This window comes from Lontra canadensis, unplaced genomic scaffold (genome assembly GCF_010015895.1).
Source record: "Lontra canadensis isolate GAN:19392208 unplaced genomic scaffold, GSC_riverotter_1.0 scaffold21, whole genome shotgun sequence".
Classification (NCBI taxonomy): Eukaryota; Metazoa; Chordata; class Mammalia; order Carnivora; family Mustelidae; genus Lontra; species Lontra canadensis.
Genome location: NW_022631015.1, coordinates 20,508,714 through 20,580,802, shown reverse-complemented (window position 1 = coordinate 20,580,802; position 72,089 = coordinate 20,508,714).

Below are 72,089 nucleotides of genomic sequence, written 5' to 3'. Positions count from 1 at the left end.
TACAATATTGCAGTTACCAGTGGCCCAAATCACCAGACCCTTGCTCACATTAATTAAGTAAATAAGTGCATGATTATATAAATGCATAGTACGCTGAACTCGTTCAGAAAACATTTTTTTTAATTAGACTTATTGAGGCAATTTAACCTGATAGCAAACTTCTAAACGTTTTCCTAAGTGAGTGTATCATTTGACATTATGATCGATGTATGATTGATTATTATTTTTTTTAAGATTTTATTAATTTATTTGATAGAGAGAGATCACAAGTAGGCAAAGAGGCAGGGAAAGAGAGTGAGAGGGAAGCAGGCTCCCTGCTGAGCAGAGAGCCTGACGTGGGACTCGATCTCAGGACCCTGGAATCATGACCTGAGCTGAAGGCAGCGGCTTAACCCGCTGAGCCACCCAGGCGCCCCGTGTATGATTGATTATTATGATCGATTGTATGGCAATGTACGATATTGCCAGTTGCTCCCCACCAGCAGAAGCATGTGGTATTTTCAATCTTTTTCATCTCAGTAGTCCCAGAGTGTGTGTAGAGGGAACTCATGGTAGTTCCAATTTGCATTTCTGATCATGACTGATCATGTAAAGTATCTTATATTTACTGACCATTCACATATCTTCTTTGGTGAAGTATTTAATTCTTTGTTTTTTTTTCTAGTTGGTGGTTGGATTTTTAGTTATTGAATTCTAAGTACTCTTTCTATACTCTGGATTCTAGCCCTTTGTCAGATGAACGTTTTGCAAATATTTTCTCCCATTGCGTGGCTGGCATTTTCATCTCCTTAATGGTACACTTCGGAGAGCAAAACTTAATTTGATGAAGTTCAACTTACCCTGTTTTTCTTTTATGACATTTGCTCTCTGTGTAAGATCTAAAAAATCTTGCATACACCCCAGCACACAAAGATCTCCTAGATGTTTTATGATTGTAGTTCTTACATTTGTATCTATGATTCTTTTCTGTTTTCTAAAAAGAGCACAAAGTCATGTAATTAACTCAAGGTCATGTAATTTTTTTCCTGATTTTTCCCAGTAGTGTATAGTTTTGGCACATATGTTTGGCTCTATGATCTGTATCGAGTTTTTGTATATAGTGTGAGGTAGGGTTTGAGGTTCATCTTCCCCCATGGATGCACATTTTGTTCCAGCACCGTTTGATGAAAAGACTCTTTTCTATCAAATTACCTTGACAATCAAGTGTGTATGTGGCGATCTATGTCTGGATTCTTCTGTTTTATTCCATTCATTTGTATATCAATCATTATACCAGCTTAATTTTTCTGGGTTCTTAGCAATTCTTGAAATCAAGTAGTTTAAGCCCTTCAGTTTTATTTTTTGTTTTTGTTTTGTTTTGTTTGCCGCCATCATTTTGGCTATGCTGGGCCCTTTGAATTTCCTTGTAATTTGTAGAATCAGCTTATCAATTTCTATAAGAAAGCTTGCTAAGATATTTTTTGTTAGAATTTTACTGAATTGATGGACCAATTTCTGAAGAATTGGCATCTTAGGGGCACCTGGGTAGCCCAGCTGGTTAAGCATCCACCTCTTAGTTTCAACTCAGGTCATGATCTTATGGGTCATGAGATCTAGTCCAATGTGGGGCTCCTCGCACAGCAGGGAGTCTGCTTGAATATTCTCTCTCTGCCCTCCCCCCACTCTCAAATAAAGTAAATCTTTAAAAAGAAAGAACTGGCATCTTAAAAACATTGAGTCTTCTGATCTGGAAACATGTTTAATCTCTCTACTCAGGAAATCTTTAATTTTTCTCATCAAAGTTTTATTGTTGCCAGTGTAACAGGTTTCTTCAGTTATTTTTCCTTTCTCTATTGTGTACACTGTAAATGGTATTATCTTTTTAACTTCGAAAATTATTCCCTGCTAATATAAAGAAACGCAATCACTTTTGTGTATTGACATTATACCCTGCAACCTTACTAAACTCACTTATTATTCTAGTAATTTTGTTTTCTAAATAAATGATCATTTTGTCTAAGATATTGAGAGGTTTACTCTAGATTATTTTTGATTAGTATTCAGATGGTCTTCTTTGCCTATCCTTTTACTTTTAACCCATCTATATTTATATTTAAAGTGGATTTCTTGCAGACTGTGTAAGTGGGGAGTTGCTTGCTTCTCTATCCCCAAACTGGACATTTTAAATAATTTATATGTAGTAGGGATATCAATATAGTTTAATGTAAATCTATCACATTACTATTTGTCTTCAACTTGTGCCATATATTTTTTTCTTTTTTGTTGTTCTTTTGGTTTAATTGAGCTTATTATTATTATTATTCCATTCTATCTCCTCTATTGACTTATTAAATCTATTGCTTTAATTATGAGTGATTGCTTAATATTTACAGTATACATCTTTATCATAATCTATCTTAATTTTCTTAGATATATTTATTTATTTTACACAAGAGAGAGAAAGAATGCAGGAGGAGGGGCAGAGAGAGTCTTAAACTCCCATCATGAGGCTCAATCTCACAACCCTGAGACATGACCTAAACCTGAACCAAAAGTCAGATGTTTAACTAACTGTACCACCCAGAAACCCCTATCATAATCTATCTGAAAACATTTCCTCACTGGGGCGCCTGAGTGGCTCAGTGGGTTAAAGCCTCTGCCTTCAGCTCAGGTCATGATCCCAGGGTCTAGGGATTGAGTTGGGCTCTCTGCTCAGCGTGGAGCTTGCTTCCCTCTCACTCTCTACCTGCCTCTCTGCAAACTTGTGATCTCCATCTGTCAAATAAATAAACTCTTTAAAAAATTATATCACTAGCACACAACTTTAAAACCTTATAACAATATAGTCTATTTCATCCCCCTGACATTCTTTAAGTTGTAGATCCTATAATAGACTGTGATCACTTTTGATCTAGACAGCATTCTTATTTATTTATTTATTTACACTTTTTGGTTTTTTAAAGATTTATTTATTTTAGAGAGAAAGAAGGAAACAAGTGGGGGGAGGGGCAGAGGAAGACAGAATCCTGAAACAGACTCCCCACTAAGGGTGGAGCCCGACATAGGGCTCAATCCCAGGACTCCGAGATCATGACCTCAACTGAAATCAAGAGCCGACCACAAAACTTACTGAGCCCCCCAGGTACCTGTCTGGGCAGTAGTTTTGAAAGAAATTTATAAATGAGGAAAATGTCTTTCATACCTACCCACATATTTACCATTCTTTATTTTATTTCTACAGATACGAATTTTTATTTAATGTCAAGTTCTTTATCTAATGTCAATGAAAAGAAATTCCTCCAGCATTTCTGGTAATGCTGGTGTGAAAAAAAATAATCATTTCTAGATATTTACATTGGGTATAGAATACTAATTGGACATTTTTAATATGTATTTTTTTTCTTTTTGCACCCTAAAATTGTCATTTTATTTACTTTTGGGCTTACATTTTCTGATAGACATCTGCTGTGATTTTTTTCTCTCTCTCTCTACATAATGTGACATTCTTGACTGCTTTTAATATTTTATATTTATCACTAATTTTCTGCAAATTTATGATGATGTGCATTTGCAGCTTTAAACTATTTAATCTGCTTTAGATGCACTGAATTTCTGAAATATGTGGCTTTATCCCTTTCATAAGATTTGGAAAAAAATTATTTCTTCATATATTATTTGACTCTCCAGTTTGGCCTCCAATTAAACACATGTTATATCATTGGATATTGTCTAACGGGTTAATCTACCATGCTTTATTTGGGATTTTTCCTATTACAATATATTCAATTTCATTGATTTTTGTTCTGCATGTCAAATCTGTCATAATTCCTATTCAGTGTAGTTTTAACTTTGGATATTCTATTTTTCATCTCTATAAGTTATGTTTGCGTTTTTTTGTATCTTCCATTTCTCTCATCATGTCTATGATTTCCTTTCATCTTGGGCATATGAAGCATATTCTCTGTTGATAATTCTTCATTTTTATCATTACCAGATCTATTTTTATTGACTTATTCTTTCATGGTTATAATTGGCTGTATTTTCTGTTTCTTCAAATGTCTAGTTATTTTTTAATTGGAGGATGTCCATTTAGATGTTTCTGGTTTTGAGCAATGGATTTTGTTGTATTTCTTTAAAGAGTGCTGCAATTTTTTCAGCAGGTAATTAAATTAATCATGGGCTGGTTTGATCCACTTGTTACGTGATTGTAAGCTTTTTTAAGGCATACCTGGGGTAGTTTTATTTTAGCTCCAGGTTAGCACCATTTCCAAGTTATACCCTTCTAAGATATTTCCTGAATGCTCCAGATCTCTTCACCCTGACTTGAGTTTGAGGAAACATACAAAAAAAATTTCCCAGGTCTGTGTGACCTCCGGGAATTTTTGTCTTTCAGTCCCAAGTAATAGTTGTTTCCTTGGAAGTTGTTCTCCTCTGGCATGGTATGGTTTCACCCTATGCATTTGCAAAATATATTCAACCAGTTTCAGAGGGATCCTTATGCACATTTCAGGACCTCTTTCTCTGTGTAGCTCCCCACTCCCAACACCATGCTTTGCAAATTCTAGACTCCTTGACCTTTGCAACTCTAGCCTCCATCTCCTCAACTCTGCAAGATAATTAGATTCTGTTTGGGTCCCCCCACCCCAACCTCATGCTGCAGTCCAGGAATTTTCTCACTTCATTCACACTCAGAAGTTTTAGATACAGAAATATTGATATCTACTGACAAAAAAGAAATTATAATAAATAGTATACATGAAGCTTGAAGTGGTATCAAAGGGGTTTTTGGGAGGAAAGGGGGTTCTAGGGGAGTGAGGGGGGCAGGGATTCCTGTAAGAATTTTGCCATAACACTGGAAATGCTCTGATGATTTTCTGAAATTTGGTTTCTTAGTTTTCTGATAAATTAGATTCACAGATATTTTACCTTATTTCAGTCACTAGATTAGGAAATAAAAATAAAACATTAATAAGGCACTTTTCCTGAAGTATATAGAACAGTGAGTGTTAACCTTCTTCCACTGATGGAGAGACCAGCACAGAGAGTTAAAAGGACTTGTCAAAAGTCACACAGACAATAAATTGAAGGAGTCAGGAACAATCTCAGCCATTAGTTTTTTGTTGTTGTTGTTGTTTGTTTTTAAAAGAATTATATTTATTAATTTGACAGATAGAGATCACAGGTAGACAGAGAGAGAGAGGAGGAAGGATGTGGGGCTTGATCCCAGGACCCTGGGACCATGACCTGAGCCGAAGGCAGAGGCTTTAACCTCAGCCATTAGTTTTTATCTAAGGTCTTGAAATACTGACTATAATCCACACATGAAAATTTTCTCAGAAAGTGTCATGCTGTTGGAAGCTTCTTTTTCATAAAAAAAAAAAACAACAGGGTTTTTATATCTTCTTCTACAGTTCTCTTGTCTAAAGTTCAACCTTCTGAATATGATATTTACATAGAGTTTTAAATTACCAGTATACCCATTACTGTAATCATTATCGTAAAGTTAAAAAAAAAATTGCCCAAATCTTCTCAAGTCTCACAGGCCTGTGAGAAAATGAAATGTTATCTATAATATCTGAATTTCACAGTTTCCTCTGAGACCTGAATATCATAGGATGTCAGACCACCAGTGAGGTGTCTCCAAATATTGCGAGAATCCGTAAAGGCACCTCCATGTGAGTATCAGAGTCAGGATTGCCTCTAAATGCAGAACAGGAAACACATACCACCCTGTTCTTCAGTTTTCGGTCTTTCCTATCATTTAGAGTAAAAGATTAGCACGATCCTCTCTCCAAGCTTCCATCAAGCACCCACACACATACACACACTCCTCATTGCATATCAACTCACGAAAACAACCCCCCGGAAGGGAGAGGTCTTTGCATTCACTGAAATTGACCACTCTGCTACAAATACTTTAAATCAATGTCTTCAAGCCTATCACTTTCACCCAGTCTATTCCCGTTAGTGACAGAGTTTCACTATGGAATCAATTCTCAAGTAGGCAAGCATATTTTTTGAAACCCAACACCCAATTCAAACCTCCTTCCCAGAGATTCTGACACACCATTTCTCCTACTTCACTCCCAAGAACCACCGCTTTCACTGCACACCAAGGCTAGGGGCTACACACAAAACCCTGTTTATGGCAGGGGAAAGCATTTAGAAACTCCTACTCATTTATTATATCCCATATAGTCTTCCTTATGAAGAATATAAACATAAAGTACATAAGGGTTCCAGTGCACTGTCCAACTGAAAAAGAACAATTCAATCCAAACTTTGGCTTCGATGTTCAAAAACGGAACAAAGCCCATGTTCTGACACAGATGTCCTTTGGTTTCCTGTGGCTCTGGCTCAGGAGGGAAACACACTTAGATTTATAGCATAGCCCTTTGGCGAGATTACCCAGCAAAATGCCACGGAGAGCCAGAATCCAGCATAAACGGAAGGAATCGGGTGGAGGGGGCCGTCAGACCTAGTCAAGCCTTCATGGTTCTGGAGAGATTAGATTGGGTTAATGATTTTTTTAAACAGTCAAATGATGGATTATTTTATGATGAAGTAACATAGACAATACAACTGACTAAATGAGTAAAAGAAGTTTTGTTCTGGAAACACAAGAACTTTCTTTTTGGTGAGTGATGACTTAACCTAGAAATCTCCAACTCTTCATAATTACTAGCAACTTTTAAAAATGAGTACTACATTTTAATCATTAAAAAAGTTTGCTTAATATCCATCTGTTACAAACATGTTTAAATTTTTCTTGTGTATGAATTTCACCCATCACATATTTTTAGGCAGACTTAATCAATGTTTGCAAACACTGATGCCTTAATCAACTTAAAATCTCAGAATGGCACTTGATTACTCTTTAAAAATAAGCCATATACTAATCTCTAATTTTCCAATGTGCAGATAGGTAGGTATATTTTATGAATTACTAATATTCTGCCTTGAGTTGCAATACAGATTCATGAAAAATATAGTAAGGCATTCTTAAATAAGTACATTTTTAATCCAAACCCTTAAATATAATTTTACTGGAACTCCAATAATCAGGTTAACTCTACTTGCCCATTGTAACATTTGATTCTCCCAGTTAGGGTATTTATGCAAAAAAACAATAAGACAGTACCTAACACTCCTAGTGTCCATTTCCATTCAGGAAACCAGACAGGTCCCACTAGGACATGTGAGCTTTAAACATGTCAAAGAACAATGCTTTCTTATATTGTGCATAACAATCTTAGTTGACTTAGGAGAAAAACTACAGAATTGGTCACCACTAATTAAGGGAGTTATCTTCTCCTAGGCCTCAGGCGATTTAAAGAAAATCCCCCGTTTCTTGTAATTATTCATGTCTTAGAACTCAGTGTGCCTCCTCCATCCGAAAAGGCGGCTGCCCAAAGCGAGGTTTCAGAGAAGAATGCGCAGCATCTCAAGTGATCCAGGGGGTAAACAGACTCAGGAAGGGCAAATACACAGAATCTTGAGGAAACACAATAGACTAACCTTCTCATCAACCTCTTTCCCTCCCCTTTCTTTAACCAGGTAAACTCAAGAAAAGGAAACGCCTCAGAAGAAATCAGAAATGAAAAATGACCCTCAGTCCCCATGGCCCGCCGGTGCCCAGTTACCCACCCATCCTGTCTCCACATCAAAGAGCAAAGTGTAAGAGAGATCAGGGGAGAAGGACAAGAAAGAAAGGAAAAGAGAGATTACAGACTGGCCGTTTGAGATCTGGTTACCAGCCTGGAAAAACAAGAACAGATGTATTTGCATGATTATAAAATAAAATGCCTTTCAAATAACTTAATCTCCAGGAACATTATAGTATATACATTTGTTTTTTAATTCCCCAGGGATAGGCAACAGACTGTGGGATCCTTTGTTTACCCACGGGTATGAGGACCGCAGATTCTTACATCCAGCTCCAAATGGGCACTCTCCAATAACTTGTGTGGGAATCGAGGGGATTACAGTATTATCCCGCTATTGTTTTCTGCACTACATCCACTTCAATCTTCAGGAAAATTAGAACAGAAACAGGCCCGGGAGATTATGAACAGGCTGCTGCCCCTGATGTCTGCCCTTCTCCTGATGGATGCACCCAGGAGGCAGGATTGTTTCTTCAGCTTCTATCAAAAACCCTCTGTGAATGTGGAAAATAATAACAATAATAATAATGAGTGGAGGTGAAATCACCCAAGAGGCAATGACTCTTTCCTCTCCCGGAGGAACAGATCTCAGCCAAGCAGATATAAAAATACAGTCTCCACTGTAGTTGGAGAGTGGAAAGCCAACAGGCAGAGCGCACGGGCTTTGGAAATGTCCATGGTGAATGGGGAGCGATAAAGAATATGAACCCTGCAGCTCAGAATGAATCCAAATTTCGGGAGGAAGGCAGGAACGGAGTGCTCTGCTCCCCCATGCTGGGCTTCCCTAGGACGGACGCAGACTTTATTTTCCATTTGGCACAGGAAGAGCCTGGACCTACCCCAGCTAGATCATTCCAAGAGCACTCCAAGTGTTGTGTCCGCAGGGCCCACTTTGCTCTGAACTGCGTGACCCAGGGCCAGCTGTCAAAGGCTGAGCTTCATCGGGTAGCACGAGGCCGTCAAGGTCCGATATAAAAGCAAGCTGGCCAGGCTCCTAGGGTTACAATAACGTCAGGCAAGTTCGGCTCACTTTTTCCATCCCTAAGCCAGGGGCCGGCCTGTCATGGTGATACGGTAATATTAATAACAACAGGGACAACCAACACCTTTCAGGGAAGGATTTCAAAACGCTTTCCAAGGAAAGGCCGGTTATTAATTCCCCACATGACAGATAAGAAAACTCAAGCAGAGAGCGGGAAAATGATTAGACCCAGAGCACGCATGTGAGCTGAAGGAAGAACGGCAGCCCGCCTTCCCCAGATCAGGTTCTGGTCCTCGGGGCTATTATCTGAGTGCATGGGGGCCCACTTTGCAAACATACTGACTGCTCTGTTCTCAGGAGCTCCGAGGCTGGGTGAGCCCTGCCCTCGCTGTATTGTTGTAAAGCCTTCCTAGCCCATTAACATACCTCCCATTCAAACATGGTTAGGGCTGGTCTATACTGTTCATTTCCCTTCCTTAGAAATCTGCTGCGTATGCAAAATAAGAACCAAAACAAAATGCAGAATTAAGAAAGCGGACAGAAACGTTTACTTCCCCCAATAACATTTATGTATCCACAAAGACACCCTCTTCCCAAAGGTCCGAACTCTCATGTTTCCTGGAGTCATTCCCACCAGTAACTAAAATTTCATTGGCTTGGGACTTGCCATTTAAAGTAGGATCAAGCTTTCAGACTTTTCTATCAGATTTATCAGATACTATCATTCTTCACCATTTATGGTCTAAGATGTTTCTAGAATCGCAAAGATACCTGGGCCATCTTTTTAAGCAATTGGCACACGGTGACTAAGCATCACTAATAGTAGCAGAGGCTGTATGACCTTGTGATTGGGCACGGGGACTTTGGGACAAAACTTCACTCTTAATGAACTATGGGACACTGGCAAGGTCCTTAACTTCGCTACCCAGCTTTCTCATCTGTAGAATGGGCATGGGAACACGCCTGCTTCCTAAGGCTATAGAGAGAATGAATGAGCCAGCATAAGCAGAGGGTGTAGAACAGAGACCTGCCCATAGGATGCACCTTGCCTGAGGGTAAGTCCTACACTGAGCTTTCATTTTCTAGTAGGAAAGAGAAGTTCTATGCAATGATCCTTGCAGTGGGGAACACCACAAAACGGAATCTGTGGGAAACAAAGCATGCATTTGGTACAGTGTTTGGCTGAATGATAATATGTCATGAAGACAGTTAAGCAGAGTAGTAGTTGTAGTAATCAAGGAAGGCTCCCTGGAGGAAAAGAATGGGGTTTTCATCAAAATAAGAAAAAATGCTCCCTTTATATTGTCATTCATAGTATCTCTTAAATTATATGCCCCTTAGAGTAGTGTTACATCAGGGAATGGCAGCATTCAGAGATCACTGTAATTTTTTTTTAAGATTTTATTTATTTATTGACAGAGATCACAAGTAGGCAGAGAGGCAGGCAGAGAGGGGGGGCGGGAAGCAGGCTCCCTGCTGAGCAGAGAGCCTGATGCGGGCCTCGATCCCAGGACACTGAGATCAAGATCTGAGCCGAAGGCAGAGGCTTTAACCCACTGAGCCACCCAGGCGCCCCGAGGTCATTGTAATTAAATAATTATTTGCCAATAATTAAAAATAATAAATTAACAGAAAAACAAAACCATAAAGCAATCAAGAGATAACCCAAAGGTTGTCAACTGATGAAAAAATGGTCCCAAATCTTAGGAAGCTCCTGGTATTTTAGGATACAGATGACAGCAACTATTAAAGAAATAATCTCTCTGCTTTCTTATCACTACACCTTGGGGCACCTGGGTGGCTCTGTAGGTTAAGCCTCTGACTCTTCATTTTGACTCAGGTCATGATCTCGGTCATGGGATGGAGCCCTGCATTGGTCTCCATGCTCAGCATGGAGTCTGCTTGGACTTCTCTCTCTCTCTCTCTCTCTCTCTCTCTCAAATAAATAAATAAATAGATAGATAGATAGATAGATAAATAAATAAATCTTAAAAAAAATAATAACTGGCCCTAAACTAGCCTTGCTGTTCTGCTTTATTAACTGAGTCTCTCTTCAACCTACGGATTCCCTGAGAGCCCCTTTCCATTGATCAGGTATACTTTCCCCTTCCAAGTACTGGTTTTCAGAATGTCCAAAACTGGAAATAAATAAAACACATCCCTTGTTTCCAAAGTGCTCCTAAGCCAGTATATTTTCATTAATATATTAATTTCTCTCATCATAAATTCTTACATAATCACTTCTAAAAATTAAAAACTCCAGAAATGCATCCAGGAGACTAATAAAACTATCATAAACCCATCACACAGAGACAACCTCTCCATATACTTCCTTCTGGTCTTTTCATAGGAGAACTAAGGAAATGCACACACATAGAATCATGACCGCACATGTGTGTGGTTTTAACATTGGCCTTTTTTCGTCTCTATTATAATCCTTTTTCTTCCAAGCCATTAAAGTTTTCTTTAAAGGCATCATTTTATGTTGTATAATATTCCGCTGAGTGGGTGGCCTGTGATATAATCACTTCAACATTATCTAAAGATGAAAGTAAACCTTTGACTAATCCAAAACATTGTAAATAGTTGTCCATCCACAGAGCTGGTGTGCTGGACACAAGGAATTAATTTTCTGAAACACAGGCCATCTTTAGCGAGTGAACTGCCATGACCTATGTAGTATGGGCAGCCCTCAGAGTCAGGGAGCACTCCCGCACCCCATGACCTCCTTCTGCCATGTTCCCATTCTGCAGCCCCTTCCCCCCAAGGCTGGGGAGCTTAACTGGTAGGCAGCTTTCCCATCTTCAGATTTTGGGCACAGAGAAGGCCAAATACATGTGAGTGTCAAGAGAAACCCAGGCTACACTATACCTCAAGTTCCCTGAAGAACCTCATGATTTTTGCAATATAAACTAGTTAAAAATATAAGTAAAACGCTGCGTGTGACCTCTGGTTTTATGTAACACCCTACCTGCTGTAACCTGTGACTTTCCCCTTGTTTGCTTTTCAAGTCCCTTCCTTTTAGGGACTTGGAATTAAGTGGTTACACCAAGTCAGCTGTCAAACTTGGCCCTGTAGTCACATTTCCATGCCTGAGACGGCAGGCGCATTTCTAAAGGACGGGAATATGAGAAACTTTCTTTACAGCTAATAAAACTAACGCGAGTTTATATTCAGTAAAATTTCAAACCCGCAGAGTTTTGTGCACGTCTCATAATACAGCCAATGGTCATGCTCTCCTCATATGGCATTTTCATTTCTAGACCATCGTCACATGGTGATCTGAATTTCTTCATAAAGAAAACAAATTTTATGGGGACAAACTGCGTATTTTAGTGTATTTACGGACAAAAGGGGGAGTTTGGATTTTTCATTATTCCTAAATTTCAAGGGTCTAACTAGAAGCACACCACACTTCACAGAATATAAAGCATCTTGAAAGATCACTCAGAGCCAACTATCTACTTGACCATTGTCTTATTGGCTTCCCATTGGAAAATCAAATGCGGATCACTGAGAAAGATTATGAAGAAGTAACAAAGTCACAAATAATACTCTCCCCTTCTGTGAGTTTTATACTGCCAGAACAATGCTACATAATAAATCACCCCACCGCTCAAAGGCTTCTAACAATAAGCATCTGTTTTGCTCATGAGTGTCCAGGTCAGTGACTCTCATGGGCTCAGCTGGGCTTGGCGGGACCGCTCTGGCCTCAGGTTCACCCAGCTGTTGCTGACAAGGATGGCATCAGCCGGGACAACTGGGACGATCCGGCTTCCTTCCACATGTCTCACCTCCCCACAGGCTAGCCCGGGCATGTTTGCATGGCAATTTCAGGGGCGTGGAAAGCAAGCAGAAATGCACAAGCCTTTTTCCAGCCTCTGCTCCTGCCACCCTTGCCTACCGACGTCTCATGACCCAAAATAAGTTGGTAATCCTGCTGAGATCCAAGGGACGGGGCAATAGATCCTACCCCTTTAACGGGAAAAGCTGCAAATTCATAGCACCAAAGGCATAGCGACAGAAAAGGGTGAAGAACTAGGATCATTATTAACACCACCGATCTACCACAAACTTAGGTTGTTAAAATGACAGCAACAATACACTAAGATCATTCAGATTTTTGAGAGGTAATCAGGTTTAATACTCTAAAGTACTACAGAAAAAAAAAAAAGACTCTAAACGAATAAAAAAAACAGATGCTGGAAAATCAAGAGGTTTTCTTCAAAACCTCTCTTCAGTATCCTACAGTAGGATGGCATAGTTCTTGATTTCTTAGCCCCCTTTTTTTTAAATGGAGAAGATGCTTAACTGACTGTGCCCTTCTTAGCAACCCCCCTCTTTTTTTAATGGCTAGTGGAAGATACTTAAGTTTAGAAAAACTTATCTGAATAGAGTAGGAAAGAAGACAAAGAAATTAAAACGGAGCTAATCGTTTCAACATAGTTATAATCCTTAAATCAGGCTGTCAAGGTATATTTATCTCTAGGTAAAAAATATGAAAACTTTTCCAAGGGCGTTCAGTTGGGTCAAACAGAAATGGAGATTCAAATGAGGGCTAACTCCCTGGGGATGTAACGTACAGCGGGGTGACTACAGTTAACAATACTGAGGCGTATATTTCAAAGTTGCTAAGAGAACAGATCTGAAAAGTTCTCATCCCAAGGAAAAAAATTGTAACTGTGTGCAGTGATAGATAACTAAACTTACTGCGGTGATCACTTGCAGTATGTACAAATACCATATCACCATGTTGCACACCTAACACCAATACAATGTTCCAGGCCAATTTTATCTTGAAAGAAGAAAGGAAAAAAATCATAGGACAAATGCAAATACTGCTCCGATGTTACATCAGAAACATGTATTTGAAATTGAATAAATATTGTTCCTTCTGCCTAAAAATGCTTTTCCCTCTCTCACTACCTCATTAACTCTCCCCTTCCTTGAATCTTTTCAGTTCAAACTCCATTTACTTGAGGGACCCTATCCTGATAGGTCTAACCAGGTAGAACCCTTCTCAGACATTTTCTCATCGAGGCATGTACTGCTTCCAGTAAGTGGCCATGGTTTCATACTTGTTCATGAAACACTTGATTTTATATCCCCCTCACTAGACCAGCAGACCGACAGGGGCAGAAGCCTTTCCTGGTTTTGTTCAGTTCTATCCTTGGACATGACATAGTTGTTAGCCTTTAACAGCTCTCAATGTATATTCAGTGAACAAAGTCATCGATAACAAATAACAAAAGGGAGAGCATGTTTATCGGAAAGATGTGATAGTCTTGTGGGTAACAAAGCACATCTATGGCTGATGAGACAGAAAAAAGTTCTCCAAGGTAAAGTTTCAGGTACTACATTTCTCAATGAACTAAACCTAAACTACGTGTTTTAATGTTCCTACGTTGAATGTTCAATACGTGCATGTTTCAGCCCAGAGATACAACCGCATTTTGTGTTTTTATTAGTAAGAACCAGAGAAAGTCAAAGTCAGAGATTATCAAGTAAAGGCAGCAGCTATCACAGGATAATCCTTTTTCCAGCATTTTCAATAAAAGAGAAGGATGAAAGGAGAAATACATATTTCATATGTGATTCATAGTCTGCTGATGCAAGATTGAAGGCTTCTCTGAGGCACTCAACAAGTATCTGGTATTTTCTGGAAACAATTTAGAATCATATGCATTTTCTTCTTACCGCTTACTTGATGGTGTTACAGTACCTTCTAGATAGGACAGGATTCGCCCACTGATGCCTTGCTTACGGAGGGATAGGTTTTTGTTTGGTTTGGTTTGGTTAGGTTTGGTTACAAACCAAAACCACAAAGGGGCTTCACTTACCTATCCTGAAAAACATGCCTCTCTTTTTTTTTTCCTTTTTGAAAGATGTTATTTATTTGAGAGAGAGAGAGAGAGAGCATAAGCAGGGGGACGGACAGAGGAAGCAGCGGACTCCCCACTGAACAGAGAGTCCGATGCAGGACTCGATCCCAGGACCCCGGGATCATGACCTAAGCTGAAATCAGATGCTTAACTGACTGAGCCACCCAGGTACCCCAGGATTGGGGTTTTCTACTTAAATTCATAATGGAATTTGAAATTGCTTCAAGACAAAAACTTGAGCGCCTGCCCGTCATGGCCGTATCTGGAATGGCAAGATTTCCAAACATCGGAGCCCCTGATGTACGAGGATATGCACACTTCACATGCTGGCCAGCTTCAGCCCAGTGAGCTTCTTCGGTCCTCACCCCCTTTAAAACTCTGAGACTGTCAGTGAATGACACTAGATTAAAGGCTACAATCCTCAAGACAAAACATTAGAACGGGAAAGAAAAGGCCTTTCTAGGGTCGACTCAGAAAACATCCTGATAACATTTTAAGACCAGACTTCAGAATCATAGTCAACATAAAAGCAAAAGCGAACTGAGAAATAAGGCTAGCGGTGCCATTCACTTCAATTCGTCTGGGCTGCAACGTTACTGCCCTAAATAACGAACTTATTGAATCATTGCTTTTTCATTAGGGTAAGTTCACAGATGCCTATGTATAATTCAATGAGGAAAAAAAAAATGTCAAGATGGATTTTTCTTCCATGTGTACTTAAAATTATCCAATAAATATGTAATTATGAAGATGGCACAGTGCTGGATATATGGTAAATACTGAAGTAATTCAAAGTGAGCTTGAAAATGGAAGAGAAAAAGAGACAAAGGAGAAAGGAAGGGAGGGAGGGAAGGAACAGAAGGGAAGAAAGAAGAGAAAAAAAATTGTATATGTGATGCTTATACATTTCCCATGCTGAACACTGTTGTCGCAACAAAAAAATCTTCCTGACATTATTTTTTATTGACAAGCTCTGTTGGAATATCTCCTTTATATAAAATTTTATATTTCACTTCTCCTGTTAAAAATATTACAATGGTTTGATAAAATATGTCCACCACTCTCTCCTACTTTATCCAACTTTACCCATGAAGGTTGGTATCTCCAGCATTCATCCAAGTACTGTAAATCACATAGACTTCTAAAAGTCAGAAATTACTGATATTTGGTTTATTGACTCAAGAAATGGAGATTCCAGAAGATTCTGACATAAATAAGAAAATGTATTAAAAAAAAAACTAACATGGCAGAACAAATAAGATATTGTGGTACAAGAGAAGTTATGGAGTTCCCTTGGGAAGGAGAATGAGGGGAAAACAGATGTGAATTCTTCACAGAAGAGCTGATGCTTGGTCAAGGTCCTGTAGAATCAGTAGCTACTCACCAGACAGATGGCCCACAGAGAACCTTAGGAGAAAGCCTTGGCAGTGGAGACAATAAATGCAAAAACATGAAAACTTGAAGGAGCAGGTGCACCCAGGGCCTGAAGACGGAATCAGAGGTGGGAAGCAAGAATAAAAGGAAGATGGGTCGAGCAAAAAGACAAAGACCAAATCATAGAAGACCTTCGATGACATGCACAGATGGTTTTGATTTATTGTGTCGCCAGGAAATTTGAAGCATGGAAGTAAAGTAATATGGTTGTTATTTTTCAAAAAGACTTTACCAACAACAGAGAAGACAAACTTAGAGAAACCATGGAGAAAGATCAATGAGAAAATCCTGACGTGGGTCCATGAGAGATGACAAAGACATGACATAGGGCAGCAGTGCTGGGGCTTGAGAATTGATGACTGAGAGATGTTAAGACAGAGAACCTGTAACGTCTAGTGACCAAACAGGTAGGAGAGATTAGGTATGGGCAGAAAGGGGAAAGGTTGTACTTACGGTCATTTTTTTGATATATGTGTAAGAGCAAGAGTGAGTGTAGCAGGCATTGAGCAGGTTGCCATGGGAATGCAGGGGTCTGACGAAAGGGAGTGGCTAAGCGTAGAGGCTAAGAAAATGCCAACCTCTCCTGAGGAAATAAAAGGAGATTCTGGAAGTGCGAAAAACCCATTGCAGTGCAAAAGGGAATCAGGAGAGAACGGTGTCTGAGAAGCTAGCACAGGAAAGATTTTTATGGAAAAGCTAGTCATTGCTAATGAAGCCAGAGAATTTAGAATATCGGTTTGATGTGGTACAGACACTTGTGTTGTTTGTTATGAATTATTATTTACAAACTGCATTTAAAGACGATTTTAGAACCAGAGTTGTCATTATACTGGCCCTTCTTCTTTCGGTTAAATTGAATGAAGCAATCTGATGGCTAGCATGGCTACTTATTCGTGTTTCTAAACGTGTAGAAACACCTATCAACAACACAGGAAAACACCACATAAAGTTTGAATATCGATATTGCCAAAGCAATAAAGAGATTGGTGGATCTTGGTGAACCTTCATCTTCATTCTGACAATGAATGTGTTTTTGAGCTAAGACCTTAGTATGTAAACGGCTCTGTGCGTGCACGGCGGGGAGGGTTTCCACGTTTGAAGATGCTAATTCATTCATCCTGCGTGAATCACACTCTATCATATCTAGCACGAGAAAGTGCGTCTGACAGGCCTGGGCAAGTTGAATTGGCTTAGCTTCCTCTCTCCCGATAACTTGCTTCAGCTGATCTATATTTTTGCCATTTCGAGTCAACCTCTTTCTTTTATCAGTTTTAGCTGAATTTCCAGTCTCCATTTTACTACTTTGGCGGAGTGAGAGAGATTCTAAGCTTGGTATTTATGCATTTTGTTAGCCACTCACAATAAGAAGAACAGTAATTTCTCTCACAATTTGTGTCAGGTGAAAATTTTAAGAAACCAACTGGATCGGTCACCAATCTTGTTAAATTAGGCAGAGAGGAGTTTCAGTGTTACTCAGTAAAATCAAGCTGTTATTTGTTCAAGTCCGTATCCCTCCACCTATAGCAAGTTCAGACTTACTGATCCCATGAAGGACTTAGGGCAGGTTAATATCATACAAAATTTAAATCACAGGGTAGTCAGTTCTAGGCCTCTCTGCTGGCCTTTCTTCCAAAAAGAAACACAAGAAACTGATTACAAACACACCAACTTGCTCCCTAAGCCCTCATTCTCGCGAAGTCCATCGTATGCAGTTTTGGAATGTACCCCCACCAGAGTTATCATGGCGATCAAAGGACGTGAAGCATGATCATATGCTTATAAACTGTAATGCATTATAAAATGTCATCCAGCATGAAGTTGCTCAAATGCGTCATACTTTCAAATGCAGCTCAGTGCAGCACAAGACGGTAGGTTCAGAGAGGACAGGACAAGCAGACGGAGGCAAGCTAAGGGGAAAACAGAGACACTCAGAGGGCCAAAGAGTATGATCACCAATTGGTGGCCATCTAGGCAAGCAGTCAGGATAGGAAATAAAGGAAGTGGTGAGGGCAGTTTCTGACAGGCATGGCCCTGGGGAGACTTACTAACATCCAAGTCAGAGTAAGGATCTGGTGCCCTTGGAAAGCAGTATCTTCATATCTTTATTAAAAATCTACTTAGAGGACTAGAAGAAACTAATTTTCTATTAAAAATATTTAGGGGCGCCTGGGTGGCTCAGTCTGTTAAACATCTGCTTTTTTTTTTTTTTTAAAGATTTTATTTGACAGACAGAGATCACAAGTAGGCAGAGAGGCAGATAGAGAGAGAGAGTGGGGGAAGCAGGCTCCCCGCTGAGCAGAGAGCCTGATGTGGGGCTCGATCCCAGGACCCTGAGATCATGACCTGAGCCAAAGGCAGAGGCTTAACCCACTGAGCCACCCAGAAGCTGTAAACATCTGCCTTTGACTCAGGTCATGATCTCGGAGTCCCAGGATGGAGCCCCCCATGGGGCTCCCCACCCAGCAGAGAGTTGGCTTCTCCCTTGCTTCTCTTTCCTGCTCATGCTCTTTCTCTCTTACTCTCTCTCTCAAATAAATAAATCAAATCTTTAACAAAATATTTAATCTTCAAAATAAGAAAATCATTACATGCACCTAATGTTAAATAACATTTTATTAGGAATTGCCCTAGAACTATGACTCTGTGCAATAGACAAATATTTAAAAGGTCCATAAATGGCTAAACACAAATAATAAAGGAATCATTTATTCATGATAAATTATAGCCAGTTGTGCATTGTTTGGTTTTGGAATCTCACTTGATACCTGGTGCCATTTAGAGGCTGGTCTCAGGGCAGGTAGAATTAATTACTTCTTGTGACTCTGACTTGCACCTTGAAAAATTATTTGATAACCCTAGGTCTGGACAGATGCAAAGTTTTCAAAATTTTTTGATTTTTTTTCCTAATGACATTTCAATTGTTATAGAAAAGTCACAAGTGAAAATTTCAGTTTACTGACATCAAATTTCCAATTATCACAGAGATGCCTAGCTCCCCTTAGAGACCATTGCCTTATCCAGTGGCCTCTCCAGGTTGTACTTCAATCCAAGTCAGACATTAAATTGGGCAGAGATAGGAAATCAAGATCTCAGAGTAACAGGTCCCAGAAATCCACATGAGTGGCCTTTGGTATTGAAGAAAACTGCTACCAGATGCGGCCAACACACCTAATTATTCTCACCAGTGAGTCATGCCCTTGTATAATCCTCTTCCCCCTGAATCTTGGCAGAACCTGTGCCTTGCTTCTAACTAACAGAATATGGCAAATGTGGCAGGATACCATTCCCATAATTATGTTGCATTATGTAAGATGGTCTAAATAGACTAGAGCAAGAGACTCCTCCTTGCTGGCTTGGAAAGTCAGCTGTCATGATGACAGAGGGCCAAGGGGGAGGGTCACATGGCAAAGAACAAATGGCCTCTACGAGCTGAGAATTGCCCCCAGACAAGACAGGTAGTAAGAAAACTGTGATCTCAGCCCTACATGCAAGCATTCTGTCAACAACCTGATAGAGCTGAAAGGTGTATCTTTTCCCGGTTGAGCTTCTGATGAGAACACAGCCCCTGCCAATATGAGGTTACAGCCTGATTGGACTGTTTTAAGCTGTTAAATCAGTGGTAATTTGCAAACACAGCACAGACAACTAACGCACCAGGTTAGCAATGTTCAACTAATTGCCAGCACCTCATTCACTGGTAGGAGTATAGAACATTCCAGAACAAGGAAGTTTCCAGGCCTAGAAAAGAGAAGCCAAATAACTGGCAAGGACACTAAAAGATTAACTTAGGCAAAGGTGTATGCATGTGTTTGGGGAAGTCTGTACCTGGGGGATGAGGCCGACCTGTGATAAGGACTAAGCACCGAGTGAGAGCCTACAAGCAACCAGGGTAGAGGTGTTAGAGGTTGGCAGGCTGTCAGCGGGGAGGGGGAGTTGAGTCTGCAAATAGGGTATCTAGTTATGAGGGGTCACCATAGACAAATCTGAGAAAAGTGTTTTCATACTTTTTGTGAGGTGAAACAGAAAAGCTCCAGCCCAAAATAAGAGTGGCTGGAATCTTCCCAGCAGCTGTTGTAAAGCATTTTCTTGATATTCATTAATTATAGCACTGTACAATAGAGTAACTACTGGATTAGGTTCCTTGATGACAGCTGGGATTCGCTGGTAATGAGGGACCATCTAACATAATCAGGGATGGGACCCACAAAGAAGAATGAGAGCACACTTGCACTATTTTATTTCTCTAAGACAAGCACCATTTTTAGGGTTAGAACTGGATTAAAACCCAGTCTTTACTCATTTTCTGATTTTGGCAACTACTGAACTTGCTCTCCGAGCCTCAGTCTACTCGTTTGGAAACTAAGGAGAGCAATGCCTGCTTCCTCTGATCATCATAGTACTGAAGAGGTGACAAAATGGAACAATGAAACGATTTAGTCTCCACCAAAGTACAAAGCCTAAGCTGAGGTCTTATAAAAGCATGAAAATAATGCCTACTTCGCTCTATTAGGCAAATACTGAATGAGACAATGTATGAAAAGTGTTCTGATTTTTTCCTTAAATAGCAGGTTGTTGCATTGCCTGGTTAATTAGCCCACTTCAGGGCCAATTAGCATTTTGTGGTTGGGTATGGTAGCTCCCCATATGCCCTGTCCCCGTATTTCTGTTACTCTCGATACTTCTAATTAGAAAGATTAATGGCCTATGGTGGTATTATTTATACACCTCTGTTAATACAGCAAGAATTTCGAGGGTGAAGCTCTTCACTGACTGTCTCCTGAATTAAATCGGGTGTAAATTTTCACACTGATAAAGAATTTGTGGGGTGCAGACCATGGGCTTACTCTCCGTAATGCTGCTTATCCTCATAACCAAATGTGTGTGCAGATGATAATTTTCACTGGATAAGATGATACCTTTTAGGCCAATAAAAGGGGTTGATCTACTGCAAAATGTTAGCTTTGGTGTCAGCTTTCATCACTTCAGCACCAAATACAGCGGGTACCACTGCATGCTCAGAATCATGCCACAGACCTTCCCAGCTCCATTTAACTCCTATGTCACGGCATGCAAAGCGCATTAGAAGTATGAGATATTTATACTCTAAGTTAGATAGCCATGTCATAAAAGTGATGTATGTAAGATCAATATAACCGTAAGTTAGCAATATAGGATGGGTTTGGAAAACTTTTCATAAATGTAAATGTGAATTTAACAGGCCAGGATGGTTACCTCAGAAAATGATGCTTAAATTGTTTTGGAAGGTTCTGGAAGACTTGTGGGAAACAAGCTGGTATTTGCCCAGCTGGAGTCATATGGAGTCAAATGGAGCCATTTAAGTCACCTTAAAAAGGGTTATTTAAAAGTGGTACTTTTATCTCTGGGCCTCTACTGAACAGTAAAACCAAAATGTCCCACATATCCTGAATTGCCTATTCTACTTTAGTGGGTCCTACATGGAAAAATATTCTACAATTTTCCCTTAACAGCACTTTCTTGTATCTCATAAAGATCTATGCACAAGCACTATCAGGTAGACAGTTTTCTCTGTGATGTTGTTTTAGAGACACAAAAACGCCCAGTCACTAACAGCCCCACTGTCCCGGGTGTAATTGTCAGCATTTTGTTCCTCAGTTACTAGGGCCTTGGTACTACTCTAAGCCCTTTACAGACACTAACTCATTTAAGTCTCATATAATCATTCTATGGGGCAGTTAATAGTATTACCATCTTCATTTTACATCTGAGGAAACAAGGGCACAAAGATACTGATTAAGTTGTCCAAGGTCACACAGTCAATTAGCAACAAAGCCAGTAATCCAACCCAGTTGTGGGGCTCCAGACTGATGCTCTTAACCCTTAAGCTATACTTTCCCCTCAACACAGAACTATCACTAGACTGGGTGTTAACTTTGAACCTCAATTTCAACACTGATTAGCTATGTGAAAAATTTGTGACATTCCTACTTCCTCTTTTATACTTTAGGAATAATAGCACTCATACCGTCGGTTTAAGAAGATTACACAGATGTGCACAAAGTCTTCTTGCCCAATGGCTAACTCATAACATGATTTGTATCTAAATTGAATTCCACTGGATTTTTCAGTTGGACCTCTATTATCCTATAAGGAAATTATTGGGATCTTTGATTCTGTTAGCAACAACCCCATTAATACATGAGCATAATTTAGCGTGATTAAGAATGAAGAATAAAGAACAAAGATTAAGAACCAAGAACAAAGTGTCGTAAGGAACTGAAAACCAAGATTAGTCTATTTGGGCAGACTTTGGGTCCAGTGCCCAGAGGGCACTGGACACTACTGAGCAGGGCAGGCCCAGGCTGGTGACCATAGAACTGTGTGGGCAGAAGTCACTATGAGCTAAAGGGTGGGAGACAAGAGAGAAGAAGGGCTAACAGGAGTATGTAAAGGCCTGAACCTGTTTTCCTAGGGCAGGAGTTTCTTTAATATCTGCAATTTATCCCATGGCCCAATGCCATGACTGAGTTGGAAGTATCCAGCTAGCATCATGCCAGCAATGGAATAGCTGCGAAAGATTCTTCCTGTTTCCTCCTAAAGACATGGATGATGAGGAGGACTGTATATTTGAACTAGCTGGGTACTCTTCCCAGTTTTCCACAGTGGAACATAAATGTCAGAGAGCAGCTACTGAAACACTGGCACCTCCATCTAAGCTCTGTGTGGGCTCAGCAGCTTGGCCTGGGGAGAAAGTGCTGCCTCATTTCCCCTGGCACTGAGCAGGGGTAAAGCTACAGCAAACAGAATACAGGTCCTAGCCAGTCTTCCATGGTGGCTAGGTTGGGCACCTAGACATGGCAATGGACAGAGGCGTGATCAAAGCACCTTGGATCAGGGATTTTTCCTGCAAGACCCCATTGGAAAGTGACAAACCACAGGGAATGTACTTGGCCGCTACACCTTGAGCCCTGTAGAGAGCCATCACATTTTTATCACCATCTTCTATCAGAGAAGCGAAGGATTTTTCAGACAACCCCTAGTACCTTCATCTGGGGTCAGTACCATGTCTAATGATTACTAAACGGTGTTACAAGGAAGGCTTGGAGAGTAGTCAGCTTTTCTCATAACCACACTGGAATGTTGGGTTGGAGATAGACATTGTGCAAGCTAACTCACACAGTTTGCAAGGTACGGACTCTTATCATCCTTATGACATAGCTAAGGAAACTGGGGTCTGGACAGCTTAAGCAGCTTGCACAGGATTTCACAGTTTACAAATGACAAGGCCACCACTGACCTCAAGCACCCTCTCCCCAGTGTCTGTATGCTTAGCACTATATTCTGCTGCGTTTCTTAATTTCTAACTTTCTCTTCCAGTAAGTCACTCTCAGAGTACCCTGTAACTTTCCATGATGGTCTTAATCATCATTTACCATTATATATATATATATTTTGGGTAATTATTTGTTAAACATCTGCCTGCCCAATTGCATAGCAATCTGTGAGAGCCAAAACAATTTTGTTTTTTTTATCCTTGCATCTGTAGCAATGTGCATTTTTTCTTACATATAGCAGTCAATTAATACTAATCGAATGAATGAGTGAATTCAAATGACATGCAATTTCATGCTAATGCTGTGCACGGCTTGGGAAGTTCAGAGCAGAAGAGCAGCCATGGACTAAATAGAGGGCAGGGAAGACCAAGACCATTGTTGGGCTGGGCCCCAGAGGGACGGATTTGGCTTTGAACAACCGGAAGTGAGATGAGGAAGCCCAAACTAAGACGAGACAAGTGTGTAAAGCAGAAAATCAACATTTGATAAAATTAGAGGGTGTATGTTGAGAAATAGGTACAAATCAAGGTATCTGGCAATATAGGAGGAGCCTTGAAAAGGGACAGAGATTTCAGTATTAATAAAAAGATAGAGATTTTTGTGAATGTCAGCAAAATCCTAAGAGTCATTGCTCTGATAGTTTTATGTAGGTTTGATTGGAGACCCTAAATAGCTATTTCAGTAGCTTACATATCATGGAACAGGGGAGAAGACCAGACCGGACCAGACCACAGCATAGGAGAGGGACAGTGAAGATGGAGAAGTGATTGCACCAAGGTGGTCTCCAGTAGAACTTGAGTCTTTGAAGAATGATGTAGACAGATGTGGAGAAACAGACCTAAAGCAAGTCTTAAGTTTTGTGAGGTGGTTAAATGGGAGCACTGAGTAACAAGTTAGAAGTTTGGATAAAGAGCTGCTTAAGGAAGAAAGATTATAAAGCCGAGTTTGGAGTTTTAGGCAAGTCAGAATTACCCAAGCAAATCTGCACAGCAATGGAAACAATCAACAAAACTAAAAGGCAATGAAATAGGAGAAGACATTTGCAAATGATGTATCTGATAAAGGGTTAGAATCCAAAATATATCAAGAACTTATGAGGCTCAAAATCCAAGACACGAATAATCCAATTAAAAAATAGACAGAAGGGGCACATGGATGGCTCAGTCAGTTGGGTGTCCAACTCTTGGTTTCAGCTCAGGTCATGATCTCAGGGTTGTGAGAAGGACCCCTGTGTCATGTTCCGTGCTTCATTTTTAACAATAAAACACCCTAGCCTATCCTAACACAAGCAGGTCCATAGCTTGGACTAAGACAAAAGGTGAAATCTGAAATGCAAAGAAAATGAAGGAGTGAAAGCATTGTGCAAATATTGTGAATGAGGACAACAAAGTTTCCATTAGGGTAAAGTGAGACTACAATTCCCATGACCAAGGGGTGAATGATGAGCTCAAAACTTAATTCACCTTTGGGGTGCCTAGGTGGCTCAGTTGGGCATCTAACTCTTGATTTCTGCTCAAGTCATGATCTTGGAGTCATGAGATGGAACCCCACATTGGTCTCTGTGCTGAGTGTGGAGCCTGCTTGGGATTCTCTCTTTCTCCCTCTGCTCCTCCCGCTTGTGCTTTCTCGCTCATTCTCTCTCTCTCTCTCTCAAAAAAAAAAAAAAAAAAGCCCAAAACACTTGATTCATCCCCAATGCTTCTTGTCAACATTGATAATGCATTTTTGTAAAGAATGATATATTTTTTTAAGATCGTATTTATTTATCTGACAGACAGAGATCACAAGTAGGCAGAGAAGCAGGCAGAGAGAGAGGGGGAAGCAGGATCCCCGCGGAGCAGAGAGCCCCATGCAGGGCTTGATCCCAGGACCCTGGAATCATGACCCGAGCCGAAGGCAGAGGTTTAACCCACTGAGCTACCCAAGCACCCCATAAAGAATGATTTTGAGGGAAAAGTTAATTACTGATCACTCATGTTAAATGTTTGTAAATAAAAATGTGAAATATTTCACATGAACGTAAAATACAAATTTGCACAAATAATTTAAAAATGAATATTGACAAATAAAATGAATACTTCCTTTGGCAGCTGATGTAATTCATAGTATTTCCCTGCAACTGGCCTTTCTCTATTCTATTCTTAGTATGTAGTGTTAGTATTGTGTCTTACAGTGTTCAGGAAATACTTGAATGAATGAATGAGTAAATGCATGCATCAAAGAATGAAGAGTACACGGAAATGACTGCAATCATTACCTGAAAGCCTATTCAGGGATTTATGTATGTGTTTCATTTATTCATGAAGCAAAGATCTAGGATATCTGTTTTCTAGTTCAAGTTTAGCAAGAAAAGTGTATAAAAGATGCACTTAGTGCATGATTAGGGTATTAGATAATTAGCATAAATTGCAAAATGACCTTAACAACTTAAATGAGTTTTTGACCCATCTAATTGTGGCAAGAAAAGATTGAATTAAAATAGACTCAGTAATTGACTACAAGGGAAAGGGTTAGAGAAATGACGGTTAGTGTGTCTAGATATTTACATTATTATGTTGAATGATTTTTAATATTTACTACATATTTTTATAAGAGTAAAATAAAACAAGTTTAGAAGAATTATGTATGCTCTCACCAAGAGTTGGAATAAAGTAGGAGGAGAGAAATCTTTCATCTGAGTATCAGGAAGAATTGGCTGGTAGTGGGAGACGTCAGATTGAGAAAGTATGTTTACCGCAGAGTTATAATATTAGGCTGGACAAAGAATTAAAACATCGAACACTGAAAAATCATCCTTCACCTCCAGGGATACAGACAAGCCAACATAATGAATAAAAGTGACACAGACTGCTTGAGTACTAGGTGGGCTGGCCAGGGCAAAAACAAATACTTCCAATTATATCACTTACGTGATAACAAAGACCCAGGATGTACATAAATAGCAAAACTACCATAAACCTAAAAACAAAACACATATTCTTTACGTCTATGTGTCTGTGGGTTTGTGTCTGTTCTTTGCTTCCTACCCACATTTCTTACTGGCATATAAACATCAGATTTCCAACAAAGAGGCAAAGCACTGAATATTTTGGGTATGACACACAATGAGACGCTCTGGTAATTTTGGGGGAAGATAGATAAAATTAGCGTACCACTCTGATAAGCTTCCCTTCCTCCTGTTTACTTTTTTCATCAATTCGACAAATATGTATTAAATGCTTACTATATGTTAAGCATTGTGCAGTAAACCAGATGGTCTCTGCTTTCTTGGAGCATATGGTCTAGTGGTTGATGGGGTAGGCATGGAATAATTTATTGCTAAATTATAAAGTTCTATTCATTTGTTCATCTTCCCCATTGGACGGAGACATTTTTAGGTGAGAACAATGCCTTATTTATCTTGACATTCCCAGAAACTAGCAGAGTGCAGAACCCCTAACATGAGCATGCAAATATTTGGAATAATGCAAGAGAATGAAAGAAAAATGAAGGAAAGCAGCATGGTGGAAAGGGAAGAATATGGATGATGAAGTTCAGTGATTTTGGTTAAATATTTCATTCCCAGCTGCACTCTGGAATTCTCTCACATGGAGGAATTATAGAACATTCGCATGCCCAGTTTTTCCCACCTGCAAACAGTAACAATCTTTCCTAGTCATGGGTATACAGAGTTAATTCAAAACAGTGAAGCACTCTAGGTGAAAAACACTAATTTCTACATGAGCCCAATGGGCATATTCATTCTCCACTGAGACATGATGCAGATATTAATGTTGGGTAGACCCAGAAGAGAGTAAGACAGAGACTCTTGTAAGGAATGGAAGCTAACTTCCTCCTCCACAGCCTGGGAATTCGCTCTTATATAAACCTGTGGCTCCATGACCTATGGAAGGTAGAGTGAGACCTCAGCCATTTCCTAGATTTCTACCTCAGGAAAAAAATTGGCCAAGGTCCAATCACTACGCAAAGTAGCCACAAAGGGTTTGTTTCTTTCCAATCCACGGAAATATAATTCTAAATTCAACCATAATATTTCTTCAACTTTGACCTAAAACAGTGGTGTGCCTTTCTAAATTTATGCTGTGATCTGTATTTACTACATTTCCAATGACATCTTATGCATTGAACATGCAGCACTGATTTGAGAACCACATCCTCATCCTGCTCAAAAATCCAAAAGCTACTGCTACCCCAGAAGATACACAGCCTCTAGGAAATCAATGAAGGAAGCCATAAAAGGTCATTTGGTCTAGTCTGCTGCACTCAGTATGTAAATAACGAGTCCATTCAAGACAAACTATTTCTGGAAAAATCTAACTGATATCAACTATGTTGATATATTGATGGAAATGAACACCTACTCTGAGCCAAAGGCCCAAACACTTTCCACATTATCTCATTTAACCCTCAAAACAGTATCACAGATACAATTTTTCATCTCCACTTTGTTGATGAAAATATAGTCCAAATAAACCAACTGGGACTCTGGTTAACCTAATCAGAAACTGCTGGCTGAAAGCATTTGTGGAAAGGGTAGAAAAATCAAGCTGGAGGAAGCATAGAGGAGGGCAGAACACAGGGTAGGTCCTACTGCAGAGAGGATGGTGACTCTAGCCTCTGAATGTCCTGCCCTTGACTTCCAACTCCAGCGCAGCATTAGAAAAAATCCCTGACCCTGCACCTCGTGTCGTCTCCTCAAATAGCAGAGTCCTGGGGAGGAGCTGTGCTGAGGTCAAGAGTCTTTGTATCAGTTGGTAGGAGTCGGGAAAGGGGTACATCTATTCAACCCACTGGGATCCACTTTGGGCTTCCTCAGCAGGGAGTACAGACTTCTTTTCCCGAAATAATCTTTAGATTTCTCACTAAATGGAAAACCAATTTGGAGAGTAAAAATGTCACCTATGCCACTCTCAATAGTGTCCAGGCATGAGTATCACTACACTATGCTATTCAGTCTTACAAACACAAACGTTTAACCCACTTCAGTGGCAACCCTTCCATTATATGAATTCTGATCCACAGAGCACAAGGTCAGCCTAAAAGACTTTAGAAGTATAGCTAACAGGAGAAAGAAAAAAAAAAAAAAACCAACAACTTTTAACCACCTGTTCATAACCTATATCGTTCCTTCCAACGAATTAGTTGAGATTAATAACATCTCCTTCATTCTCCCTGGCTCTTTTCTATTCCTCAACCAAATGGCAATTTCTCAGGAACGAATTACAGTATTGCTTCTCCTTGCTTATTTCCATATTAGTGAATTACTTCTAACCTTAATGAATGATCCTCTAGCAAATTAATTATTCATATTTTAAATATTTTATGCTCCCCACTCTATAGATTCATTAGTAACTGTTGGAACTTAGAAATGTTAACACGGGATGATACCATCATCCAGCTTCATCAATAATGGATTACTTTATTTTTTTAATGATTTTTTTGTACTATTGATTGTAAATGGCTTCGACCTGAAGGGCCTTAAGCTCTTCCCATTAAAAATGAAAGTAAGTAAAGGCTCAATGTGGACTAACACTTTTAAAATCTATTCATGCTTGACTGTACCCAGATGATCTTAATAAAGCCAAGTTGATGTTACCAGCCTGAGCCTCATCTACAGTGGAAAATGGTCCAAAGGATGAATCTGTGGGTAGGATATGAAAAATCCTTCCAAATAATTCCGAGAGTTAGCAATTAGGAATAATGATGTAAAATGAGAAACGCCAAGTCCTACAATCATCTTCATCATGAAATCACTGTGTGACTGCTAAAATGAATCTACACTGCAAGTCAAATCTAAAAAGAAATAGTATAATATGGTAAGAAGACGACCAGAAAACTGCTTCGTAAGTCATTATGTGTTAAGTGCTTTGAAATAAAGGAGCATCATAAAAGTAAAGCATGTTGACCAGGGGAAAGAATCAAACCCTGGTAGCTATGAATAGCAAAATCAGTCCCATTTGTGATATTTCACTGTGAGAAAGGGTTGACTTCAATCAGCCAGAAAAGCTAGTCATTCACCTACAGTGTAGGTCTTTCTTCCACTTTACCTTTATTACCATATGCCTCCTTTTAAAAGGGGATATCAGGTAGTGAGTTTAAATTTAGTAGCTTAAAGTTCCTTTCACTTATTCGTTAAAGCATCAAACATTGATGGAGCAAAACTTTACATGAAAGCACCGGGGTAACCCGTGAGGGAGGTGGCAATACGGCAGTCTTAGCTTTCGGAGTGCTTGTGATCCATAAGTAGAAATAGAATGCGTAAATAATTACATAAGTAGTAAACATATAATAGCAATATTAAATATATGGGTAAGTGCTGAGGAAGTTTAGAGAAGAAAAGATTTTGATTCTGAAGCCGGTTTCATTTTGATTCTTAAATTAACATCAAGTTCTATATTGTATTGTGAATTGATATTTGTTCTACGGAAATAATTTGGACCTGGGTTATGCATTAACTGCACAACTATAAAGGACCAGAAATGATCAATCTAAGGAAACGGAAAATCACATAAATTTTTAGGGTCTTAAAAACAATTCTCAAGGGTGAAATTCTGCCCTACAACCCCTGTATTATGACTTCACGCAATCACTTTATGGCATGTAAATCTTAGGAACTATAAGAGAAGGTTATAAATTGCTAGATCCCATAAGATAGCCAGGTGTCCTTTGGTAGACCTTTCTGTGTTGCCGTTTCTCAACTATAATGTAAGGGGGTTAAGCTCAGAATCCCTATGATCCTTTCAAGGTCTAATATCCTGAGATTCTAAGACTTTTCACATGGGCCATTTTTCATATGACCAATTTTCATTCCAAGAATAAATGTTGTTAGGTTACCAGTTCTGCACAAAAGGACTACATAGAGTAATTGGATCCCCAAGGAAAAGCAATGCCCTGCGTACATCCCACGCCTCATAAATAGTCTACTATGAGCATTTGTGAATCCTATGCAAAGTAATGAAAAACTTGCAATCTCCTTATTTGCCCCGAAACAATATTCTTTTTCTTAGTGGAGATATACAGGGGATACTCATTTGCAGGCTCTTGACACAGAGTAAAGAACATAAACTTAAAAACACACCAGTTCTTGATGAAAATGGTACTTGTATACAAGGACTGAATGGGTATCAAGATAGCAGGATGGCCAGATAAATTTTAATAAAAGGGATTCTAACATGAAGTTTAAGTTGTTTATTTATATGATAAGAGTCCTTCTCCATCTCCTCCAAACCCTCAAACAATCCACAAATTCTGTGTTTTGTTCTTTATCTTCTTTTATATTTGATGTGGAAATCACAGACAGAGCTAAACCTCATACTGAGTTTTATGATGTGGAACGGGGTACAATACACAGAGTATCCAGATAGTCTTTCAGTAACACTCACCATCTTCTGCTTTCTATTTGATGCTATGCAGAATCTTTGTTCCCTTACATTATAAATTTTTAAAAGGAGGAATCCATGCCTGATTTATCTTCTGTCACTATGTCTCTAGCATTGCTACTTCTCAGACAGTAGGTGCCCAATAAATATTTCCTGGATGATTCCTTAGACATAAATACATCAAAGCCAAAGAAAAACAATGAATCCCCCTGGTGACAATGCAATTTAAATACGGAATTCTCGTGAAACTGACCTGAGCAGTCCTACTCTTTTGATTGTCTTTCAGGATTTTGGTGCCTTTGAAATTCATCTTCTGGTTAGGTTTTGTTGTATGTTTATCAGACTTGTCTATCAGACACTGAAGGCTGAAGGTATGAGGTGTTTCTTCTGTGTAACTCAACTTTGTTGGAGATGGATGGGAACCAGAAGGACTCTGGGTGGTGAGGTGTTACTGGTGATCTCCATGCTAATGATGCTACTCGTCTGAATGAGTAATACAATTAATGACATACTAATTTTCATTCTCTCCCTGTTTCCCGTCTATACTCCTGATGATACAGAAAGTGTTCCTTTCATTTAAAAGGAATGAATATGAAAACAATTTTGCCTTTAATTTTATAAGCCTTAAATTTTATAAATTTAAAAATAAATTTTTAATGAAATTTTCTAAAGCTCTCTTAAACAAAAGGGAGAAAAAAACCTCATTAGTAACTTGACATGTTGGCAGCAAAATTTTAAATCACATTTTGCATTTTTTGTGTGTTCCAGCTGATAGTAATTTGGAGCGGGGAGCACAAGAGCACATTCCATACAATTTAGATGGACTCAGCAAGAACGTGTCTGAAAAGCTCATCATCCTTTCTCAGGGGACAGAACACAAACATCATATATTCACTCAATGACTTCCCTAGATCATGGTGAACTTATCCTTCCTCCTCTGAATCAGCTGTCCCAGTTCCTGTACCCAGGAACAGCCAATAGTCTCATGCAGCAAAACTTTTTATTTCTCAGTCCTGAGATGATTAGCTCACTAGTCAAGAAGACCATTCTTAGCAGGAACGTCAGAGAAAGTTGGGTTTCATAGTCAACTAACAAATCTGACCGGCTCTAGCTAATGACGAAAACACAGAAGAAATACCCCTGGGATTTGTCCTGAACATCAAGAGCCGCAACTTTTTTTTTTCTTTTCCCCAAGTGTGAGATAACAGACTAATGTGGCAGAAGGAGATCTCTCTAAGCATTTAATTTTGAGAACGTTAAGCAGAGTTATGATTGTAAAACTCTTTGACAATTCCATTCTGGCTAGGGGTACTGATCTAGGTAAATGGCTCTTTTCTTTAGGAAAACATCTACACCTGGTGTTGCCGTAAGAACCAAAACAAGGGGAGGGACTGTTTCGCCAAATCAAATAGGTAGCTTACAATTTTAAGATGGCACTTTATTCATATGTCTGCTTCCTTCTTTCCCATTTTTGATGAATTATGTTTCAGAATATTTCACATGTATGACTATTAAAGATAATTTTGACTTATTTATTCAAGAGTATATCATTAGCGAGTAAACCAATTAGAACTTCTGAAATGTGACATTTTATTCAGTTAATTTATATTGGAAGTTAGAGGCATTTGAAAAAAAAGTATATTAGTGATATGAGTCCTAGTTCTCACTAAATACACTGTTCTCCATTGGTAGTGGGAACGTAATTGGTCCAACTGGTATGGAAAACAAAATGGAGGTTTCTCAAAAAATTAAAAAATACCATGCAATTCAGCAATCCCACCACTGGGTATTTATCCAAAGGAAATGAGAACAGGATTTTGTTAAGATACACACACTCCCATGTTTATCACAGCATTATTCACAATAGCCAAAACATGGAAACAAAGCAAATGTCCAACAACAGATGAATGGATAAAAAAGCTGTAGAACATAGACAAAATGGAATATTATGCAGCCATGAGAAAAGGAAGCTGTCGTGCCATCTGTGACAATGTAGATGGACTTGAGCATATCATGCTAAGCAAGATAAGTCAGACAAAGACAAGTACTGTACAAGATCACTTGTATGTGGCATCTAAAAAAGTCAAACCTATAAAAAAAGAGTAAAATTGTGGATACTAGAGGTTCGGGGGATGAGGACATAAGACTGATAGTATTTAAGGGTATAGACTTGTAAGAAAGTAGTACATACGCCATAGAAATGTAATGCAATGTATAATGAATATAGACAATGATATTGTTCTATAATTACATAATATGATAAATATCGCTACAATGGCAATCATTTTATAATACTGAAATGTATCAAAGTAAAATGCTGTACACCTTTAGATTCATGCAATGTTATAGGCTAATTCATTCCATTAAAAAAGGAAACGGTATGCATTGTTCTTAGAAGTAGACAAAAGAAGGGGGTGCAGTTGGTTAGGCATCGTACTCCTGGTTTTGGCTCAGGTCATGATCTCAGGGTCATGATCTCAGGATTGTAAGATCAAGACCCACATCAGGTTCCACTCTCAGCACAGAGTCTGCTCAAGTTTCTCTCCCACTTTCCCTCAGCCCCTCCCCGCACTGCGCTCTTGCTCTCTAAAATAAAATAAACCATTTTTTTAAAAAAAGTACCTAAAAGAAGTGTAGTTACTAACACAATTTTTACTTCAACAATGTTCTCAGGAAGCAATTGTAAAAAAAAAAAAAAGGAAATTAAGCCCAACATTAAATATGAGAATTTAAGACAAATTTCAATCAAGGAAGAAATATAAAACTACAGAGAAGTGTCATAACCTCATCATTAAGTGATAAAATAACTTATCACTTAGATCAGGGGTTAGCAAACTGCAGACCTATGGGCCAAATCTGACCCTTGGCCTGTGTCTGTTACTAAACTTTTATAGAAACCCAGCAACACTTTCTCATTCACATACTGTCTAAGGTGACCACGATGGCACGGTTGGGTAGATGTGGCAAAGATTCTCCGACACACAAGACCTAATGTATTTGTTACCTGGCCCTTTACAAAGAAGTTTCGCTGACCTCTGATTTAGATGAAGTCAGGGTGGGGAGGCAGAACCACCTAGAAAAATTCTTATGCCAAAATATTACATGAAAATTCTATGAATATACTATTACAGTAAATAGGAGAGAACTACAAAAAGCAGTTACTAGTATTTGAATGGTACCAATATGGCTGCTCTCTCTTTCCTCCTATATTTTAATGATTTTATTTATTTGAGAGAGAGAGAATAAGTTGGGGGGGAGGGGCAAAGGCAGAGGAGAAGCAGATCCCAGGACCCTGAGACCATGACCCAAGCTGAAGGCAGACATTCAACGCACTGAGCCACCCAGGTGCCCCATTTCCTCCTATATTTTTTTAACTCAGTGGGAAATGTGGTCACAGTACATTTGTATTTTTATCTTATGACATTAATTTTCTGAACTGTAAGAATACAGCAACCACAAAATCAGGAGAGGGCAATATGAAACACCAAAAAAATGTGAATGAAAGTTCAATTTCGAGAAATGGAAGAATCCGTCTAGAGTATGGCAAACTTGCCTGCACCAAACTGGTCACTTAAATCCCACAAAAAGAATGGGAAATTACCATAATCTGTGAGTCTGTTTATGGTCACTCATGAACAGAATATTGATGCTCCCTAATATTGGCATAAAATGTTCTAATTTACAGATATTAGCTCATTTAATCACAGACTAAGAAGATAAACTTTTTTTTTTTTTCACAACATACAGTACATACGGTTTCTGGAGTAAAATTCAGTGATTCATCACTTACATGCCACACACAGTGCTCATCGCAACACATGCCCTCCTTAATGCCCATCCCCCATCTTTCCCAACCCACCTCCCTCCATCAAACCTCAGTTTGTTCTCTTTTGTGAAGAGTCTCTTATGGTTTGTTTCCCTCTCTCCTTTTCCCCCTTTTCCCCCTTCCCATATGTTCATCTGTTTTCTTTCTTAATTTCTACATACAAGCGAGAACATATGGTATTGGTCCTTCTCTAACTGACTTATTTCACTAAGCATGATACACTCTAGCTCCATCCACGTTATTGCAAATGGCAGGATTTCATCCTTTCTGGTGGCTGAATAATATTCCGTTATTTATATACACACACATACACACAAACCACATCTTCTTTATCCATTCATCAGTCGACGGGCATCTGGGCTCTCTCTATAGTCTGGCTATTGTTGATGATGATGCTATAAACATTGGGGTGCATATATCCCTTTGAATCTGTATTTCTGTATCCTTTGGGTAAATACCCAGTAGTGCAATTGCTGGTCATAGGGTATTTCTATTTTTAACTTGAGGAGCCTCCATGCTGTTTTCCACAGTGGCTGCCCCATTTGCATTCCCACCAACAGTGCACTGAGGGCTCCCCTTTCTCCACATTTCCACGAACACCTGTTGTTTCTTGTGTTGTTAATTTTAAGCATTCTGACAGGTGGGAGGTGGTATCTCTCTGTGATTTTGATTCCTATTTCACTGATGATGAACGATATTGAGCATAAAAGATCAACTTTTATATCCTCCTTGCACATGAGAAAGGAGGTTGCCAGGCTCAAAGAGATTTCATGTTTGGGAATCAGGAACAGAAAGCAGAACTTTCATTAGCATCTTGATTGTGTCCACCTTTAAAAATAAACGAAGGGTTTTTGGCTTCTTTTAAGGTGATGAGAACGTTAAACACTTGATTTTAAAAAATGACAAGATGTTTTTCATTACCGGTTGGTGGAAAGGATACTGAGTTAAGATGATTTTATGTTCCCTTCTGTGTTCTCACTATTATCATTTAAGCTAAGTCATCATGAACTCAGCTTAACATGTGATCTTTGTTACTGAATGCCTTTGAAGCAATCATTTTTAAATAAAAAGATTATCAATCACCCCTAAAAAATTAAATAAAGTACATGTGGGCCATGAATAAGAGAAACTAAGTGAAAATAATCATTACTGTTGCATGTCTCTCTTGGTTTCATGTTAAGATAAGAGAATGTCTTAACTACTCACCTTTTGTAATAGTACTGAAATAGGATAGAAAGTATCACTGTTTGGCATCAGTTTCTTGTCCTGATGGGAGAACTATATGGGGGCCTCTGTCTGTCCTCAGGATGCCCTTAATTTTCAAGTTGTAAAGAGTACTATGAAAATCTACTGGGTTGTCTCATAGGACAAAGAATCCTTTTATTCTACTCCTTAGGCTTGATAAGCACAATAAATATAATAATGGATGAGACTTTCATTGTCAACAATACAGTTTAATGATTTTGCTGGAAATAATTCTTCTTGTTACAAGAAAAAAGTTAAACTGCATTTCACTGTGAATAATAGCTCTTTCCATTTTTTATTATATGTTTTTGAAAGCCAGGAATGCATCACTGTCCAGGAAATTTTCATAAGACCTTGTGCTAAAAAGGCCCTAATGACCAAGGAAAGCAAAGACAAACCCACCGGGGCTCTGGGCACATAGCTCTGAGCTTCATCTTTATTAGAGAAATTTCTTGGAAATCCCATGTTTAATCTCTAAAATTCATGATCAGTTTGTTTTCTAGTTCTTCCTCTGTCTTTGGGTGAAAACCTCAACTTTTCAAATTACTAAAGATTAATTTAATTGCTATTCAGGGAAGATGATGCTTGGGTACCCACCAGCTTCGAGGATCCAATGACATGGGATGTCAAAAGGAGTAGGAGATGAATGAATGAAGTAAGTGACTTAATTTAAATCTTGCTTCTTTGGAAATATGCATACCTTAGGTCAATTAGTGAAAAAGTTCTTTATCCCTCAAATTCATTAAACACATCAGGAAGAATTCAAGCTAGGAAAATGAGCATATCCACCCTGCTGGCAGGTGCTAGCTAAATTTTTCCAGCCTCTCCTGGAATAAGAACTATTAACCTATTCTACTAGGGAAACAAAAAAAGATAAGAGCTTATATAATACTTCACTTTTCTCCCATTTCGAATTAAGTCACCCTCCAAAAACAACTGACAAACATCAAAAGGGCCCCCACCATGATTTGGCAGGCCTTTGATAGTGAATAATGTCTAGACTATGTAATTTTCTGTACCGTGTATCACAATTCAACACCTAAAAAAGAGCTAAATAAATCCACAATAAAATCCGTAGGATCATATTGCAACTTCCTCAAGAAACTTGATCCTCTAATAAAACTGATGTCATTGCTACCTTGTCCAAATTTTCACTAGAAGTTAACATGACGAAATTGGTTTTTCCTTAATATAGCTATAGGATTGTAAAAACAAAATTCAATTGGCCATTTTTCCTGGACCAAAACTCACTCTTTGACAACTGTGACCTATAATTCCAGAAATACTTATTTCCAGTTCAGGTGTCGTTGCTATTTGTTTTTGTACAGACTAACTGGACATCGCAGAAAGATTGGATTTTAGAGCCAATGGATAACATGTAAATCCTTCATTTTATACATGAGAAAACCAAGAGCTGCTGAGGTCGTGATAAAATCAAGGTCGCCAGGCTCTTACTTATAATCACAACCAGGCTTTTAACTTGTGTCTCCTGAAACACTTTTTTAAAAGATAACACACCATCCTCTTCCTTTACTTATATTTAATCTCCCTATTACATTTTTTATCTTAAATATTAACTCATAATATTTGTGATTTTTTATGAGCTGGATGCAGAATTTGATCCCACAACCCTGAGATCATGACCTGAGTGGAAACCAAGAGTCAGATGCTTAACCCAACGAGCCACCCATGCACCCCTAATATTTGTGGGCTTTATGCTAAAATTATTACATTCATTAAAGAATAAACCAATTTACTACTCACATATACTGTTTTTAAAAAGCAAAATAGATTTTGCTAGCAGATTTTCTAGAGGTTTCAACATTAAAGGTATGTAAAGCACTCCTAGCAATCCTCCTCATGCCAGCAGGACTTTCAGGAGGATGAAGAGACCATGTGGAGAGGAAAATCAGTTTGGTCTTTACTAGGACAAGACAGCATAATTACTGGCACTCAGAACCAAAGTATAATAAATTCTCAGCCAAAAGGACTGGACACTGGGGGTTCAGTGGGTTAAGCCTCTGCCTTCGGCTCAGGTCATGATCTCGGAGTCCTGGGATCAAGCCGTCATGGGGCTCTCTGCTCAGTGGGGAGCCTGCTCCCTCCTGTCTCTCTGCCTGCCTCTCTGCCTCCTTGTGATCTCTCTGTCGAATAAATAAATAAGTAAATCTTTAAAAAAAAAAAAAAAAGTCCGGACATTGATGTGTTGTGAATCCCTGAATATTCACCAGCTTATGCGACACGGTTTCTCAGAGTTAACTCTTATAAATTAGGTCAGCATAACCCTACTAGAGCGGAGTTTCTCATCGGGAGTGGCTGTGTGTCTCCTGGGGTCATCAGGAAAAGCGTGGGAAGGAGTGGGTTTCCAGTCGGAAGGCCTGCAGAGAACAAGTCGCACGTCACGGGCTGAACATCAGCAGCAACTCGACATTCTATCTGAGAAGTCTCTTTGTGCTGTTTTTCCTATCTTAAGGGATAGACACTATGGTAACAAGAGAAAAATTAAAGATGGCTAACTGTTGAAGGTTTGTTTAAAAAAAAGAAAGAAAGAAAGAAACAAACAAACAATAAGGGGCGCCTGGGCAGCTCAGTCACTAAGTGTCTGCCTTCAGCTCAGGTCATGATTCCAGGGTCCTGGGATCAAGCCCTGTGTCGTCGGTCTCCCCACTCAGCAGGAAGCCTGCTTCTCCCTCTCCCTCTGCTGCTCCCTCTCACTCTCTCTCAAAAAAAATAAATATAATCTTAAAAAAAATTAAAATAAAACTTAAAAACCCAACAAAATTTGTCTTGCTTTCATCAACTATTATTAGCAATAACAACATAAAAACAAACAAAAACAGTAAAAGAAAAAAATGCTGCCTAGAAATTATACTAAACTTTGCTTTACCAAGGATTATAATAGGAACACTTGAGCGAGTGTGACAGAAGCCTTGGGCACTGATGTCACAATTGGAGGGAGAAAGCAGTTAGGATCGAGGGAGAAGTAAGCCCGTGTAAAGCCTGCAAGTGAAAATACACAAAGACACAGAATCCCAGTGGTCTGGGGCTAGGGTCCCCACATGTGCCTAGGACTTTTGTATGACATTTTGGCAAAAGTAAAGTAAGGTTTCAGGCAAGCTTCTGAGGTGGGAACCCAGTGACAGTAAGCCAAAATCAGAGAGAGTTCATTATCACCTCCATCATGGGCCAAAGGTATCCCAAGAAAGGATCCTTGAGTCACAGGGCCACCATCCTTGGGAATAGGGAGGGTAACTGAGAATTCTGTCTGTTGCCCCCCAAAGATACTGCCCTCTCCATGAAGAACTTGCACGTTAAAAGGTTTAAGTTGATGGACTTAAAGTTGATGGGTCCGTTGGGAAGGTTTGGGATGATCTGGGGTTTTTTGGCCTGGTCATTTGGTAATTTCCCTGAGTTTATGACCAGTGCTAGGATTTAAAGAATGGTAATAATACGTAACAATGTACACACTGAAATTAACTGAAACAGAACAGACGGCCACGCCTCCCCAGCTCGCCAGCGTGAGCCTGAGAATCCAGAATGACCTGATGCGGTAGAATCCAAAAACCTTTTCTAACTTTCATGTGCTTTGCTCACAGCCTTCCTTAAGCGATCTGTCATTTTAATTCATTATCCTCCAAGCTCCCCTTCCCATTTCTATTACTAACTCAAGAATGATAGGGAAAACTTATATTTTTGATTGAAACCTGTGAATCCATTAAGATGAATTCAAATCCAAGAAGTGTTAAATGTGGATATCACTAATATTCTAGAAAACTTTTTTGCATATTTGCTCTCCCCTGAAACAAAAACTCATCTCCTTAGCAGTAGGTAATACCTATATGAGAAAGGAAATGTACCTGAAGAAGCTTTGGCCATTCAGATATTTGGTATCATTTGTGCTCCGAATGTCCATCCAAGTGCAAAATTTTTACTGGCCTATTTTTACGTGGAATGTGCTTAGAGCGTGAAGTTTCTATAAATCCATTAGCTTCCCCAGCTGCACTGTCTTTCATCTTTATTCACCTTACGCCTCCATTAAGAGAGAGAGATAAGAGTTTCTTCATGGTTTGAGAATGTATTTGCTTGTCGCTTCTTTCTTATAGAGTATTTTTTTAGAGCAGTTTTAGGTTCACAGCAAAATTGAATGGAATGTCTATTTCCCACGTGCCCCCATCCCCACACCAACACAGCCTGCCCCACTGTCGACACGATGCAACACAGTGGTCCATCTGTTACAATCGATGGACCTGCAATGGCTTCTCATTATCACCCAAACTCAGTAGGGTACACTGGGATTCATTCTTGGTACTGTACGTTCTATGGGTCTCCACAAATGTATAATGACACGTATCCACTATTATACTATCACACAGACTAGGTTCACTGCCTAAAAATCGTTGGGGTGCCTAGGGGCCTCAGGAAGGAAAATGTTCAACTCTTGATTCAGCTCAGATCATGAACACGGGGTCATGGGTTGAGCCTACGCCGGGCTCTGTGCTCAGCAGGGAGTCAGCTTGAGGTCCTCTCTCTCCCTCTCCCTCTGCTGCTCACCCTGTTCATGCTCTCTCTCTATCGGTAAGATAAAATAAATAAATAAAATCTTTTAAAAATCCTCTGTGCTTGTCATTTTTGATGCTGAATTTTTCTTAAAAACGTATTTCTTGCTATTAAAGATATTATAGATGGTAATCATTTTTAGCGAGATATGTTAATCCAAAATAGGCTGAAGGATTCTGTTAACCAATGTCTTGTTTTGTTTTTATCAAGTCTAATTATACACACGCTAATAAACTCCTCATTCAAATGGCCTTTAAATACAGGCCATATATTAAGATGGAAAACCAACAGGGATATAAGGTCCTGTTTCTATGAAAGAGAGTTCCTGCTAAGAAAATACCTCCCCATTTGAGCTTGGTAGTGTCACCTGAGGGAATATTCCAGTGTCTGGAAATAAAGCCATTTCATTATTTCCACTCTAACAGTACGGATCCAGATGTCATAAATTCAGAGTTTCACAGGCCTTGAGTACCATGCTATGTTCCCTTTAAATAGGGTTCTGTGGTCAAATGCATTTCGGAAATGGTGTGTACTCTTGTTTGGGGACTTTTTTTTTTTTGAGATTTACAAAGTATATTAGCCGTTTACAAATTCTGTGAAGTCCTACACCAAATAACTTGTTTAACTCCACCTATTCTAGCACTTTCCCAACTCATTTAATCACAGAACACTCTAGAGATTAAAAAAAATAAATAAAAATGAAAAGCACAGGACAGACTGGCTGCAACAAAATTCTCAGGGGAATTGTTTGCAAGTGCAAGATCTAGTAAACCAAGATAGAAAAATAAGATAATATGTGTCACCATTAATATTTTTAAATGCATGTATAATCTACCATTCTATAGTTTAATTTCCCCTGCATTATATTTTAGCATTATACTGATGTTTTAAAATTGTGAATCTGAAAGACCATGTTCCACATTTAATGGAGTTTTCTAGACGTCTCACCAATTTTTTCATTAATGGGTGTAATAAATTTGTGGTAGTACACATTCCAAAACTATGAACAAAGAACTCAAAAGCAATAACCACAATACTTACACTAAAATATATTACCCCACAGACAGAGAGTTTATGACTGCCCCAAATGCATATCCTGCAAGAAAGAATCTATTGAACCCAAATACAAAAGTATATAAAACAACTGTAGGAATTAGAAGACTATAGATTCTAATTATATATTTTTAAAATATAGATGATGACACAAGATGCTTCACTTATAAACAGTTATTTTCATCATCTCTGTAATGGGATGAAAGGTTGATAAGAAAATTGCTACATGGTACGTAAAGCACCTAGCCCCACACATAGCATTTAATAACGTCCCCAAATAAATACATTTTACAAACATTCCCTATTAAACAAATCATTGCAAAATTTGGTTGTATGTATACTGTAATCATATGTATCAAAATATATTTAACCTAAGGAACAGGTAATGCTCAAGCGAAATAAGAATGACCAATATGTTCTCAACTTTTAAATAATGCCTTCTCTTCCAAAACATTCACTATTTACATGATGACTTCGATCATAACTTTTACCCATAAAGGAGACTTTCTGTAGTTATCAGAGTCAGTGTCTGTATCCTAGTTTTCTGGTATGATATGAAAAACAAAATTATGATTGTCTGTAATGTTTATAAACAAAGTGTATACCTATAGTTAGGCAAAGACTCTAAAAGTACATAACTTATGACTTCGTTAGGTTTCTTCCTCCAGGTACCCTCTCCTTCCCAGTTCATGGATCTGTTTCAACTGCAAATAATAAATCCCTCTGGCAAAGACCACCCAGGCTCCATCATAAAATGGCGGCTGCACACACAAACCCCATTTCTCAACAACGTTGTACTTGTGGGAAACACCTAATACAACTATAAAAACCATAGCGGACTGTTCAGAATAGTATAAAGTCCAGAGAATGAATGGCTTTATACACATAATGATTGCCTTTTTTAAGACAAAATTTTATTTTATTCATAACAGATTCATTAAATAAAGATAGGAATTACAGAAAGGTAATAAAAATCACCTATAATGGTAGTACAGATCAATTACCTAGTAAAATTTTGATTAATTTTTTCTATGCAGATGTGTGCACACAGTGAAAATGCATCATACGTGTTTTTAATGTATGTATAACATTTATAGCATGTGATGTATGAGTACTAATTTTTTTTAAAGATTTTACTTATTTATTTGATAGAGATCACAAGTAGGCAGAGAAGCAGGCAGAGAGAGAGAGGAAGGGAAGCAGGCTCCCTGCTGAGCAGAGAGCCCGATGCGGGGCTCGATCCCAGGACCCTGGGATCATGACCTGAGCCGAAGGCAGAGGCTTAACCCACTGAGCCACCCAGGAGCCCCAATGAGTACTAATTTTTTAGAGTGGTAGAAGTGTATGAAAACTTTATATAATTTGTCCTACAGAAATGTTCCCATTAACATTTATTGATCCTAACCAAAAGTTTTTTTTCATACAAAATTCTTGACAATCTCAGATATTGTAAAATCTTTGCCTATCTGAAAAACAGACAAAACATCCCACTTCATTCATATCTTAATCTGCTGTAGTTTGACTTCTAATAATGCTGAACATGTTTTGATAAAAAGATTAACCTTTTTCATTTTATGCATCATTATTATTTCATTTTGTGAATCCTTGCCAATTTTTATTGGAGTTTGTCATTATCTTTATATCTTTTTAAGATTTTGTTTTTTTATTTTTTTATTTGACAGACAGAGATCACAAGTAGGCATAGAGGCAAGCAGAGAGAGAGGAGGAAGCAGGCTCCCTGCAGAGCAGAGACACCGATGCGGGGCTCAATCCCAGGACCCTGGGATCATGACCTGAGCCGAAGACAGAGGCTTAACTCACTGAGCCACCCAGGTGCCCCATTATCTTTATATCTTAATTTATAGAGTCTCTTTATAAAATAGTAACTTTTTTCATTAACCATGTTTGGAAAATACTTCCCAGTTTACCTACTGGCATTTCCCCCCAGATTTATTATCATAGCACTTATTTATCAGCATTTATAATTTAATTATAATTTAAAAGGTCATGAATTTCTGAAATCCAGTAGTATTAATAAACTAGTATATCAGCTTCCATCCTATGAACACTTCATTCTTATATTTTTTTGTTCTTCATAGTCTGGAACATCTTAATTCAAAAGAAACTTTAAAATAGCTTAATATGAAATAAGTCAATCAGAGAAAGATAATTATCATATGATCTCTCTGATATGAGGAAATTGAGAGGCAGGGCGGGGGATCATGGGGAGTAGGGAGGGAAAAAATGAAACAAGATGGGACCAGGAAAGGAGACAAACCATAAGAGACTCTGAATCTCAGGAAACAAACTGAGGGTTGCTGGGGGGTGTGGGGGGTAGGGATAGGATGGCTGGCTGATGGACACTGGGGAGGGTATGTGCTAAGTGAGTGCTGTGAAGTGTGTGCTGAGTATTGTGAGTCTGATGGTTCACAGACCTATATCCTGAAGCAAATAATAAATTACATGTTAATTAAAAAATAAATTAAAAAATAAAATAGCTTAATATATAAGACTCATAAAATGAGACAATTGGAATAAAGAGAAAAATTATAAAATTTGGAAAGGAAAAGAAAAATAAAAATACTTTAAACGTCAAGAAACATTCTTACTAATTAAGCATGATTTTGGTTCTAGATGTCAAGGCTAAAAAAAATACAATACTACAACCATTTTATTTTTTTTAATGTAAAGCATATTAGTTCATCTAGGGTGGCAATTTTTCCTGGAACCTAATTCTAAATGATCATAGGGATTTTGATGCAAGGCACTATGGGATTCATTCATTCCTTCATTCAGTTAACAATGCTTGAGTGTCTGATTTGTGCCCTGCTCAGGCTCTGGTCTTAGCTGTGGGATTATTAGAATTTGGGCCCTGAGCGCATGTGTCTCCCCCATTACTGAATCATGATCCAATCTGTTTCTCCATCTGCCTTTTCCCAAGTAGAATACTTAGAACAAAACTGATGAGGCATAATATTTGTATTTCTTTTGGTGGCAAAAAAGAAAAGAAAAAAAAAGAAAAGAAAAGAAAGAAAAAAGAAACAATGCAAGTTAGATTTGTAAAAAATTGACTTACTGGAAATATACTGGAGTCTCTTACAGAATCTGAGAGTGTTGAACAAGCAAGCGTCAGCAATGATAGAAATCAAGGCAATTCCAGAGCTTCAGTGGGAGGAGTTTGTACGAGGAGTGTGTATCTTCCTTCTAGACCCTTGGACTAGACCTTGGACCCGGACTACACGTTAGAATCATCAGACGAGACCTTTTTAAAGTACCATACCCAGGCCCATCCCAAACAAATTAAATCAGTGTTTGGGGGCCAAGACCTACTCAGCAGTATGTTTTAGAGAGTTCCAGATGCTTTTAAAGTACAAACATTGCTGAACTACTCTGAGGGCTGTATTTAACATCATTATGCTGCCAACAACGCCTGTCTCAGGGTTTCTCTTAGTTCAACATTCAGAATCCAACAGACAGAGAAGGGAATTTGTCCAGTTTGACAAAGATGTACATCATGGCTGAATCAGTTGTGGCCCTGAGGGAGGCTCATGAACCAAAACATAGCTTCCGGGTTGGGGGACCGTTGTCCTGGTTGCCCGAGACTGAGGAATTTCACAGGATGTGAGACATTGAGGCTAAAACTGGGAAACCAAGTAAGCCAGGGCAACCGGTCATGCTTTTGGGGACTCAGACTATGGAAGAGAGTAGAGAGAAATTCTCAGGAGAGGGACAAGCAGGTTGAGCCCCTCAAGAGCCCTGCAACACATTGGGTGAGATCTTCATGTTTATGTCACTCTTACCATTTGAAGTGTCTTGTGACTCACTGGGGGCAGGGGAGAAGGAAGGGAATAGAATGTGGATGTGGTGGTTCATCTGAAGCACTACATAGGTTTAGCAGAAAGGCACCTGGGTGTCTCAGTTGGTTGAGTCCAACTCTTGATTTCAGCTCTGGTCATGATCTCATGGGTCATGGGATCAGGCTCTGCACTGGGCTTCACGCTCAGTGAGGAATCTGCTTCAGGATTCTTTCTCTCTCTCTCCCTCTGCCCCTCCCCACGCTTGTGCACTCATGCTCTCTCTAATAAATAAATAAATCTTTAGAAAAAAGTTTAGCACAATCTCACCATATTAAATGTAGGATATTTCAAAGAATAAACAAAACTGAGTGAAGTATGGAGATTTAGATTACAGAAACTCTTTTATGAGTTTAGTGTGCCTAGCAGCAAAAATCTTAAATATATATGTATATATTGAAAAAATTCTCTATAAATCTTTCCTAAAGCTCTAAAATACGTGAAGTCTACTTCATAACCAAAACTAAAAAATCACAAATGTGGAAATGCAAAATGTGTCACAAATGTTATCTTTGACAGCCAAATGTCATCCCTCTCCACATTTTAAAATGAAAACATTAGAAGAAGTAGGACATTTTAACTTAAAAATGGCATGCTATTTCTAGTGTCTCTGCTCTCTACTAGTCTAACTTGACTGAATGACTTTTTAAAAAAAATCTTAATTGCTTTTAATTCAGTAGGCCTACAGATAGTTCAGTCATAAGGCAATGGCAAGAGAAGAGGTACAAACACTGATATGGATGTTTTTTTATCTACAAAGAGAAGCTCACAGCAACTCCTTAAATTATAAACTCTGTGATGAACATAAATCATTGCTTGATACAATGGGCGTTCTGGAAACCTACTGTACAGCTTCTAGGAGAGGCCATAAGATCTAGAGGTCCCTAGAACTCTTGAACCAAAGTAAACAACGCCAATGGTACCAGGCATTGGGGAGCACACAATGGAATTTGTTATATATAACGATGCTGGATAGGTTGAAAATTCCCTTCAGTAATACAGAGGAGGGATCTACAACAGATTTAGCAGTGAAGGTTTAACGCTGACTCAAAATATACCCTGCAAAGGAAACCAGTGTCCTTGGATACGGAAAGAAGAACTAGTCAATATTGAACTAACCTAACAATGAACAACCTAACCAACCTAACCAACATCCCCCTGACAGGCACCCCAGCTACACAACTCCCAGTTGAAGCACACGCAAGTTACTGCCAATGATACCTGTTTTGAGAAATGCATCCTAAGAAATAACCTTGCCGTGTGAGGCTGAAAGCAGACAGATCTCACGATTTCGGTGCTTCAGAAGAGATTATAATCATGTGGACAATAACTGTTACAATCTCAAAGACTAACTACAAATAAACAGAGAGTAAGGGCCATGTTCCTTTTAAGAAGACATATGGCTTTTCTGAGCAATAGTTTTCTGATTTGCTGACATTCTAAATTTTTAATTCCTTAATTAGGCAATGAGAAATGGTTTCTATTCCTCAAAATAATCAAATGATCCATGGTAGGCCGGAAACCAAAAAGAGAAACCATGATAAAATGGATTATTGTTCTTTAGACAAAAACAAATTAATATTGAAAAGAGAGAAATAAAATAGTTCAGATTAAGTGTATAGTTTAATGACCAAAAAAAGAACTTGTCTGCTTGGGTTTTCCCTAATCTGTCAAGTTTATTACCTCAGCATTTACATTAAGTGTACTTCTTTACAAAAAGCACAAGTCAGCCCATGTTAAAATAGCCTTCACAGGGTGCCTGGGTGGCTCAGTTGGTTAAGTGGCCTACTCTAGACCTCAGGGTTGTGAGTTCAAGGCCTGTATTGGGCTCCAGCACCCGGATTGGAGCCTACTTCAGAAACAAACAGCCTTCTCAGAGAAAGCAAAAGAACCAAGTTATTTGGGAAATTATGAGTTACTTTTCCATCTATTGCTTTGCTGCAATTTGCTTGAGCTCATTTTGTTTTGAGAAGGCTTAGATGATCCTTGAATCCTTTCAACATTTTGTTACAACTTTTCTTTCCTCAGCTCCCTGGACATGAGGCCTCTTATCAGAGCAGTCACTGGAGCTCACTTGGGCAAGTTCCTCTCCTTGGTCCTCACTTTCCAATTGCTTCCAACCATAGAGTAAAACTGGGTTCCTGGGGAAGCTTGCTGTATGAAATCCATGTTGTGCCACGCCCAAAACCACCACAGGTGGGTGACATTTGTGGTCGCTCGTCTAAAAATGGCCGTACTCTGACTAACACAGGAGGTATGACCACCTGAGGCCATGTCAAGAGAAAGGAAGGTTCCAACAGTGTCAACGGAGGTTTCCCAGAAGCTGCATTGCTGAAGGCAAGGTTTGTTCCCCTGGGTGTTTTGAACCCAGACACACAATGACAAGTGCTGGGTGCATCAGGGGAACCACATCGGCAGCTCAGTACCTCCGGGTCTCTTGTCTCAGGGCTCTGGTACCTCAGATTTATCTCCCACTGAGGTGTTCAGCCCATCATATATGCAGACTCTGGACCCACGGACCCACAGGTAAAGCTTTTATGAAAGAGAAGGCAGGGCCGCCCGGGTGGCTCAGTCAGTTAAGTGTCTGCCTCTGGCTCAGGTCATGATCCCGGGGTCCTGGGACCAAGTCCCACATTGAGCTCAGCAGAAGCCTGCTTTTCAACTTCTGCCTTTCCTCTCTGCTCATTCTCTCTCTCAAATAAATAAATAAAATCTAAATAAATAAATAAATAAATAAATAAATAAATAAATAAGCAAACAAAATTTCTTTTTCTCTTTTGCAGTTATCATTAAATCAAAGGGAAAAGAACTGTTTGAAATCAGCACTCTTGCTCAGAAAAGCTCCTTGACTCATTCTTCTGGACCTCGAAAAGCCTAGTGCTCCCGCACTCCTGCAATCTGATCCCAAACCAGCCTCGGGCTGAGAGCTGCACAGGCCTGAAGAGGACAGCAGTACCGTGCCCTCTTTCTCCATTCATTTACAAACTTGATGCGGTTCTGCGTCTTCCAGCTCATCAGGCTTTTATCAGTTGGGTCTCCTAGGGTGGAATTTTAGGGTCCTTTTTGAAATCCAGAAGTAAATTCCAGACTTGGAGGACACCAGGGAGGGCCCAACAGGTCTCTTGGGGCAGGCACCTGTCTCAGCGGTCCTTCCCGGGGCGGGGACCAGCCTGGCCTCGCGCTGAAAGATCCTGCTGACGGGGCATCACCGACAGGCAGGACTGCTGACTCCTGCATGATCCTTGGCAGGAACTTAAATCAAAGGCTCCCATCCAGGGATCTTAAGGCAAAACCCTTAAAGTCCTCAACCGCATGCCCAAACGAAATCTCAAGATACACCGGAAGAAAAGATACGGCAGCTTTGAGAAATGAAAGAAGTAAAAAGCCACGTGAGGGTCTGGGGAGAGAGGACAGTTTATCACAGACATGGTCTTCTAGGGACCAGGAATCAACCACGTTTAAAAAAAAAAAAATCCAGTCATGTCTTAGAGAAAGCAAACCGAAGTTAAATAATCGAATCAGCATTGTCTTTGAGGCACACCACACTTGTCTGACTACATTTTTATGGTCTGTCTAAATATTTAGGACTGTTACAATTCCAGAGCTTTGCAACATGAGAGTAACAACAGCATTTTCATAAGGCTACGCAAAATGTCATATTTAGGGGCTGAAATTCTGCGGGCAAAATAATTACACCACCCCCAAATACCTGAAAACATTTCTTTTCTTTTTCTTTTTCTTTTCTTCCCCCTGAAAACATTTTCAAGGAGTGCTATGCAATCCCTCACACAGAGAGATAGGGCCTGCGAGAGCTCGGCTTGCCCCAGTGAGGGCTTCAGGAAAGCAGCTGTTTCCAGAACAATGAAATATACAGGGGCAAGCGAGAAAAGAGAAAAATACATACGGGGAAAAGACTAGAAGGGAAATAATTATTTTTTAAAAATCTAATGTCTGTATCTTAGGATCGCACAGGTCAGCATGACCGGGACTGATTCCAACCCGCTGACCCTGTCCTTTCCCCGGGGCTCAGAGAACATTCCTTCAGGTCAGGCAGGACCTCAGGAGCTGGGAGGGACTGCGGGGCCAAGAGGTGACTCACTCAGTGCGCGTAGGAAGGGGGACGTTGCCATGGCTTCCTGACCTAAGCACCATGACTCTGCGAGGGACTGAACAGGTGGCCTGCTCCCATCTGTCCTCGCCTTACTCCATGGAGGTGAGCTGCCCTCTCGGTGTGCAAGTGGGAAAACATAAAGCCTGAAACCAATGGACACACCATTTGTTACACATAACTACTGCACGAGGCCTGCTAAATCTTAATAGACTGTGGTCTTCCGGTGAAATTCAAAACTGCTCTAGTAGGGTCACTGGTTTTTTTTTTAAATTTTTAATTTTTAAATTTTTTAATTTATTTTAGAGAGAGAGCATGGCAAGGAGGGGCAGAGGGAGAGGGAGACGCAGACTCCCTGAGGAGCAAGGAGCCCGACAGGAGCTCAGTCCCACGGCCCTGAGATGACCTGAGCTGGAACCAAGAGTCAGATGCTTAACTGACTGAGCCACCCAGGTCCCCCTAAATCAGAGTCGCTTTCAATAAAGTTCTCCAGTACAGATTCCCACGGGAATACTAATACTTAAAATTCTGCCTATTCTTACAAGAAAGCAATAACCTTTAGACACCAGCTGGCGCTTCTCTCTACTGGTCTAGCAGCTAATTTAAAAAATAATAATAATCTGAAATTGTTAAGTTAATGGGATTAAATCCACCCAAACACTGATTTTTCTCGGCCGTCCCTACTTTCCATAGTAACAGGAGCTGCTCTAAATGAGATCAAAAGCTCTTTTCTTTCCATCCGCAACATGAAAACTCCTACCACCTGCTTATTGCCCTCAAAGCTGTGTTTGTGTATTTGGTTGCTTTTAGGGAAGTTCTCACTTCAAACATGTAATTATCGATGCCAAAGGATGCCAGTGTCATCTGGAGTAAGTCACGCGCTGGCTTTCAATGACAAATTCCACAAGTCTCTAACACCATGGGTGTATCACTGATGGCGACTCACCAGCTTTAGCAGACCAAAGCTGTGATTTCCTGTACAAAACATATTGAAACAGAGCCCTCTGTCATCACCCGCTATCCCCGGGACGGATCCTCATTCTGCGTACCGCCACGGGGACTCGTTGTGCTGAACTCTGGATGAAAACTCAGGAAATTCACCACCTCATTTTCAAGGTGTGAATATAGCCTATCATTCTCCATTAGTTATCGAGCCCTAGCAGGGCACCTGACACCTATTATGACAGAGGGCATTTTTATAGAAATTCTGGACATAGCTAGAGCCACACACCCCCTTGAGGGAAAGAAAAGACTACAGGTGTCAACATGTGTTGAAAAAGTTATTAGAATTCTGCCTCCAACCTATCACTTGCCTACAGATAGGAAATGACCTCTCTAGGGCTACAAGTGAATTTTGCAGGAAAGAAATTTTCAGTTAAAAAAAAGAGAGAGAGATTTATTTACTTATTTGAGAGAGAAAGAGAGAAAGTCCAAGTAGGGGGAGGGGCAGAGGGACAAGCAAACTCCCTGCTATGCAGGTTCGATCCCAGGACCTTGAGATTGTGACCTGAGCAGAAATCAAGAGCTGGCCACTTAAGTGACTGAGCCACCCAGGTAACCCCCAAATTTTACTCTTTTACATAAAAAAGGCCAAGAACCTTCTTTCTGCAAATTTGTACCTCCTATGCAATTAAGAAAACTATACTTACTGAAATGAAGTCAGTAAAATGTGGTTAATATTACCCAATATACATAAGATATTTAATATTATGTTACGTCTCCTACTTTTCAGATCAGCCAACAAAGGATGACTAGTAAGAGCCAACTTTAGGATTTAGGGAGGATTTCATGAGGACAAATGACCATTCTGATACTAAAATGCATTGAATACAACCCATTGCTTTCTTAATATCTCATTTTGCCATATTTCTGGACCCTACGCCTTGATTAGATGCGTAGAAGAATTTTATAAATCTTTAAGCATTCCTACCCTTTGAAAGAAGTTTAATCCAATTAAGTTTATGGGTAGATAAAAAAACGAATATACCTTCAAAATGTAATCTACACTGACACATCAATGTCAGAAATTTTAATTAGTCTGTAATCAGCTTACACTATTGGCAAAACAGAATGGCATTCTTTATCTATATTTCCATATAAGTATTATATAAATGCATTAGAATACTATAAGCCTCGTTTGTCAGGGACACTACAAGATTCACTGGAATAGAAGATGACAGGTTCCAGTGCGCCTGGGTGGCTCAGTGGGTTCAAGCCTCTGCCTTCAGCTCAGGTCATGATCCCAAGATCCTGGGATCGAGCCCTGTGTGGGGCTCTCTGCTCAGCAGGAAGCCTGCTTCCCTCCCACTCTTTCTCTCTCTGCCTACTTGTGATCTCTGTCTGTCAAATAAATAAATAAAATCTTTTTAAAAAAAGAAGGTAACAGGTTCCTATGTGTGGGTATGTGTGCTGGCATGTACTTTTCCTATCTTCTGAGGTTGCTTTTTTTTTTTTTCTTTAAGTAAGCTCTGAGCCTAATGTGGGGCTCAAAATCCTGACTCTGAAACCAAGAGTCACATGCTTTACCAACTGAGCCAACCAGGTGCCCTCAAGGATGTTCACTTTAAATTGTTTTTCTCATTAAAAAAGAAAAAAAATTATCTTTAAATTACTTGCTGCCATTTTCTCTATGGCTCACCTGAAAGTTAAGTGAAGGGAAAAGAGAGATATCAAAATAATACATGAAATAAGAAAGAGACAGAACTATTCATAAATACTGATGAAATTCAAAAGAAGCATATAAAACTAGTTTTCTGAATCTTACCCCAACAACAACAAAAAAAATTGAAAACATGGATGAAATATAAACTTTCCAAAATATAAAATTTACTCTAGAATAAAACAGCCAACAGGGATGCTGGGGTGGTTCAGTTGGTTAAGCATCTGCCTTTTGTTTCAGGTCATGATCTCAGGGTCCTGGGATGTGTCCCACATTACACTCCTTGCTCAGTGGGAAGCCTGCTTCTTCCCGTGCCTGCTGCTCCCCCTGCTTGTGCTCTTTCTCTGTCTCTCTGACAAATAAATAAATAAATAAAATCTTCAAAATAAATAAATAAAAATAATAATAAAATAGCCCATAGTTCAAATGAAAATAAAAGAGGAATTGATCAAAGATCTAGTTGCCTCACTTAACAAAAGGCACCAGGTCCATATGGTATCACAGGGAAATTTTACAAACTCCTAAGAGCAGTAGAGTCTAGTGCTACATGGTTTGTTCCATAGCACAAAAAAAGAAAACATATTTATTTTTTAAAATGGATGGTTCTATATATATATATAAAACATAAAATGTATATATAAAGCATATATATAACATAAAATCTATATACACACCCACATATATATATATCATAAAAACATATGTATAACAATCTGTATTGAAACTCAATAAAGATTACACAGAAAGGACTTTTCAGACCAGTCTTACTTGTGAACACAAGTCCTGAGCAAGTGAGGGTACTAATTTCAGAGAGGTAAAGCAGATTTTAGGGGAATGTAATCTAGTTGGAAGGCAAGCCCCAAAAGAATGCCCAGAACTACAATGAAAATGTCCTCCTAAAATAAGAGTATCTCAGGTTCATTAATTACTAATAAATTGAACCTTCTAAGCAAGGACACAGCAGCAGGAATTTCAAAAACAGTTTTCAAAATGTAGATTGTAGATCAGCTGCATGGGTTATAGATGGAGATTCAGGAAACTAACCCCAGACTTGCTGAATGAGAATCATTCAGACTTGAGGCCCTGGAGAAGTAAACATCTAAGTCCGGGAAGCAAGGAGAACCTCCAACAAGATAAACCCAAGGAAGTCCACACCAAGACACATAATAATTAAAATATCAAACATTAAAGAGAGTATCTTAAAATCAAGAGAAAGAAAATGGTTAGGTACAGAGGAAACCCCATAAGGCTATGGCTGATGTTTTAGCAGAAACTTTGTAGGTCTGAAAGGAGTGGCATGATATATTCAAAGTGATGAAAAGGAAAAAAAAAAAAAACCCTACAACCAAAAGTATTCTATCCAGCAAGGTTATCATCGAGAAATAAAGGAAAGGTAAAGTTTCCCAGATAAAAGTTAAAGGAGTTCATCACCACTAAGCCAGCCATACAAAGAAAGTAAAGGTAGTGTATCAGTACCTTGTAAAGCCAGTATGAAGGTTTAAAGACAAAAGTAGTAAAATCAGTTGTATCCACAAAAATTGGTTAAGGAATTCACAAGATAAAAAGATGAAAAATATGACATCATATATGTAAATGTGGAAGGGTGAATTAAAACATAGTGCTTTTAGAATGTGTTTGAATCTAAGTGACCATCAACTAAATACAAACTGCTATTTCCATAGGATGCTAATTATGAACTTCATGGTAATACCTATAATAGATACACAAAAATATCTATTATACCTACAATAGATACACAAAAAATACCTATAATACCTAGAGTATTATAGGTACTATACCTATAATAGATACACAAATACCTATAATACCTATAATAGATACACCAAAAATAAAGAAAAAAGAATCCGAGCATAACAGTAAAGAAAGTCATTGACTGCAAGGGAAAAGAGCAAAAGAAAAAGAAAGGAAGAGAGAAGCACAGCAAAACAACCAGAAAACAATTATCAAAACAAAAAACTCACAACACTTAACAATATGGAAATAAGCACATACTTATCAATATTATTTTAAATGTAAGTAGATTAAATGCTCTAATCAAAAGACACAGGATGACTGCGTTGGCAACAACAACAACAACAAAACAACTAGGTCTGTCTCTCTGCTGCCTGCAAGAGCCTCACAGCAGACCTAAAGACATACAAACTGAAAGTGAAGGGTTGGAAAAAATATAATCCATGCAAATGGAAGAAAAATAATAGGATAGCAATATTATGTCACACAAAAGAGACTTTAAAACAAAGATGCAACAAGAGACAAAGAAGGGCATTACATAATGATAAAAGGACCAATCCAACAAGAGGACATGACAATTATAAATATCTCCATAACTTACAGAGGAGCACCTAAATATATAAAACAAATATTAACAGACTAAAGAGGAAAAATGACAATGATACAATAGTAGATGAACTTGTCACTTGCAATATGCCACTTACATCAACAGAGAGATCACCCAGACAGAAAATCAATAAGGAAACAGTGGCTTTGAATGACACATTGGATCCAATGGACTTAACAGATACATATATATATATATATATAGAACATTTCATCTCAAACAGCAGAATAAACACTTTTTTCAAGTGCACTGGAACATTCTATAGGATAGTTCACATGTTAGGCCACAAAGAATGTCTCAATAAATTTAAAAGACTGAAATCATAGCAAACATCTCTCCGACCACCAAGGAATGAAACCAGAAATCAATTACAAGTGAAAAAATTGGAAAAAGAACACAAACACATGGAGGCTAAACAACATGCTACTAAAACCCAATGGGTCAGTGAAGAAATCAAAGAGGAAATTTAAAAAAAAAATTACCTGAAGACAAATGAAAATGGAAACACAATGGATCCAAGTCCTTGGGAACAGCAAAAGCAGTTCTAAGAGGAAAGTTTATAGTACAGGTGTACCTCAAGAAACAAGAAATATCTCAAATAAACTATCTAACCTCATCCCCTAAGAAACTAGAAAAACAACAAAGCCCAAAGCTAGTAAAATGGACAGGATAAAGATTGAAGTAGAAATAAAGGAAATAGACTGAAAAGATAATAGAAAAGATCGATGAAACCAAGAGCTAATTCTTTGAAAAGATAAACAAAATGGATAAGCTTTAGCCAGACCATCCAAGACAACCCAAGAAAACCCCAAAGGACTCAAATAAATAAAACTGGAAATGAAAGAAGAAAAGTTAGAAGCAACACCACAGAAATACAAAGGATTATAATTGATAACAATGATAAATTTGGATTACCTAGAAGAAATGGATAAATTCCTAGAAAGATACAATATCCTAACACTAAATCAGAAGGAAATAGAAAATATGGACAGATAGATTACCAGTAACAAAATCAAATCAATAATCAAAAAACAACAAACACAAGTCCAGGGTCAGAAGACATCACAGATGAATTCTATCAAACATGTAAGAAAGAATTAAAACCTATCCTTCTCAACCTACTCCAAAAAATAGAAAGAATGCTTCCAAATTCATTCTACAAGGCTAGCATTACTCTGATACCAAAACCAGACAAATACAGTAAAAAAGAAAATTATAAACCAATACCCCTGATGAACACTGATGCAAAAATCCTCAATAAAATATTAACAAATTAAATTCAACAATACATTAAAAGGACCATTCAGCATAATCATAATCAAGTGAGATTTATTTCAGAGATTCATGAGTGATTCAATATCCACAAATCAACCCATCTGATACAACACACTAACAAAGTGATGGATAAAAATCATATGATCATCTTAGTAGATACAGAAAAAGCATTTGATAAAATTCTACATCCATTCCTGACAAAAACCTCAACAAAGTGGGTTTAGATAGAATATACCTCAGCATCATAAAGGTCATATATGAGAAATGCACGGCTAACATCATACTCAATGGTGAAAACCTGAGAGCTTTCCCCCTAAGATCAGGACCAAGACAAGGATGTCCATTCTCACCACCGTTACTCAATTCACGGAAGTCCTAGCCACGACAGTCAGACAAGAAGAAATAAAGGCATCTGAATCAGAATGGAAGAAGTTAAACTGTCACTGCTTGCAGATGACCTGATACTCTATATAGAAAACCCTAAAAACTCCACCAGAAAACTATTAGAATAAATGAATTCAGTAAAGCTGTAGGATACAAAATGCATATACAAAAATCTATTGCATTTCTATACATTAATATCAAAGTAGCAGGAAGAGGAATTAAGAAAACAGCTTCTATGACTGCATGAAGGTTTCCCCATTAACTTAACATCTCCATGTGTACCTTTACCCTGATTCTCTTTAACACTTCATGTAATTAATGTTTTATATCGTTTTCTCAGTGTTAAGAATTATCAAAAGCATATTACAAAGGTACTCTATATAGTAACCCATAAAGAATATTATAAAATATCATATGTATTATATATGTAATTATACACAAATGTAAAATATTCCAAATAGATTTGCCCATTAATAATTGGAATCATATCCATCAAAATGTCAACAGTGGTCTATCTGAATTATGTGATTCAAGGTATGTGTGTTTTCTATATTTCTAATGTCCTGGAATAAATGTCTTTTTCTTATTGAAAGGTCCAGGATATATTATTATTTTTTAAGTAGGTTCCACACCCAGCATGGAGCCCAATGCAGGGCTTGAGCTCATGACCCTAAGATCAAGACCTGAGCTGCTGAGATCAAGAGTCAGCCGCTTAACCAACTGAGCCACTCAGGTGCCTTCAGGAGGTTTTTTTTTGTTTTTTTTTTTTTTTTTTAAATTGAACATTGAATAATATGTCTCTGATAATGGAATTACCTGCTTGAGGGGAGGGTGTATATTAAATATCCCCACAGCTCTCCACATGCATGGATATGAACATAAGAGGATACAAACAGGGGGAACATTGAATTATATGTATTGAAATGGAACAAAAAGAAATCATGTTATTGTTGTCTGCATCAATATAGGCCAAATAGTAACCTGATCAGGAAATCTACCATATGAAGACATCAGGCCTGTGGTTTTCATCTAAGAGAGCTGTCTGCTTCATCAGGGAGAGCTGTGAAATATTTTAGATCATGTTATAATCATCCACTGGGTGGGGGGGTAAGGCATAAAGGACGTTTCGTGGGATGCTAAAGACCCTGTGATTTTTAGCACATGTGCACAGAAAGAATTGCATCACTCAAAATGCCAGAAGTCCACCGTTAGGAAAGTTGGTCAGATCAAACATTTATTTACTTACTACTTACAAAAAAAAAAAAAAATGAGGCAAATGAAAACTCAAGGCATTAGGATTTCATATTAGATCATATGTCCCACAGTGTGTGGCAAATGAATGGCAGCCTCAGTTCCTTGACGCTCTTCGTAGTGAGAGGAGTGTCCTTCCTGGCAGCTCTGGCCAATGGAGTATGGCAGAAATGATGTGAGGCCACTTTTGGGACTTCATCTTTAAAAAAAACAGGTACTTCTGCCTTGCACTGTTAGAACCCAGCTACTAGGTGAGAAGACTACTGTGAGACCATCTTGCCATGAGGAGCTTGAACCACATGAAGAAGCCTTAGAAAATGAGGGGCGCTTGGGTGGCTCAGTGGGTTAAGCCTCTGCCTTCAGCTCAGGTCACGATCTCGGTGACGTGGGATCGAGTCCTGCATCGGGCTCTCTGCTCAGCAGGGAGCCTGTTTCCTCCCTCTCTCTCGGCCTGCCTCTCTGCCTACTTGTGATCTCTGTCAAATAAATAAATAAAATCTTAAAAAAAAAAAAAAAGAAAGAAAGAAGGAAAATGAGATGCCATGTGGAGAAATAGAGAGTGAGGAAGATGGAGATGCCAGGCATGCAGACAGGCATCATGGAAGTAGATTCTCCAACTCCGGATGACTCCCTGTGTGTATCAGAAGACCGGCCCAGCTAGTCTTGCTGAAATTTCTGACCCCCACACAACTGTGTGCCAAATGACATGGTTGTGTGAAGCCACTAAAATGTCTCCTTTTATCTGGAGTCTTTCTCCTTTGCCTCCTGGAAATTCAAAATGGTGGATGTATTGCATTTTAATGTATTTCTAGAGAACACGTAAACCATTTTCTCTGCAATAAACAAGTAGACCTCAAATCTCTAAATAGAATTCTGGCAACAATTTAAAGCATGGTTTTCCAATTTTGCAAATGATCCTATTTTTGATGCAGCCAACAGTTATAATTATCTACGAAACTCTAGCTAGCTACAATGGACATAAATCAGCCATTGTGCTGACTGGGACTCCATTACGACATTAATTAATTTAACACAACTTTGTGACATAGAATTAGTCATATACATGTGTTCACTACTGAACTGAAAACTCCTTCAGGACACGAACAACGTCTGCTACATTTCTTATATTCCACCAAAATGCACCCTGCTGTGCATATGGGATGTGTTCAGGAAATGCTTGTGCTTCACTATAACACAACCTACCATTAGAAATTAATTATTTTGGTTAAATTCAGCATCACCTCCCTCCAGTCTTCTTTTTGGAAGCCGTAAAGCTCTTGACTTAATTTCTGGCTTGCCACAGAATCCTCACTCTTGAAAGATTTCCATTGTGACCCAGTCAAACATCAGTATTTCAGATGAGGAAATTCACCAAGAGGTAAGTGACTTGCTCAAATTGATGCAGTTATTAATTGTAGAATAAAGCCATTATAAAGTTAAAATTACTTCCTTTAACAGATCGCTGGCAAAAGGACCAGGGCAGCTGTAGGATGTTGGAGCTCGTGAGACGTGGAAGGATCGAACCGTAGGGAGCTGGAGAAACCAGAAGTGACGGACATTGAGAACAACCCAGTTACGTCATAATCCATCTGGAGCACGGATCAACGGGGGCCCATATCACTCACAAACCTGAAGGGGAAAAAATGCTAAAAGACAGAAATGTGAAGGGGCTGCATGGTAATAAGAGGAGATAAGGATTTCTTTTTAAAATTAGTTGTATAGAGTAAATCATAACACCAGATATTTCTGCACTAAGACTCTTCATTTACTGCTGTTTACTCTACTGTGAATTATCACAAGATAATATATGCAAGATGATAGCTTGATATTTGTGCTTCCCCTTCTCCAATGAACTGGACTCTCAGAAATGGAGAGCAAATCAGGATGGCCAAAGCCATCAGCAGATGAGGGAGAGCAAACTTTCTAGCCATCTTACATTTCTGTTGTGTGTTTTGTAGGAAAAACAAATTTGGGTGGTCTAAAAAATAACCAGTGGAAAGTACAGGTGTAGACGGTAGGTATGGTTCTTTGAAAATTCTGTGAAAACCCAGCTTAGGTTTTATCTGCATGACCTAAGAACCCCGGGATGAGAGCATACTTGAAGCCTTTTCCTCTCCATGCAGAATCCAAAATGGACTCGAAGAGTTGTCTATAAAAACACTGAACAATAGGGCTTAAGCACAACAAAGGAAGGTGTCATTTATTAATCTGTCTTCCACGGTAATTAAAAAAAAAAAAAGGAGCAGAAAGAAACTGCTTGGCTCTATATGAGGCTTTAGGTAAGTAAGGCCAAGTCTTCATGTCCTTAGTCAAGGGATAAGCCCAGGCGCTTAGAGATTCCACTATGAAGAGTAAGTCCCAATGAGTCTGATTGTCAACTCATGGTATCCATCAGCTTTTATGCATATAGCATATACCAGACGCTGCAGAGGGGCTACATCCCTCTAATCCCCACCATAGCCCCCCAAGACAGCTATTGCTTCTACTTTTATACATAAAGAATTTCATGCTTGCAAAGGTCAAGTGTGTCTCTTGGGGTCACATAACTTATCGGTGGTGAAGCCAAAATCCAGTGAGGCTTATTATGAGTCAAGCACATGCCAATGCTTCTACCCATCAATTCTGTAAAGCAGATATTGTTATCCTTATTTTAACTATGAAGTAGCCGAGACTCAGAAAGTAGATTACAAAACTCAAAGGAATGAAGAGAAGGGTAGCAGATTAGGCATCTTATCCAGGGCCAAAGTCCTCCACTGCAGACTCTTGTCCTCAATGGATAGCTTATTCTCACGGTTTTAATCCTTTGCTTGAAGGTGACTTGCAAGCTAATAATTTAAGAGCTGACCATTCAAACTATGTAGGATCCCCAGCTCAAGACGGTTATCACAAGTGATAAAACACAAGGTGCTCCAGGGGACTAGAAGGAGCTCCTACGGCATCCCTCTCAGATCGGTTAGATCAGGCTGGCTTGTGTCATGTAAACAACAATCATGTAATTTTGGTAATTTAACGGAACATGTGCAAAGTCTGGCAGTGGGCCTAGGCCAACCTCCATGGCAGGCGTCCTCCACACGGTGACACAGGGATCCAAGTGGCTTTGATCTTGAGGCTCTCTGGTCTCTGTGTGAGGCCTTCACCTTCCCCATGGCCGGGGAGCAAACCAACCCAAGACTCCCAAGGGCTTTCACAGTCTCCATCTGGGATTGGCATGTATTTCTTCTTTTCACATTTCCTTGACCAGAATCCATCATCTGCCACCACCTCATGCCGAAAAGTCTGAGAAGTGTGATTTGCTGGGTACCCAAGGAAGAGGAAAATAAAATGAAACTTGGTGAACTTAGCCTCTCTGCCACATTAACCTGAAGAAGTGGGTGCAGACACCACACACACACACACACACACACATACACACACACACACAGCAATAGGTTAGGAATTAGTAAGTGAGGCCACAGATTCAGAATTGAAATAAATTTTTCTGGACAGAGAGTCATAAAGTCTCACTCTATTTTATTAATTGAACTAAGAGGAGGCAAGAGTTACAAGCTAGCAAAATCAGAAAAAACCCCACAATGTTTACATATGGTGATTAAATAAAAGAAAACTTACACATAAAAATGTGAAGTGTATTTTATTTAAATGGCAAAAGTGAAAGAAAGGTTTAGGACTGTCTAGCTCGAGGGCAAGAGTTTATGCATCATTTCATTTACTGTACAATCCAACTTCCCAAATTCTATTCAGTATCTCCATTTTTTGTAGCACTGAACAAGGTTCTACAGCGAGGCTGAAAAAATCCAGACAGTTTCACCCCTCTTGAAGAGGACATTGTGATAGATGAGAAAAGCGAGCACGTCTGAAACAGGAGGACAAGATCACCTGTGATGGACTCTTGAAGGACGCCATAAAAGCATCATGCCTCGAAAGCCTCACGGGGGTCTCCCCAAAGAAATAAGCCACCTTCCTGCTAGTTTGTGTTTCCATCCCAAGATACGTTTCTCCCGGCTGCTCCCTCTCATTTCCGCCGGGTGCCACAGTCCCTCATCCTTTCATGCTGGCTTGAAAGCCCACGTGTGAGACTCCAGAGCCGAATTATCCAGAATGAGAAAAGTACATCATAGAGGCTTGTCAGCCCCATTCATCATGTCTGTCAGCTCTAGCAACACACAGAACCCTTAAGATGAGCCTGTGTCAGCCCACCTCGCAAGAAAGCGACATGTCCCAAGACTGCCAGCGCACCATCAGGGACACTGTCTCTTCCTCACTTGGTCCTTACAAACATTCTTCGATGTAAAACACAAAGACGGTGTAAGACAGAAATGTACTGATTCATTTCAATAAGCCTTTCAGAAGTCACAGTCTGTGCTGAGCAAAGTGATTTTCAGCTGACTTTATCTTATTAGTGAGGACTCTGGGGAAATTTTGTGGGGTAAATCCTTTTCTGCATTACCAGGCAGAAGAAACAGTTTTCATCTTTAAAGCCTGCAAACACACACACTCTTTTTTTTTTTTTTTCCCAGAGCCTAAATCTGGCCTGAGAGGAAGTTCTACTTGGCGAACTCTCATTAATTCCAGTGGTCTGATTTGTCCACAATTTTGTGATTCATTTATTTCTGCTAGTTTCTTCCTTAATGTTAAGGAAAAAAAAAATTTAAAAAGTTAAGAAAAAAAAAAGGAGGAAAAAAAATCTACTTCTCACTTTCCCCCAAAATCAACATTTTCAGGACAAAAATAAATTATATTTTCATGTGATTAATTAGGGATCAAACCATGATCATGAAACAGGAAGAGATGAACGTAAAGGAAGTTTTCTCCCCAAAGAAGTTGTTGAGTCATGGGCTCGGTAAATTAATTTTATCATTTGGGGGAATTCTTGGTTACTAAAAGGTCTCATTTCTAAGTAAGTTGGAAGTGGAACTTTTGGAATATTTTTCACCCCTTGTTTTACTGTGGTGAAAGAAATGTGGGGGAGAAGGGAGTCAAGAAGGCATTTTCTATGCACCTGATTTTGTACTTTTTCTTCCTTTCTGATAACCACCCAAATTCATCTGACTTTCAGGCCTTTGTGGTTAAAGAAAGACTATAACTGGAAAGGCTGACTACCATTGACCCTTCAACAACACAGGGGTTGAGTGCTAACCCACATAGACAAAAACAAACAAACAAAAAAAATGCCTATAACTTTTGACTCCCCCCAAAACTGAGTAGCAATGTCTGGAGCCTTACTGATAACAAAATCGATTAATGCATACTTTGCATGTGTATTGTATATTGCATTCTTAAAGTAAGCTATAGAAAAGAAATTATTAAACAAATCACAAGAAACAGAAAATACATTTACAATATGTTGTACTATATTTAGCAAAAAAAAAAAAATCCGCATATCTGTTCAATCACTTGTTGGACTCTACAATGCTCTCTGGTACTTTATTGTATTCCTTACTAAATTCAGAAGAGCAACTTCCTCCAAAAAGCTTTGTAATCGTTACCATCTCTTCCTTATTATCTCAATCATCACTGTATGTTAGAGAGATTTTTAACAATGCCTAATTATATGAAGCCTGCGTTGAACATCATATTTACCCCCATATAACTCAGTTGGTATCACATTCTCCCGATGTCACGTTTCAGATTTTCTACATTAATACAGCGATACGGTTATCCTCACTCTTTCTTCTATTTGTAATTCTCCACCTACCCAGACTTCAGAAAGTAACAAGAGAAACTAATATATTGCTTGACTTTGTTTTTTAATAATGACATGCACATAGAAGGTATTACGATCATTGACTGCAAGGATCACTCTGGAATTTCCTTCTTTTAAACATATAAGAAAAACGTCAGAGCTCCTGGGTGGCCAAGTGGGTCAAGCATCCAACTCTTGATTCTTGATTTCAGCTCAGGTCATGATCTTGGGGTCTTGAAATTGAGCCCCTCTCAGGCTCCACACAGGGCATGGAACCTGCTTAAGATTCTCCCTTTCCCTCCCCATCCTTTCCACTCACACTCTCTCTCTAAAAAAAAAAAAAAAAAAGAAAGATAACAAATAACAAATAACTCACTCAAGATTCGTATTGCCATCCCTGGAGTTGTTTGGGCATGGCTTTTTGTGACTCAATGACAAAACTGACATCTCAGTGCTGGCCCCAGTTGGCTGCCCCAGTCAGCCTCCCCCTTTTTGTGTCTAGGTACCTTATAAGTGCAATTGTCTTGCTTTGAGTGTAACAAAGCCAGAGCTGGTGGGGGGTTGGGAGTGGTTTCTAGACCAAAGACCATGCCTTGGGGTCTCAAAGCATTTTCCTCCTACCCAACCCCACCACATCCTTTCCAACAGGAGCCCTCGGGCCTTTCACTGCACCAAGCCACCCCTGACCCAGACAAATTATAGTCTACTGGCTGGAGACAAACAGAAGGTTCAAGAAAGGCCTCATGGAGTCTAGAAAAGGCCCCTCTTAGGTCTGCATGGATGCAGAAAGAGTTCTGAGGTTTTTCAGTTACATTTAGCTCAGCTGCCATGTTCCAAGTGCCAAGCTAAGACACGACAGAACATAGACAGTGTTGCCTCGATGCTCTGTACGATCCAGTAAGGGCAAAATATACCGACGACGTGTTGTGATAGAGGGAGAACCTTGGTGCTAGAAGAGACACCTAATGAATGAGAAGGTACCCAGGGTCCTTCCCACAGATGATAAGGGAGCCAAGTCTGGAAGGACAAGTGGCGGTTACACATATGGACAGCGGGAAAGAGCACTCGGGGCAGAGGGGACAACACTGCCTGAAGCAAGATGTGAAGTATGAAAGATACTAGTACAGGTACCATAATTCTGTGTTGTCAGTCTTTAGGGTGGGCCAAGTTGAGAGAGGAAAAGTTTTGCATGGTGTGCAAATATTTTATACTTACTCTTTATTCCATAGAAAGCCATGGAAGAATTTTGACAGAGGAAGGATATAAGATGAATCAATGGAGTTTGATGTCAGGTAGATTGATTCAGGAACCAGTTTTTAGAAGCCCACTCTGTGTCAGGCGCTCTAGAGAGAGGTGCCTATATATACACGAGCTAGATCTGCTCGTGCCTTTCCATCGCTTCTGGTCTGACCACCATCAGCAAAAGGATGATGGAGACAAGGAGATAGAAACGAGCACAAGAGTTTCTGGCTTGGGCAGTTGGGTGAAGAGTGGTGCTGTTTACAGAAATTGGGCACAGAGAGAAGGTAAGAGTGCGCTGAGTTTGGAACATCTTTTCTGGATGCTGAGGGTCAATGTGCAGCAGGGAGCTAGAGCGCACACTGGGATGTTCCCTTTGAGCGTCATTGGTAGCTAGGAATTTGTTTAACCAGGAGTCGGCAACCACAGCCCGGGGAACAAATGTAGATCACAGCCCATTTTTCTATGGCCTTCAGACACTACTCCCTTGTGCTAACACTGTGAGCCACAGAGGCTAAGGGGATCTCAGTCCTCTCAGTCCCAGTTCCTCCTGCTCACAGTGCCTGCCCTTTGACCAATGGCCATCGATCCTCTTCTGGCCCCATCCCCTGTGTACCAAAGCTCCTGCTGGCCCATCAGTCCCACCCTCTGGAACCAGAGAAAAATCCCCAGCTGAAGGCAAGAGCCCCCAAATGCAAAAGGCAAACAGGACCACAGAGGGCTAAGTGTTGCCTTTTTGACACAAACCCTAAATCATTCACTATTTGGACCTAAAAACAAAAACAAAAAAACAAAAAAAGGTTGCCAACCCCAGGTTTAAACTGAATTGTGATATTGAAAATAACTAGCCTTTGTATGTAATGCCACTGGTTTTCAGTTCAGATTAACAAACATAATCTCAGCCATTTAGAAGTTTTATTGTTAATAAATAAGTTTATTATTAATAAATTTATTATTAAATGTTTGTTATTTATATTAAGTGGGTTTTTTAAAGGATTTTATTTCTTTATTTGAGAGAGAGTGAGAGAGCACAAGCGGGGGAGTGGCAGATGGGGAGGGAGAAATAGGCTCCCTGCTTAGTGGGCAGCCGGATGCGGGGCTTGATCCCAGGACCCTGAGATCATGACCTCAGCCAAAGGCAGACGCTTAACCGACTGAGCCACCCAGGCGCCCCTTATTCAGAAGTTTTAAATTGGAAATACTGACAACTGGACACATGCATTCACTTCCAGAGAAGCTCTTTACTCCATCCTCCTCTCCCTTGCAGTCTGGAGAAAGAAAAATAAAAACTAATTTGTCAGCATGACTGAATTCCTTGAAGACCCTGTAAGATAACTTGCTCTCAGTTTCTCATACTTTGGGGTGAATTCCCTTAGAAATTCATCAGTGCACCCTGCTTCCCATTCCAGCGAGCTTTTAAATCCCCTCGAGCTCATCACTTCCCTGGTGAAAGAAAGAAATCGAGGCACTGTGCCTTTGGCCACAAAACAACAACTTAAAAAGTCAAAAAACAACTGGTTCTGTCTCTGGTTATCTGGTTTCTATGATTCCAGACACCCAGGATAGCCAGTAAACCGTTTTGGACATCAGAAGAGCTCAGTCACCCAGACCAAGAAGTCAAAGAGTTTGAGAAGCTTGTGGGAGGTAATTAGATGCTATTAGAAGCAAACGGAACCTAATTTGCCCAAATCACCAAGTACAGTGTGGTCTTTTGAAAACGCTTCCAAATACAGGAATCAAATTTGATCCTCTAAGTCCTCCTTTTCTTTAGGATGCCTGTTTATTCAAAGCACAGATGGGGAGGAAAATCAGAAAAAGACTTTGGTCGACCCACATAAAACAGCATATTTGAGTGTGGGCATGAAGGGAGATGAGTTCGGGAAGGATTTTCATTTGTTTGATGTGTGAGATAGACTTGGAGAAGTGGCAAGGCACCAGCTTGATTTAATCTCTCCCAAGGAGGAGCTTTGGAAGGCTCTGAAAAAAAAAGAAAGCTCCCTCGGTAAGCACATACTTCTGTGCTCTCACGTCTTTGGTATTTTCCAGCATAATAATAGTGGGGGATTTCCAGGACTGGCATTCCTGGGGACTATGGACAGGAAGAAAAGTTACGAATGAACATAAACTGCCATCGACAAATGGGGCTTTTTTTAGGGTTTGAACATTTTCAATACATTTCCTCTGGATGAGGTCATGCCCGTGCATGTCTTATATACAGTTCCAGGTGGGAAAGACCAAAATGGAAATCAGCAGAGTGCCCTGCACGGAGAACAGGTTTCTTGCTGACAGCACTCATGACCTCCCTACCTGATCCCATAGGTCTCCCCAGTCTCACAAGAAAATGGTCTCTCAGGAGATGCCCGCGCGTTGTCACTGCATGTCAGGAAAATCTGGCTATAAACTAGTGCTTAAATCTAAGTGTAAGCTTTGATGGCTACTTAAAGCAAATTGAGCTTTTGAACCTGATGAGGTGTGTTCCTTTGAAATGTTGGCATCAATCTGGAGCTCAGCACAAATACGAAACAACAGGGGAGAGGACTCCGGATGGGGATCATAATGGAAAGGAATGGCCCGCTGGTTGGTAACATTTCCATATGGACACAAGCAGCAAGACCACAAAAGATCAAAGAGCAACTGAAGAAGAAGAAGGGAGTGTTCAGTCTCATAATTGTGCATGTGTGTGAACACACGGCTTTCTGTAAGGATAATGGCAGAAACATGTGTTTGCAAGTGGGGTTCGGATACACCAGCTAATGGGGGTGCCTGGCTGAGCCTTGATAGGCAAAAGTCTACTCTTCCTTTGCAAAGGATGCTACTTATGGATGGTATCTCAGATTTGTGGTAGCACCTAACAGATGCTTTTGGGGGGGGGGAATATTGTGAAGTTTAATAGATTTCATTCTATTTTTTTAAAAGATTTTATTTATTTATTTGATAGAGATCACAAGTAGGCAGAGAAGTAGGCAGAGAAAGAAGGGGAAGCAGGCTCCCCGCTGAGCAGAGAGCCTGATGAGGGGCTTGGTCCCAGGACCCTGAGATGATGACCTGAACGGAAGGCAGAGGCTTTAACCCACTGAGCCACCCAGGTGCCCCTCAATCTATTTTTTTTAACTTACTTTTTTGTCATAGAGAGAGAGAGAAAGCATAATCAGGAGGAGGAGGGGTAGGCAGAAGGAGAGAGAGAAGCAGGCTTCCTGCTGAGCAAGGAGCCTGATTTGGGACTCCATCCCAGGACCCTGGGATCAGGACCAGAACCAAAGACAGACGTTTAACCCACTGAGCCACCCAAGGATCCCAATAGCTTTCATCCTAAAGCACAGAAAAGTGAATTGAGAAAACAGATTTTTTTTTTTAAGGGAGACTATTAATAATAATGACCACTTAAAGCAAAACCAACATCCACGGTCACAAGAGTGCCTTTTGCAGAGTTTCACAGGGGTGAGGATAAAACTTGAACATGACCATCGAATACAAACAAGAACCAGTGCTTGGGTTTCAATGTCTTCACATCCTAATTTCACAAGATTCTCAGGAGAGACTTTCTCTCTGGTCAAGCCCTGTCAATCCCTCTTGTGGTCAAAGCTCAAGACAAAAATTTTCACCCACACTTACATGGAGTCAAAACAGAAAACGAACTTAGTGTTACTCCAAACTTTAAGTATTAGTGACAGATACGAGATTTGTTTGTGGTTTTTTTGTTTGTTTGTATTGTTTTCTTTTAACTACTGTCTTTCATAAGGAACAACTTTGTTCTTTAAAGATTTTATTTATTTATTTGACAGAGAGAGAGAGAGATCACAGCAGGCAGAAGAGCAGGCAGAGAGAGAGGGGGAAGCAGGCTCCCCACAGAGCAGAGAGCCCGATGCGGGGCTCGATCCCACGACCCTGGGATCATGACCTGAGCCGAAGGCAGAGGCTTAACCCACTGAGCCACTCAGGCGCCCCCTGGATTGCTTTTTAATGCGAAAGCATGCAACCCCGCATCACCAGATAGAGGCATTTTTCATAAATCACCTTTTCACTGTATTTTCCCTTTTGCTCTAACCACAAGCCAAACTTATGTAAATGCCTACCTCCTTGCTAGATTTCCTCTCTTTCCATTCTCCTGCTCACTTGCCCTTATCTGGAGACTCAGGATTTGCTTTAAGCATAATCCTTCCAGGGGCTCCTGGGGGGGTTCAGTCAGTTAAGGGTCTGCCTTGGGCTCAGGTCATGATCCCAGGGTCCTGGGATCAATCGAGCCCCACATTGGGCTTCCTGCTCAGTGGGGACTCTGCTTCTCCCTCTCCCTCTTCCCTTCCCCACTCTGGTCATGCTCTCCCTCTCTCTCAAATAAATAAAATCTTTAAAAAAAAAAAAAAAGAAGAAGAAGAAGAAGAATCTTCCCTTAGGGGTTGTAGACTGAATTTGGTTAAGAGTGTGGGTGTGTGGAGGGGGCAGGCAAGTGTGGTTCAGAATAGCATCGAATTCAAGAACTATGGTTTAGGCAATTTTATACACCTTAAAAATGTCATTTAAATCACTGATTCAATAGGAATTTTTAAGAAAGAGAGAGGGGGGGAGAGAAATTGTGGGCTTTTCCACAGGCTTTTTTCTTCCCCCCCGGCTCACCTTCCAGCTGCTATGCAGGGGAATCCAGGTGGGTGCCAGGTTACACCGGGCCCTGGGGTGCTGTTTCCCAGCTGCCAATCTCCTCCTGGGGTCAGTGAGTAGGCATATAGCTCATTCCATTTGTAACCGTGAGAAGCAGAGGCCCCCGGGGAAAACACGCATTCTCCATATGCTCGCCCTGCACAGTAGTCTAGGTGAATCACAGTCGGCGAGAGAGAAGGCAAAGGGATGTGTCTTGACACTTTATTTCCTCAGAGATATGGGGACGTCATATCCAGGGTTAGTACAATGCCTTAAAACGGACCACTAATCTGATCCAGCCAGGGAATGGGATGCTTTTAACAGCTTTCCATTAAGTGCATCTGAATTCTATTGCTAAGGCTTCCACAAAACTATCAGAAAGGAAGGAAGGGAGGAAGGGAGGAAGGGAGGAAGGAAGGAAGGAAGGAAAGGGAAGGGAAGGAAGGAAAGGAAGGAAGGAAGGAAGAAAAGGAAAGAAAAGAAAGAGAAATGCTTTGGTGAGTATTCCTTCTAAGCCATATGAATCCAGAACTTCCTCACCCGGCTCATGCCCCGCCCCCGCTTCCCCGCTCGGTCCTCTGTCCTCCCACTGTAGCAGAGCTGGGCCATGCTGTACGCCTTCCCGCCCATATGAACCCCAGTTGCTGAAAAAGTGAAGCCAAAAGAAACAGCCAATAAAAAGAGAAACAGCTGTAACAATTCTGCACAGCATGATCTTGATTTCCTTGAGTTTTGTGTTTTTGCCTCTTTTTGCTTGCTCCTTCTCTTTCTCTCTCCAACTCCATTTTTCATGATACAACACCTTCCGTGCTGGGGCCTGAAATGGAGCAAAGACACTTTCTGCTTCTGGAATCCCCTGTAATGAAGAAATAGGGTCCCTTTTGAATAACCAGCTCTCAAACACACAGAGCCGCGGGGAGGCCGAAGCAAGGGGACTGAGCCAAGAATCGGCACCAAAGGCAGGTGCAAAGATTTTTTTTTTTTTTTTCCCCCAAAAACAGAAGTAATAGACCCAGCTCTCAAATTGGCTCCTCCTAGCGCTGCTGTTGCCAGCGGGTGTCCCCGCTGTTAGGGGCGTCCGCGGAAGCCATTCTTTCGCATTTCAGCTCTGTGTGTTTGTCCCTGCCTCTCCAAAAGAAAACCTGTCCTGAAGCCTTCCCCGTCAGGTCTTTACGGTGGCCTGATTTGACACACATTTCCTCCAACTCAGCCACGCAAAGGTAGTTTGTAAATGCACGGAGCTGTTGGAGGAATGATATTAGTGGCTTCAGAAAAGGAAAAAAGGGACAGACCAGAACAACTCAGAGCACTGAGCAAACAGAGGAGGAAAGACTCCTAGCAGATTGCGATCAGTGCCATCTTTCCTGTCTGTGCAGGTTCACCAACCCAGGAATGTTTACCTTCCTCAGAACTCACGCACAATCAAAGACACGCTCCTTCGGTCCCCTCCCCAGCAGGTGCTATGCCCCAAACCCACGTTCCAGCTGAAATGCTTGTCATGGGTGGCACTGACCTCTAATGGTTAGGAAATCCTCCTTTTTACTTTATTTTTGTAAGGGATTGGGTGGTATATGCTTTGTTTTGTTTCCCTCCAGCTGCTTCCTTTCTTTACCCAGGTTCTGGAACAAGCCCCAGTCTGGGCTAAGCCCAATGGTGAACTGGTAGGAATAAGGGTCCTTTCATCGGGGCACAGCCCTGTTTTTCAGATGGTGTGGAGCAGATCTGTAGCTTATTATTAATAATAGCATATGCGTGACACCACATCTTCAAAGGGCTGTGCAAACATTAATTCTTTTGTGATGTGCAAAAAGCAGGCAGCAGCATCTTTTTAAAGTGAATCTCTCAGGCTTCTGGAGAGGGGTGGAAAAAAACACAGCTCCAGCTAGAGATGAATGAATCAAACCCTGGAGGTCTGGGATCTGGGTCCAATTGAGGAGAGCTTTGAGGAAAAAAAAAATCCAGAGTTTTATCTGAACTCTAGCATGTTCCAAATTCTACCCTCTTTCACACTCACATGGAAGTCTTTCGAAGGCAAGCTGTGGTATCTTTGTTCTGGGGATAAAATAAACAGAATAAAAGGGAGAAAAACAGAGCAGGACAAATGTGTGTTTTCCACAACGTTGAAACACGATCTGAGGTCTCTAGCAGCAAGGATTATTCTCACCAGTTTGCTGAAGCTTGTCCTTCAATTTCACTTAATAAGTGATTTCTTTGTCCAAGTCACAATCTTCTGTTAAAAAGTGACCATTAATATTCCATTTGACAGAAACACAAAAAGAGAACCCAGAGGTCTCACCTTCCACTGGACCTCCCCCAAAGATTCCCACCCCCCAGTATTTTAAAAATAGAGCATTTGAAAAAAAAAAAAATATATATATAGCATTGGGTACTTGCAAAAGGATAAACATAATATATATGTCTATGTCACAAGGCATAATCATAACGTGAAGAGTAACAGAACCGCTATCTCACTTGGACACTAGAACGTCACCAATGGCGGCTGAGTGTTTCTTCTTCCCACCCCTTGCCTTCCGGACCGCGGTCATCATGGTCCTGGATTCTGTGATGTGTTCCTGTGGCAGACTGACTGCATTAATACTCCCCATTAATGTCCTCCTATGGCCTTGGCCTTATAACGTCATCGTCCCCTCCCATTTTAACGCTAGGCTTGGTACCATGACTTGCGTTTGCCAATAGGATGTGAGCAACACACACGCACAGTCCCGCTGGCCCTTTGCAGGACTGTGCTTGCTTATTCTCCCTCGGTGCCTTGTCATGAGAACACGGCCAGACTAGCCATCCGGATGGCGTCATACTAGGTCAGGGCCATCCTAGAGCAGTCACCAGCCAAGACAAGGGCATGTGCCAGCCCAGATTACCAGAACCACCTGGCCAACCATGGCTCCCCCGTCAGCATGAAGGTGCCCAGCTAGGACCGGCCGAGCCCCAGCAAGATAGAGTGAACACAGCAGATGGCGCGCTACATAAATACTACATGTCTCCTTACATCACCAACCTGTGTAGTGGTTGTGGGCCATATTTTTTGCCAATAGATGATTTAGATGATTCCCTTCCTCTTTTTGAAAAAGCCACAGATGCATACAGTGCGGAAAAGCATACTGCTAGCCCCTGCCATTTTATCTTTTTCTTTTTTTACAATTTTACCACACCATATTTTCCTTTGTGACTTGCGTTGTCCAGATGTCATTAGATTTCTTACTTCCACTTACGTAGTTTCATGGACAGTGATTTGTCCTCACAGTGATTTTTTATTTAGTTTTTGTGACCATAAACTGTCTTCTCCATTCGTCTGTAGATTTCCTATTGAAAG